The 72,089-nt window shown below is 43.9% G+C and overlaps 2 protein-coding genes across 2 annotated transcripts; both read right to left on the bottom strand.

Moving 5' to 3' along the window:
- Positions 1–1,654: 1,654 nt before the first annotated feature.
- LOC144602943 (uncharacterized) lies at positions 1,655–20,084 on the bottom strand. Its single transcript, XM_078416065.1, has 3 exons — positions 19,864–20,084; positions 3,133–3,245; positions 1,655–2,574 (listed from the first exon to the last, which is right to left on the bottom strand). The coding sequence occupies exons 1-3, from the start codon at positions 20,082–20,084 to the stop codon at positions 1,655–1,657; spliced, it is 1,254 nt and encodes a 417-aa protein (XP_078272191.1).
- Positions 20,085–27,514: 7,430 nt separating this feature from the next.
- On the bottom strand, positions 27,515–58,983 carry LOC144602760 (class I histocompatibility antigen, F10 alpha chain-like). The gene is made up of 6 exons (XM_078415895.1): positions 58,853–58,983; positions 43,061–43,321; positions 39,136–39,411; positions 36,055–36,321; positions 33,335–33,442; positions 27,515–27,744 (listed from the first exon to the last, which is right to left on the bottom strand). Exons 1-6 carry the CDS (start codon positions 58,902–58,904, stop codon positions 27,704–27,706), a joined length of 1,005 nt encoding a protein of 334 aa, XP_078272021.1. The 5' UTR covers positions 58,905–58,983; the 3' UTR covers positions 27,515–27,703.
- Positions 58,984–72,089: the final 13,106 nt, after the last annotated feature.

The following is a 72,089-nucleotide window of genomic DNA, read 5'->3' on the forward strand; positions in this document are numbered from 1 at the left end:
AACAACAGTACTCCATGAACTAATACAGAATCACCCACACAGCAACAAGACACATAACTACATAAAATTTAACATAACATTAACATAAACATAAACATCCACCAGAGCGGATTCCACATTCCTCGCTGTGATGGAAGGCAATAAAGTCCAATCAGCTTCCTCTTTTATTCTTCCGCGGTCGGGGCAGTCGAACCATCCGCAGTCGGGGCGATCGAAGCTCCCACAGCAGGCGGTCGAAGATCCCGTGCTGGGGCGATCGAAGCTCCCGCGTCGGGGCGATTAAGGGTCCCACGTCAGAGCGGTCGAAGCTCCTGCGGCTTGGAGCTCTCGAAAGTCGGTCTCGAAGTCCGCGATGTTAAATTCCACAGGCACCCACGGTTGGAGCCCCAAGGTCGACCCCCGACAGGGATCGTGAGCCCCGTGATGGTAAGTCCGCCGGCTGGAGCTGCCCGAAGTCGGTCTCCAGCAAACACCGCCTACTCCTCGATGTTAGGCGGCAGTGCGGAAGGAGATACGATACGGAAAAAATCGCATCTCCGTCGAGGTAAGAGATTAGAAAAAGTTTACCCCAACTCCACCCCCCCCCCCCACCCCACATGAAACAAGCTAAAGTACACTAAAGACACACATTTGACACATACAAACAGACAATAATAAAGGAAAGGACGGACAGGCTGTTGGCGAGGCGTCCATTGCTGGCGCCACCCAGTGTTTTCCATGCATATCTCACTCGTAATCACTTATAGATAAAGTAAAGGCTCATTGGAACCTTACACTTATATATGTTTCGGGCAGATGTTATACTATGTACATCCCATACAGCAAATGAGAAACATATCCCACAGTCCTCACATTCATTGATTTTAATATCCCACAACACCAGTTGAAGAAGCGTCTCAATCTGAATCGTCACCTATCCATGTTCCCCAGAAATGCTGTCGGACCCGTTGAGTGACTCCAGCAATTTTTGTCATTTTGTGTAAACCAGCATTTGCAGTTCCTTCTTTGGACATCCCACAACACCCGATTGAATCAAATGGGATTTGTGAGTCACGGTTCAATTCCAATGCCCAGTCTGTCAATTAAATTTTGATTCTCCAGCCAAGAAAACACTTAAAATCATATATGATTTCATCTTTGCAAGTATCAAACCCATTCTATCAAATGGTCCATTGATATTTTTTCTATCAGGTTTCAAAGTACGTTACTTACAGAAATTGAATTTTACGGGATTTCTCCTTAAATACAATTTAAGGACAGGTAGTGCGATTAAATCAATACAAAACTACAATTAATCTTGTCGTGTAAGAAAATAACTGCAGATGCTGGTACAAATCGAAGATATTTATTCACAAAATGCTGGACTAACTCAGCGAGTCAGGCAGCATCTCAGGAGAGAAGGAATGGGCGACGTTTCGGGTCGAGACCCTTCTTCAGACTGTCTTGTCGAATTTATTTCATTTCAGACCAGAAAATTGGTAATTATTTCACATAATTTGACTTAAAGTGTCGGTAGGACGGAATAACACGTATATTCTCATTCCACGTGAAATGGTCTGGTGTTGGAAGTGTGCCGAATGAAATGTGAGAAAGATGTTGACTGTCCGACTTTCCTCTGGGGGGCTCATGCCGATGCGCCGCGTGAACAACAAATTCACTTCGGGTGATTAAAATTAATTATGTATTTTGAACTAGTGAATATACTTAGTGGACGCCTAACTATATTCTTCAATTCCTCTCTGAATTTACCCTGAGACACTGCGTAAATAAAAGTATTTGTGCAAGCACTTAAGCACCTCAGCATATATCCGGATTGTTCCGCAATAGTGAAAGGATCATTGTAATTTGCTTCTAAAAACTGAGTGTCGGTAAAGTGCACAAACAAGTAACAAATGAAAAGCACCATCCATAGGAATATAAAATTGCCTGAGATTGCCAGCAATAATATGATTGACTTCCTACGGTTATCAATTTCTGGATCGATTTGACTGATGGTTCCTCGGAGAGCGCTCCTCACTCTATTAGCCCGTACGATGTGCCTGATGGTCAGAGAATTAAGGAGCATGATCAAAATGAAAGGTGCAAATGGGCATAAAATAGTTTCCAGCCATAAAAATGCGATCCACATTGGGTCGGTGTAGAAGCTTGATTTTACATAACATGACCATGGCAGACCATTAAGTATTTCCCGATGTTCATAAACAAAGAAGATCGGAATGTTTTCCAGAGCGCTCAATAAACACACAATTGCAATGGCTATTGCCGCGATCTTTTCGGTGCAGTATTTTGTTCGCAGGGACTGGCAACTAATAGCTATAAGTCGGTCAAAGGTGAAAGCCACAGTTAACCAGACCGAACAATCAATAGAAAAGAACAACAGCGCGAGATTAACGCTGCAAACAGGGGTATAATTGAGCAATGAATATGGCCAATAGGCATCTTTTATCTCATACAAAATTACTTCAAATATCAGAACCATTAGATCGGCAGCTGCCATGTACACCAAATAACGCGTGATGCATTTCGATAGACCGCATTTTCCGCGGCAGAGAATCACGATCGCCATCAAATTAGCTGCGAAAAGACAACAAGGATATAATTACACAGGTTCTTAAAAGTTCAGTCGACAGAGATTTCTCCTTTTTTGTGATTTACCTTTCAATATGCAGCATTACATGGTAAGAGTGGAGAACTTATAACGGTGTTTTTACACGGTGTTTTACATTGTCAATCATATTATTACGCTACAATCGTCAGTGTAGAAAGTCGGCAGCTTTAAGAAAGACAGCAACTATTTAGAACTGAAAAGTGACCGGTTGCACCTGTTATCTGTCACTTCACTTCTCTGTAATTTAGTTTCCTCCTTCTTAGATTGATTCTTCGATTCCAAAATGAGTGAAACTCAAAGATTCACAGATGTACAAAACAATTTGCAGAATAATGAGTCTTCACTGACCGACATTCAAGGCAGAAATGATGTAAGGGGAAAATAGTCTTCATCTGTAAACTGCACCATACCCTGTCCGACGTCTTGTCCTACTCTGTTGATCTCGGACTTAACTAAAGTACATTTTATTTCTCAAAACGTCTGATGCCTTGTAAAACGATCGACTGATTAGCTCTACAAATTACCTGCCTCACTTCCGACAGCTACTTTCAGACTTGCTTGCACGCTACTGCACAGCAGCGTTACAAAGTGGACGCAGTGAACAGCGTCGTTTTGGCAAGGGTAAGCAATCAGACCACTTCAAGTTTGAAATCAGAAACAATGAACCTAAATTACTATTAAAGCACAAAGTTATAACACAAGGATAGGCGTTCAACCAAGAAATCCAAGCCCAATGCCACAGTAGTATTTAAACAGCCTTACGCACTTATCATGTAGGGCAATAACTAACTCCATATTAACTAATAAGCTATCTACATGTTAACAAGCACACAACATCTAAGCTTATTGATGCTAGTATATAATTGGGGTTATCAAATGGGCACCTCCCTTCACTGGTGTTTCGTTGATTTCGGACCCCGACACCTCGGGAAGGCTGAACAGTTAGTTCTGGCGTGCTAGAACCACCCCACTCATAACCACCTATGCCACCAGTATGCACTACTAAACATCTAACTACGCGAATATCTTCAGTACTTGACAAAGGAAACTACAGAAGATTATTTCAACACTCAAGGAGTTGCTAAGCACTCGCATCCTTTCAAACACTTATCCTAACCCTCCGTTAAACAATCCTAGCGCCACCAATATCAACCCCACATATAAAGCCGGGATACACTTGTACAGAATACACTTACAAAGAAATACACTTACCGCGTGTTATACGTTTCCTTTCTGCCCCCAACTGCCAGTGTTTCTACTCCACCAAATCCAATACTGCCTTGCTCTGCTGCCTGACATTTCCTTTACCGCCTGATACAAACTCGGTCCGTGAATTCCTGGCTCTCCAAATAGCGACGTGGTCGACCGCGCTATGAAACCCTTATAACCCGCCCATACCAGATATACCCTTGCTGTCCATCCTCGCTGCTTAACTTCTGACACCAAATCTACATATCTAAGCGTTTTCCTTTCATAAGCTTTATCCACTGAGTTCTCCCGAGGCACTGCCAGTTCTATAAAATACACGATCGTCTAATTAATCGAATACAACATAAACATCTTACAGTCATAAAAAGCGAACTAAACTGATCAGAGAGGGAGATCTTTTGATTTTTCGATCTTGTGGTAGAAAAATACCGTACAATCCCAAGTACAAATGACTGAAACCCGTGACCACCAGGTTCACGAAATGCTTCTTACAAGCAAAAATCAAGCTCCTGGACGGACTGCACAACATTCACCACTACCTCGGCAAGAAAGATATTCTCTTGACTTTGGTTTTATTTACACTTTTGAATTCGACTTTGCACTATTGTGGTTACTTTGTGTGACTGGTTATTAATTTATTGTACTATTTATTATTGTAGGTTCATTTTTGTGTCATTTTGTTAATGGTCCTGTTTGATCGTGTTACGGGCATGATTTCCAGCTGCAATTAAGAATTTCCCTGGGCCGCTCGTGGTACAAACGCTCTTCACTCTTGACTAGTTGGTTTTCTGACCAGCTTCGAAAAATATCTAAGTTACCGTTCATTCGGCTATTGGATCTCCTGCTGATCGTTGGTCAAGTGCCCATAAGATTCACAATAAATAAAAATCAGAAATAAATTATGTGATAAATAGACAATGAATATTGCTGCATCCCAGACTTCCTGACAATGTATACTTCTGTAATTTTATATCCTTTACGTCCGCGAATTACATGAACATGTAGTGCAATTATTCCGACTGCTGAAATAAGTAAACAGGAAAATAACTTTTAAACGTGACTTTTTCACAGACTTACCGGGAACGCCAATTATTGCGAGAATGGGATAGTATATATTCTCTATCTGTATGATGACCGGCTGTCCCATAATCTGAATGAGTAAACTGCTCTTGACGGGGGTGTGAACATCGAACTCTCCAGCTTTGAAACTAGGGTCGTATTTAAACAGAAAAGAGGCACGGATCAGTGAGTGATGCGTAATGATTGGAATTAGTCACACCAAGTTGAACAAACACATTCAGCAGCATTTACTACACGATTATAACAAGAATAGCCAGGGCATAAACATCTTCAACAAGAGTTTTAACAAACCAACTTCCATTGATATTCGGCGATGTTAGACTTGCTTATCCCATTGCCATCATCTATCTGCAGTTAATATTGAACAACAACTCAAATGGACCGTTGGCATCAAATACTGCACCGAAATGAGCAGGACGACAAAGAAATATCCTGCGTGGATGTCACACATCCTGATTCTCCACATTCTCTACAAGATCTGCAAGACACCATGTTAAGATTCATATTCATTTATTTTTATTTACCAGGGTACAATGAAAATCTGATAATCTATGTATTTACGTTTATATGCTTAGTAAATTTAAAAGCAACTTGAAACCGGAAAAAGCGGGCACAGACGTCACATCGGATTCTGCCCTCAATGCTCGTCCAAACAGTTGGAGTGTATTCCACAAATTGATTGAGGAACTGGTACAGTGAAAATCATGCGTGCAGCAGCACCGCTGGTAAATAGACTCAGGCAAACACACAAACTCATAATTCATACATATAGTGCCTATTACACATAGATTCTGCAAGACAGTTGAAGGAAAAAATACTACAAAACGGAAAACATAGCAGAAAGAACAACTCCATGTTACACAAATGCTGGAGTGACAGCGGGTCAGACAGCATCCCTGAAGAACAGGCAAATGTGACGTTTCTGGTCCCATCCATTCTTCAGACTATATCCGTGATAGTGAACGGTGGAGATCGATGTGCTCTGATTTCGAAGTAGGATTACGATTGTGCAGAAGATAGACAGACGATGCTGCAGTCACTCAGCGGGACAGGCAGCATCTCTGGAGAGAAGGAAAATTGGTGAGGTTTCGGGTCGAGACCCTTCTTCAGACTCATGTCAGGGGTGAGGGAGATACACAGATAAGGAAGTGTAAAGTCTGAAAACAGGATAAAGGGAATGGAGATCAAGGAACATTTAGGTATAGGTCATTGTTAACTGGGAGAATGTAATAAGAAAGCAGAGATAACATGTGGTCGGAGGCAGTAAGACTGGTCGGAGAATTGAGGAGGGGAAGCGATGGAGTGAAAGGGAAAGCAAGGGTTAATTGAAGTAAGAGAAGTCAATGTTCATACCGCTGGGGTGTAAGCTGCCCAAGCGAAATATAAGGTGCTGTTCCTCCAATTTCCGCTGGGCCTCACTCTGACAATGAAGGGTACCCAGGACATAGAAACATAGAAACATAGAAAATAGGTGCAGGATTAGGCCATTCGGCCCTTCGAGCCTGCACCGCCATTCAATATGATCATGGCTGATCATCCAACTCAGTATCCCGTACCTGCATTCTCTCCATACCCCCTGATCCCTTTAGCCACAAGGGCCACATCTAACTTAATGTACGGGGATCACTGGGCGGCACGGACTTGGAGGGCCGAAAAGGCCTGTTTCCGGCTGTATGTATATGATATGATATGATGATAACTCCCTCTTAAATATAGCCAATGAACTGGCCTCAACTACCTTCTGTGGCAGAGAATTCCACAGATTCACCACTCTCTGTGTGAAAAAAACATTATCATCTCGGTCTTAAAAGACTTCCCCCTTATCCTTAAACTGTGACCCCTTGTTCTGGACTTCCCCAACATCGGGAACAATCTTCCTGCATCTAGCCTGTCCAACCCCTTAAGAATTTTGTAAGTTTCTATAAGATCCCCCCTCAATCTTCCAAATTCCAGCGAGTACAAGCCGAGTCTATCCAGTCTTTCCCCATATGAATGTCCTGCCATCCCAGGAATCAATCTGGTGAACCTTCTCTGCACTCCCTCTATGGCAAGAATGTCTTTCCTCAGATTAGGAGACCAAAACTATGCAATACTCCAGGTGTGGTCTCACCAATGCCCTGTACAACTGCAGCAGAACCTTCCTGCTCCTATACTCAAATCCCCTCGCTATGAATGCCAACATACCATTCGCTTTCCTCTCTGCCTGCTGCACCTGCATGCCTACTTTCAATGACTGGTGTACCACGACACCCAGGTCTCGTTGCATCTCCCCTTCTCCTAATCGGCCACCATTCAGATAATAGTCTGCTTTCCTGTTCTTGCCACCAAAGTGGATAACCTCACATTTATCCACATTATACTGCATCTGCCATGCATTTTCTCACTCACCTAACCTATCCAAGTCACGTTGCAGCCTCCTAGCATCCTCCTCACAGCTAACACTGCCCCCAGCTTCGTGTTATCCGCAAACTTGGAGATGTTGCATTCAATTCCCTCGTCCAAATCAATAATATATATTGTAAATAGCTGGGGTCCCAGCGCTGAGCCATGCGGTACCCCACTAGTCACTGCCTGCCATTCTGAAAAGGACCCGTTTATTCCTACTCTTTGCTTCCTGTCTGCCAGCCAGTTCTCTATCCACATCAATACTGAACCCACAATACCGTGTGATTTAAGTTTGCATACTAATCTCTTAGTTTGCATACTAATCTCTTAGTAGGACAGAAAGGTCAATGTGTGGGAGGGGGAGTTAAAGTGTTTAGCAACTGGGAGCTCAGGTAGGTCTAGACGGACTGAGCGGGGGTGTTCAGTGAAACGATCAACGAGACTGCGCTTGGTCTCGCATATATATAATAGTCTACACCGGGAGCAGCGGATGCAGTAGATGAGGTTGGAGGAGAAGCAAGTGAACCTCTACTTCACCTGCAAAGACTGTCAGTGTCCTTGCACGGAGTCGAAGTGGGGGGGGGGGGCGGGTTATAGGGACAGGTGTTGCATTTCCTGCGGTTGCAGGGGGAAGTACCTGCGGAGGGGGTGTTTTGGGTGGGAAGTGGCAAGTTTACCAGGAGATGCGGAGGGAACGGACTGTACGGAAAGCGGAAATGGGTGGACATGGGAGGATGTGGCTTGTGGTCGGATCCCGTTGGAGGTGGCGAAAATATCGGTGGATTGGGTGCTGTATGCGACGGCTGGTGGGGTGGAAGGTGAGGACTAGAGGGACCCTGTCCCTGTTACGGCTGGGGAGAGGGGGAGCAAGTGCGGAGCTGCGGGATATCGTGGAGACCCGAGTAAGGGCCTCATCTATGATAGCGCTACTTGCAATTGTGCGGGCTGGTTCAAAAACCTGATACTTGTAGATTGCGGTGCCTCCTCGTATTCAAATCCAAATGAAATGCAGACGTATTTGACTGCACTAAGACTACCCATTTATCCGTTCATTCAACAAAGCCGGAAGAAGAAAGCGCCCACGGGAGTTTGGTGGTGGAGATAACGTAAAGATAAGCCCAGTTGCACATCTTTCGCCTCACTTTCCCCAAATATTCAATTTCATTTCACCCACGAATTTGCTCCGGATATCAAACGTCACTGAAGAGGAACACGTTCGACTATTTTATGTAAATATTGGTTGAGTTTCAACCCAATCCTAGTCTGTGAAAATAGACAATAGACAATAGACAATAGGTGCAGGAGGAGGACATTCGGCCCCTCGAGCCAGCACCGCCATTCAATGTGATCATGGCTGATCATTCTCAATCAGTACCCCGTTCCTTCCTTCTCCCCATACCCCCTGACTCCGCTATCCTTAAGAGCTCTATCAAGCTCTCTCTTGAATGCCTTGGCCTCCACTGCCTTCTGAGGCAATGGATTCCACAGATTTACAACTCTATAAATGAAAAAGTTTTTCTTTATATCCGTTCTAAATGGCCTACCCCTTATTGTTAAACTGTGGCCCCTGGTTCTGGACTCCCCCAACATTGGGAACATTTTCCCTGCCTCTAACGTGTCCAACCTCTTAATAATCATATATTTCGATAAGATCCCCCCTCATCCTTCTAAATTCCAGTGTATACAAGCCTGGCCGCTCCAATCTTTCAACATACGACAGTCCCGCCACTCCGGGAATTAACCTAATACGTCCTCAACAGCAAGAATATCCTTCCTCAAATTTGGCGACCAAAACTGCACACAGTACTCCAGGTGCGGTCTCACTAGGGCCCTGTACAACTGCGTTGCATTTTTTCATATGCAACTGCATATGGCAAAACAGGCCATAAAATAATTGTAACGGAGGCATATTTATGCTATTTTATTTAATCCCAATGCTGTACTTAAGAAATGGGTTTTGCGTTAAATCAGAAATTATAACCATGAAGTTCTGTGAATGTTCAACGGGTTTTCAGTCATCACCGTGAAACATTAAGTCCATTACCCCTGTTTCTTTCGCCACAGATGCTGCCTGGGAAGCTGAGTGTTCCAGCACCATTTGTTTGTATTTTAAATGTTCATCGTTCGCAGTTTATGTTTCTGAGGATTGTGTCAGATGACTGCTTGAATTAATTTCATTCTCTCGCAATGTCTAGAAGGCGGAGTGGCGCAGCTAGCAGACCGACTGCCTCACAGCTCCAGTATAACGAGTTGCATGGTGACCTTCCCGAGTGTCTGTGTGGAGTGTGCATATACATTGTGTGACTGCGTGTGTTTCATACGGCTGCTCTAGTCTTCTCCTCCATCCCAAAGACGAGAAATTGGTTGAACAGTTGCCAACCGTAAATTGACATTTGTGTGGAAGTGAGGAATATAATCTCGGAGGGATTATGTAAAAGGGGGTACAATAGTGGTGGCAAAGTGGCGCAACGTAGAGTTGCTGCATTACAGCGCTTGCAGCGCCGGAGCCCCGCGTTCGATCCCGACAGCGGGTGCTCTCTGCACGGAGTTTGTACGCTCTCACCTTGGGTTTTCTCCGAGATCTTCGGGTTTCTCCCACACCTATGCTACAAGTAGTATAATGTTAATATGCGGGGGTCGCTGGTCGACGCAGACCCGGTGGGCTCAAGGGCCTGTTTCCGCGCGGTTTCCCGAAGCTAAATTACCAAGTTTAATGTCGGATTAATATGTGAGTGCAGGCGAGAACCTGCAGATGCTAAAATCTTGATCAATACGTCAAGTGCAGGAACAACTCTGTGGAGGGAATATCGGCAATCATGTAGTGGGGGTAGATGTGGAGGTTATTATGGATTGTCTTTCTGCTGACTGGATAGAACCAACAAAAGCTTTTCTCTGTACCGAGTGCTCGGTACACGTGACAACAAACGAAATTGTAAACTGTAAGATCACGACGATTGAGGTCGGAACCTTCTTCATTCGTATGTAATCGGGAGGGAACAGTTGGAAAAGAGAGCTGGGGAGGGGGCAAAGACAGGTGTGTTAGTTGGATACGGGTGAATGGCAGATGGGTGCAGATGGTCTCAACGGCCGGAGTTGAAATGTAGTGAAAAGGGCGTCAGATAAGGAAAGGCGAGGAGGAAGTGAATATACAGCAGTTTGGGTGGAATGAGAGTAGGGAAACGAGAAACGGGAAATATGAGGAAATGTACGAGCGGGCATGGGCGACATGCGGAAAGATAAGGGTTACGGGGCCGATAGAAACTGGGGGAGCAGAAAACGGAAAGGTAAGCGATGTGGGAAAGGATGGAGGAGACATTTTGTCCGTTAAGGCCCCAGGTTGCCAGCCATTTAACGCTATTTCCCATGGCCTTCGTCTTTTCCATTGATAGAGTAGGTACACAAACTAGAACAACACCTTATATTGACCCTGGTAGCTTACCAACCAATGGTATACACATTGATTTATCCAGTTGAAGGTAATACTTTCGCTAATCTTGTGCAGCGTCGGTTCACGAGATTGATCCCTGTGGTGGCGGGACTGACATATGAGGAAAGATTGAAAAGACTAGGCTTGTATTCACTGGAGTTTAGAAGGATGAGAGGGGATCTTATAGAAACATATAAAATTATAAATGGACTGGACAAGCACGATGCAGGAAAATTTTCCCAATGTTGGGCGAGTCCAGAACCAGGGGCCACAGACTTAGAATAAAGGGGAGGCCATTTAAAACTGAGGCGAGAAAAAAACTTTTCACCCAGAGAGTTGTGAATTTGTGGAATTCTTTGCCACAGAAGGCAGTGGAAGCCAATTCACTGGATGGATTTAAGAGAGAGTTAGATAGGGGCTAGTAGAATCAAAGGATATGGGGAGAAGGCAGGCATGTGTTATTGATTGGGGACGATCAGCCATGATCACAATGAATGGCGGTGCTGGCTCGAAGGGCCAAATGGCCTCCTATTTTCTATGTTTCTATGTATTGCATTTGGAACAAAAGAGACTGATGAGGATATATAATTGAAGTCATTAAAATTGTGGAAACGTTTTGCAATAGTGAAAAAGAACTAATTATTTCTCAGCAAACAAGACAATGATTGGGTTAGGCCTAGAGAGCTTACAAGAAAGTTCAAACGTTTTATTTTTCAATCGACCAGTAAAGGATATGGGTGGGCGTCCGTAGATGGCAGGCTGGCGTGGATTGTTAAATCACGGCTAAAACGTGTGGTTCACGATCTTCGCATTTCGTCGGAATATTAAAGAGAAGTAGCAGAATAATGCTCCATCGTGAAAATAATACGAATCAATTATACCTCCTTCGATGATGCATTTAATTTGAGATGGGTGAACCTTCAATTCAAATTGACGGCCACATAAATCAATGCTCTATGTTAATCCGGTGGTCTGCCGAATATCTCGCGTGGTCCATCAATTTAGATAACCTGGTCAAATCCCTCCCCACCTACGTCGAAGACACCTCAATGCTCTCCGTCTCCTCGATAACATCCGGTTTCGAGGTCCCCACTCCCTCATCTTTACCATGGATGTCCAGTCACTCTACACTTCCATCCCCCCACAAGGATGGTCTTGAAGCCCTCCGTTTCTCCGTCGACTGTAAAACCAGCCAATCCCCATCTACTAACACTCTCCTCCGCCTAGCAGAGCTGGTTCTTGCCCTTAACAACTTCTCCTTTGAATCCTCCCACTTCCTCCAAACCAGAGGCATAGGGCACTAGCATGGGCCCTAGCTATGCCTGCCTCTTTGTCTGGTACATCGAACAATCCCTGTTCCGGATGTACACTGGCCCCATCCCTGAATTCTACCTCCACTACATCGACGACTGCATTGGTGCTACCTCTTGTACCCATGCACAACTCACTGACTTCATACATTTCACAACCAATTTCCATCCTGCTCCAAAATATACTTGGACTATCTCCGACATCTCCCTACCATTTCTGGACCTCACCATCTCCATCACAGGAGACAGACTAGTGATTGACATTTACTACAAACCCATTGACTCCCACAGCTATCTGGACTACACCTCTTTCCACCCTGACTCCTGCAAACAGTCTATCTCCTACTCCCAATTCCTCCGTCTACGCCGCATCTGCGCCCGGGATGAGATGTTTCACACTAGGGCATCAGGGATGTCCTCATTCTTCAGGAAACGGGGCTTCCCCTCTTCCATTATAGATGAGGCTCTCAGTAGGGCCTCTTCTACATCCTGCAGCTCCGCTCTTGCTCCCCCTCTCCCCATTCATAACAAGGACAGAATCCCCCTCGTTCCCACCTTCCACCCCATCAGCCAGCGTATCCAACAAATCAACCTCCAACGTTTCCGTCACCTCCAACGGGACCCCACTACTGGGCCTATCTTCCCATCTCCTCCCCTTTCTGCAGTATGCAGAGACCGTTCCCTCCGCAACTCCCTGGTCCACTCGTCCCTTCCCACCCAAACCACCCTTCCCCGGGCACTTTCCCCTGCAACCGCATCCAAGGACCCAAACAGTCTTTCCAGGTGAGACATAGATTCACGTGCACCTCCTCCAACCTCATCTATTGTATCCGCTGCTCTAGATGTCAATTTGTCTACTTCGGCGAGACCAAACGCAGGCTCGGCGAACGTTTCGCTCAACACCTTCGCTTAGTCCGCCTTAACCAACCTGATCTCCCGGTGGCCGAGCACTTCAACTCCCCCTCCCACTCCCAGTCTGACCTTCCTGTCATGGGCCTCTTCCAGTGCCATAGTGAGGCTCACAGGAAATCGAGGAACAGCACCTCATATTTCGCTTGGGCAGCTTGCAGCCCAGTGGTATGAACATCGACTTCTCCAACTTTAGATAGTTCCTCTGTCTCTCTCTTCCCCCCCCCCCCTCTCCCCCACCTTTCCCGGTTCTCCCACTGTCTTCCTGTCTCCAACTATATCCTTTCTTTGTCCCGCCCCCTGACATCAGTCTGATGAAGGGTCTCGACCCGAAACGTCACCCATTCCCTCGCCTAGATGCTGCCTGACCTGCTGATTTACTCCAGCATTTTGTGATACCTACAAAAAAAGGCTCATCCGCTGGTAAAAACATAGCTGTGTATCTCCGAATCTAAATGAAACTAATTCAATCCTGGAGGTATAGGTTCATGCAGCGTGGAAACAGGCACAACGGCCCAACTCGCCCGCTCCAACCAACATGCCCCATCCACACCAGTCCCACCCGTCAGCCTTTGGCCCATGTCCCTCTCACCCTATCCTATTCACGCACCTCTATAAATATTTCTTAACGGTTGCGTTAGTACGTGATCAGTAAGCATATATTGTGTCCATCTATGCACAGTTATTAGGTCGAAAATAAGTAAAAGTTTGATTTGTATCTTTGCAAGACTCAAAAATTTCACTTTAAGGAGGAAAGAAAATGCGAGATTAAAGGCTTAACGGTTACTATGACTACATGAGATTGCGAAACAGGGATATTTTCCCTCTGAGGAATTGAATAAAAATAGCTGTTTCGGCGACGTGTTCAAACAGGAGTGCTGAAGGTATAATTTGCAACATCTGCTTCAGCAAATTAATGAAGCGGCTCTGACCCCGTGTATCAGTGCTCAAATGTACAACTTGTGTCCATTGCAAAGATCTCATCATATGTCATCACATCGAAAAGTTCAGCAGTAAACGAAATGGAGCTTTCTATAATCCCACAGATTGAGGAAATTTACTATCCCATTCTCGCACTCATTGGCATTCCAGGTAAGTTCGAAGCTGTTATTCGTTGACTTCATGATTCTACCAAAGAAAAACCAAACGGAAACATGGAACTTACCATCTCGGAACTGTCAAACTCGCGAGGTTTGCAATGCGAGTGAAACGATCAGAAAGATTGAAACCCTGGAATGATAGATTTGAAGTGTAGGAAGGATCTTCAGATGTTTAAACAGAAGATAGACACCAAAACCGGAGTAATCCGCGGGTTAGATGCTGTTTGACTCGCTATGTTACTCTAGCTTAAGAAAATAACTGCAGATGCTGGTACAAATCGATTTATTCACAAAATGCTGGAGTAACTCAGCAGGTCAGGCAGCATCTCGGGAGAGAAGGAATGGGTGACGTTTCGGGTCGAGACCCTTCGCTTGTTGTGTCTATGATAGTTTTGATATTTCATTTTAAAATGCGTTTCATGTATGCACGAAGAAGAAATGTGATTCCCTCTATGAGAATGTTTTATAAGATGTCACGATTCTTTTCTCATCAAATTGCTCCAGTACTGGAACGATGAGATGCAGGCAAAACGGATATGAACATATTGGCGCTCGGTATTTATTAAGGGAAATTAGTTTCGTGCAGAAAATTAGAAATAAGATCCTGCATCTTCCGGGTGATCCCCAGAAATCCCTGCCATTGATGTTCCACCGTCATCCCTGCTAGGGTCCCTGTCCAGTGAACGTTGGTCAGCTCTTCCCCCCGTGCCTCTATAGTCCCCTTTCCTCAGCTGCAATAGCGACACATCCGGTTTCACCTCATCCCTCTCAAATTACAGATTTAACCTTATCGCGTTGTGGTCGCTTTGGTTTATTTACAATGAGCTCCCTTATCATATCCGGTTCATAAAACTAAATCCAGAATTGCCTTTTCTCTGGTAGGGTCCACTCCAAGCTGCTCTAAGTATCCATCTCGGAGGCACTCTACAGATTTCCTTTCTTGGGGTCCAGTACCAACCTGATTCACCCAGTCCACCTGCATATTGAAATTTCCCATAACCGCCGTAGCATTGCCTTTTTGTTTATTTCTATATTCATTCCATGCAGAACACGGGATCTTTTCGACAAAGAGTTAATTCCTGGATTGTTTACGTTTGTTAAAGAGACCACTGCGCGATCTCGAGTGCTTGGTGATTCTTCTGGGCATTTTTCATGTCGGAGACACAGAACATGAAACAGTCCTGCACATGAACTGACAATATCGGTGCTGAACATGATGCGAAGATAAATTAGCCTAAATGCTTGCACTTGAGCCATCCCCTGCATACCCACGTGTCTATCTAAAACCCTCTTCAATGTCATTATTCGTTGACCTATCATCGGCACACGTGGCAGCGCGTTCAAGGCACCAACCACCCTCCCTGTAAAACTTTCCCCTTTCACTTTAAAGTTATGCCCTTTCGCCTTTACCTTCACCCTGAGGGAAAAAAAGATTTCGACTGCCTACCATACCTTTACATCTAAAAATATTATGTACTATATATCAGAACTCCGCTCTACCTCTGGCTTTGGAGAGAATACAATCCAAGTACGTTCAACCACAGCGAATGCCCTGTAATCCAGTCCTCATGCTGGTAAATATCGAGGCAGAGAGTGGAGCATTGAAACAAACGAGAACCCTCGAATTAACGCTGATGAAAATGCAAAGTGTCAATGTGAAGCATGATCTTTATATCCCGTCTAACATCATAAATCCAATGTAATGTCTCTCCATGTTTTATTACTTTCATTGAATCAAGAGGAAAAATCGTCAGCTGTAGAAAATATGTCACTTGTTCAAATTCCACCAAATGCACTCTCCAGGAGCCAGTGTTAAGATTAACAGTTAACTTGTGCGATGTTTTGTTAGCCGGGAAACGCTGATTCGCTTCATGGCGATCATTTATCTTTTAGAATAAATAAAATGACTGCGAGGTTAAACTAACTCGTGGTTCCTAAATTCCGTTTTTACCCGAATGAAGTTCACCCTCTTAACTAAACCAAAGAGATAATCAACCGCGTGGCAACATGAATGATTTGGAGACATAAGAGTCTGCAGATGCTGAAATCTTGAGTAAAACAATGCGGGTCCAGCGCCATCTGTCTGTCTGTCTGCCTGCCTGCCTGCCTGCCTGCCTGCCTGCCTGTCTGTCTGTCTGTCTGTGTGTGTGTGTGTGTGTGTGTGTGTGTGAGTGTGTGTGTGTGTGTGTGTGTGTGTGTGCCTTTGTCTGTGTGTGTGTGTGTGTGTGTGTGTGTGTGTGTGTGTGTGCGTGTGCGTGTGTGTAGGAAAGAACTGCAGATGTTTTTTTAAACCGAAGATAGACACAAAAAGCTTGAGTAACTCCGCTGGTGACGTTTCGGGTCGAGACCCTTCTTCGGACGGTCTATGGGTGGACATGTGTATGTACACACTGGGCTTTTATTTCTCTCGGTGATTATATTGATAACAGTGTAATATGTTTACATATTCTATTGTGCTGCTGCAAGTAACAATTTCATTGTTCTCACTGGGACATATGGCAATAAAACACTCTTGACTCTTGACTCTTGATTCTGTGGGCAACATTGCCGATTAGGCTTAAGGCTGAAGAATGGTCCTGATCCGTAACGTCTCAAATTCATTCCTTCCACAGATGCCGACTGATCCACTGAGTTACTCCAATGCGTTGTGTTTTATTTATGAATGATTTGGAATTAATCGCCAAGTAACGTTGTGTCCAAAGCGGTTATTCTCAGTGACTGCGCATTTTTCTATTATTGTAATAATACATTTTTTTAATTTATTTTATTTATATAGCGCTTTTCAGATACTCAAAGACGCTTTACAGAGATTTTGAGAACATAGGGAAATGAATAAATAGATAAATAAGTAAATAAATAAATGAACAGAGAAAGGAGACAGAAGGTGAGGTGACCTTCAGTGGTTGAAGGCAGTACTGAACAGGTGAGACCTCAGCGATGTTTTGAATGTGGTGAGTGTGGAGGAGTCTCTAACGGTTTGGGGTAGTGAGTTCCATAGGGTGGGAGCAGCGATGGAGAAAGCCCTGTCCCCCCAGGATCTGAGTTTGGTCCGGATGTGGGGGGATAGGAGATTGGCAGCGGCAGAGCGGAGGGTGCAGGTGGGAGTGTGTCTGTGGAGGAGGTCGGTCAGGTAGGATGGGGCCAGGTTATGGAGGGCTTTGTAGGTTATGAGGAGGATTTTGTACTGGATTCTCTGGGGGATGGGGAGCCAGTGGAGTTTATAAAGGACGGGGGTGATATGGTCACGGATCGAGGTGTGTGTGAGTAGACGGGCAGCGGAGTTTTGAATATATTGAAGTTTATTGATGATTTTTGAGGGTGCGCCATAGAGGAGGCTGTTGCAGTAGTCCAGACGGGAGGTGATGAAGGCGTGGATGAGGGTTTCTGCAGCTGTGGAGGAGAGGGATGGACGGAGACGGGCAATGTTTTTGAGGTGAAAGAAGGCTGTCTTTGTGATGTGTTTGATGTGTTTGTCGAAGGAGAGGGTTTGATCAAGGATGATTCCAAGATTTCGGATGTGAGGTGAGGTGGATACTGGGAGACCATCAATGTTGAGGATGAAGTTTTGGGTGGATTTGGTGAGCGTTTTTGGACCAATGATGATGATTTCAGATTTGTTGCAATTGAGTTTGAGGAAGTTTGATTGAAGCCAATATTTTATTTCAGTGATGCAGTTTGTCAGTGTAGAGTGTGTGGTGGGGGAGATTGACTTGGTGGAGATGAGGAGCTGGATATCATCGGCGTAGCAGTGGAAGTTGAGACCATGACGGCGGATTAATTGACCAAGGGGGAACAGGTATAGGATGAAGAGGAGGGGGCCAAGGACTGAGCCTTGGGGGACACATTGGGGGAGGGGAGCAGTGGGGGATTTACAGTTGTTAATGGAGTTGAACTGGTGTCTGTCAGAGAGGTAAGATTTGAACCAGGATAGGGCTGTGCCGGTGATGTTGAGGGAGGTTTCAAGTCGGGTGAGGAGAATGGAGTGATTTATGGTGTCAAAGGCGGCGCTGAGGTCAAGTAGGATGAGGATGTTGAGGATGCCAGCGTCGGAGGAGAAGAGAATGTCGTTTGTGATTTTGAGGAGCGCAGTTTCAGTACAGCGGTTTGAGCGGAATCCGGATTGGAAAGTTTCATAGAGGTTATTGGTAGAGAGGTGGTATTTGAGTTGGGAAGCTGCAGCACATTCCAAAACTTTGGACAGAAAGGGTAGGTTGGAGATTGGTCTGAAGTTGTTTGCGGTGTCAGTGTTTAGACAAGGTTTTTTCAGAATGGGGGTGACTGCAGCGATTTTGAGGGATGGCGGGACGATGCCAGTGGACAGGGAGGAGTTTATTGTTGCAGTGATAAGTGGAGAGAGAGCAGGAAGGCAGGCCTTGACAAAGCTGGAGGGGATGGGGTCCAGAGAGCAGGTGGCAGTTTTTATTCCTGTGAAGAGGTCAGAGAGGTCGGTGGTGGAGATTGGGGAGAACTGAGGCAGGGGCTGACAGGATAAGGGGGGACAGGTGGTTTGAGGGGAAGCAGGTGCGTTGGTGGTTAAGGTGCTGTAGATGCTGTCTATTTTGCTTTGGAAGAATGAAAGGAAAGTGGTGCATTTGCCAACTGTGAATGATTGGGAGATGGTGTCCAGGGGGCTGAGGAGTTTGTTTATTGTAGAGAAGAGTGTTTTGGGGTTTCCGGAGCCAGAGTGAATTATTTGAGAGTAGTAGGTGGAGTGTGCGCGGGAGAGGGCATCTTTATAGTGCTGTATGTGGTCTTTGTAGGCTTTGGAGTGAATTGTGAGACCTGTTTTGTTGCGGAGTCTTTCAAGTTGGCGGGCATGAGTTTTCGTCACGCGGAGTTCAGGGGTAAACCAGGGAGCAGAGTGGGTGAAGGAAACTGTTTTGGTTTTTATAGGTGCAAGCTGGTCGAGGCAGGAGGAGAGAGTGCGGTTGTAGTAGTCAGTGAGGTCAGAGGGGCTGTGGAGGTCAACGAAGGGAGAGGCGGATATTATTTCAGAGAGGGAGGATGAGAGCGAGGTAGGTGAAACAGAGTTCAGCTTGCGGAAGTTGATTTTGCGTTTTTGCTTTGGAGCTGGGGTGGGAATGTTGACAGACATGGTGATGGCTAAGTGATCAGAGAGGGTGGGGACGGAGCCAGAGAGGTGATGTAGATTTAGTCCAGTGGAGCAGACAAGGTCCAGAATGTGCCCACGGTTATGGGTGGGAAAATTGACGTGTTGAGTGAGGTTAAAGCAGTTGAGTATTTCAGTGAAGTCAGCGGTTATTGTGGAGTCAGTGGAGTCCATATGGATGTTGAAATCACCGAGGAGGAGGATTGAGGGGGAGAGAGAACAGAACTGGGTCAGAAAGTCAGAGAAGTCAGAAAGGAATGATGGGTGTGGTTTGGGAGGGCGGTAGACAACTGCCATGACTAATTTTGTGTGGCCAGAGAGTTTGAAAGCCAGGTGTTCAAATGAAGGAGCAGATGAGATGGAGATGAGGTTGATCTTGAAGTCCTGTCGGTGAATTACGGCAATCCCACCACCTCGGCCTTCCGAGCGTGGTTTGTTGATGTAGGAGTATCCGTTGGGTGTAGTGAGGTTGAGTGGGAGGTAATCCAGAGGTTGTTGCCAGGTTTCTGTCAGACAGAGGAAGTCCAGTTTATTTTCCAGGATGAAGTCATTCAGAATGAGTAGGTAATTGTAGGTAAAATAGGTAATTTTATGGCGATTGTGATTCTATCTCGTGGGAACTGTGGTCTTTCCAAATGCATCACACGTTACATGGTTGCCATGGCTGTTGCAGATCTACTGGTGATAATATTTGATGTCGTATTATATGTGAAGTGAAGTCAAACCTCTCCAGTTTACCAATATGGGTTGCATACTTCTTCTTCGACATCACCTTAACACCGTTGGTATCTTTCCTTTTGATTGTGCTGCTTAATGCCTTGACCACCAGACATATTTTACAAGCTAGTCGGATAAGGAAGGGGCTCCGGGGGGAGGGGAGAAGCGAGGATTGCCCTGATCCTGAGATTGTAAACCGCAGAAAATCGATCATTTTACTGCTCTCCATCTCAAGCAGTTTTATACTGCTATGGATGGTAACATTTGTACATTACATATGCACACAATTTGCCGGCGTTGAGTTCATGGACACAGATTACAACGATCCTTTCGCCATTATGGAACACACTGGGTACATGCTGCAATGCATGAGTTCGTGCACAAACACATTTATTTATGCAGTGGCTCAGGCAAAGTTCAGAGAATCACTGACGAATATTGTGAAATATCCTTTTGTTTTATTGAATAAATTAGTTGTAACCTCGGACCAGAGATCACGTAACGTTTTGTCATAACCTATTATGTAAAACTATTTACCTTTTGTCGCATTATAAAAATTGTTTGAACAGAGCATTCTCGGCATACCGTTTGTTTTTCGAACATGAGCAACTCCACGAAAGCCAAGGAACATAACACAACCAATTTTCATCAGTTCGAAAACTGTTAAATTGTAGGTGCAGAATTAGGCCATTCTGCCCATCATGTCTAATCCTCCATTCAATTATGGCTGATCTATCTTTCCTTCTCAACCCCATTCTCCTGCCTTCTCCCCTTAACCACTTACTAATCAAGAATCTATCCATCTCCACCTGATTATTTAAAAAATTTACTTGGTCTTCACAGCATTCTTTGGCAACCAATTCCACAGATTCACCACCCCCTACTAAGCAAATTCCTCCTCATATTTCTAAAGTTACGTCCTTTGGTTCTGAGGTTTTGGCCTCTGGTCCCAGACTTTCCCAATACTGGAAACATTCTCTCCACATGCACTCTATCCAGGCCTTTCATTATTCATTCTGTCTTGCAAATGGATCTTGAGCAAAAAAAACACATTTCTGAAGGAACCCAAGGATCTCGACATGAAACCTCATCTGTCCCTCCCCACCACAGACGCTGCCTGATCCACAGAGCTCCTCCGATAGATTGTTCTTTGTTCATATCTTGCAAATGTTATTTGTTCGTGTTCAATGCGATGGAACAGATTTTAATATTGTGAATGACTATCCGTATTTCTTTGTGATGTCACAAAGTCGAAATATTATCGTCCTGACGTCAAACAGAAACCAACGCACTAAAATGCACGAAACTTCTCACCACAGCATTTTCCTGCTCCCTCTCTACGTCCCATTATGAATTCATTCATCTCATTCTGATATCAGCTTCTTGCAACCATGGGGAAAATAATCTTTGACAGAAGTCTTTTATGCACCGTTGCAAATCGCCGAGCACGTCGACGTTAGGCAATGCACATTTGTACTTTTATTTTGTCTGCACATTAGCTGTAAGCGCAACGTCTGCATTCTGGTGTTTTAAAAAAAATCTTTAATCTACTTATGTATGGCTTGATTTTATTCATGCATGGAATGATTTGACTGGATATCACGCAAAGGGTTTTTCACTGTTTCTAGTTACCCGTGCCAATAATAAACCAAACGTTGTATTTATCGATTGCAGCACTCAGTGTTTATGTTAGACAGTTAGTAAGGTTTTATTAAAAGTTTGTTTTTGCCTTTGACTACTGGGTAAAGAACCATTATTTTTGTCCGCCGATGAAGACTTCCTGGTGCTAGTACAATATTCTGCCGGCGTGGGACGTTTCTGCATTTGCAATACAGAGGATCAGCGATATATTTCCAAATCAGATGGCGGTCAATTTGCTATTGCTATTTTTACATGGTAGATTTCAAAGGGAGAATAACACTCAATGCCCGCTTGGAAAGCGAAAGGGTGTTGATTCCAACGGTCAGAGGAAAATTATTATAATCCTCCTTTCAGTAGCCAAAAGTAATGTCAGTCCAAATGAGTCTTCACTTCTATTGTATCCACAACAAATTTTAATTTTATTTAAGTAATCTCTCTCTATCTTCCCAGGACACAAGTACTTGCAGCTTCCATGTTAGGGCACACACACACACATACATACACTGAACTTTTGGATGGATCAGAGAGGGGTGGACTGTTCCATTTAAAGAGAATTCTAAGCAGCGATCCTATAGAATTTTATATAATAAGGGATGGGAAGAATGGGTGGGGAGGCTGTTCACGTTGCTGGAGGGTTTGAGGGCTAGATGTCACAGGGATGTCACAGGGATTTCCTACCACGTTCTAAACAAATACTTGTTAGTAGAATCATTGCTATTATATATTGACCATGGCAAAGGTGGGTGGAAGGATAGGAGGTGTACAGGCAGGAACAATATTTTTTTAAATACAGGATTTGTGTAATTAGTGTGCAAGGAGTGGGCAAATACATGGCACCTACTACATAACAGAAATAAATAAGAAGCTATTCAATTTGGTGGGAATAACAGGAAGTCAAATTATCTGAATTGAATTAGATATAATAAAGGAATCCTTTGTTCAACATTCACTGAAACCAAGCGTGCAGGCGCATTGGGTAATTTAAGAAGGCAAATGGTATAACAGCCTTCATAATAAAATGATCCACAGTCTGTTCGAACTCCTTCCATCGGGCAGACGATACAAGGCCTTCTACGCCCGCACCTCCAGACTCAGGAACAGCTTCATCCCCAGGGCCATAGCTGCTATGAACCGGTCCTGCTGAGCCGGATGGTCACACCGCATAGATCAACTTGCACTTTACCCTGTCTAAAACTGTTAGAATTGTTTCGTTGGGTTGCTGTTGTCTAAATTACTTAAATTATTGCATCGTATGGGAGGCGCATTCCCAATCTCGTTGTACCCCTGGGTACAATGACAATAAAGATATATTGTATTGTACTGTATTGTATTGTATCAGCTATGCCTTTCTGTATTTTACTTCAGGTCGTGTCATAGCAGCAGAATTAAGCCATTGAACCCCCTCCGCCATTCAACCATGCTTGAGTGATCATTCCCTCTCAACCCCATTCACCTACCCTCTCCCTATAACCTTTGGCACCCTTACTAATCAAGAACCTGTCAATTTGTGCTTTAAAAATATCCAATAACTCAGCCTCCACTGCTCTCTGTGGCTGTGAATTCCACCGCCTCACCGCCCTCTGACTAAAGAAGTTACTCCTCATCCCTTTTGAAAGATACATCATGTTATTCTGAGACATGTACTTGCCAATACCACGGCATCTGTAGTTTTGGTCTCCTGATCTTTGGAAGAATGTTCATGTTATGGAAGGAGTGCTGTGAAGGTTCATCAGAGTTCAGGGTTGGGAGGACTAATGAATGAATGGTGATTAGGGCAAATAGTTTTACATCAGTCCGAGCTCTAAAGTGATTAGGACCATTTAAAAATAACTATAAAATTCTTATGGGACTGTGCAGATTCAAGAGAGTCAAAAGTCAAGAGTGTTTCATTGTCATATGTCCCAGATAGAACACTGAAATTCTTACTTGCTGCAGCACAACATAATATGTAAACATCGTATACTGTAAACATTATAATAAACGAGAGAAAAAAACATTACACACACGCATGCATACGGGATATCAGGTCAGTTCAGGACTCAGTGGTCACTATCTGGACATCAGGCATAAAGGTGAGATGAACAGCGATTACTTCTCCCACAGAATGATGAACTTGTAGAATGTTATACCACTGGAAGCAGTTGAACACAGATCATTAAATTTATTCAAGGAGTTATATGTTATTTGTATGGTCAAAGGATCAGAAATGATGTGGAGAAATAAAAGGAAAAAAAACTGCAGATGCTGGTTTAAATCGAAGGTAGACACAAAATGGTGGAGTAACTCAGCGGGTCAAGCAGCATCTCTGGAGAGAAGGAATGGGTGACGTTTCTGGTCGAGACCCTTCTTCAGGGTCTCGACCCGAAACATCACCCATTCCTTCTCTCCAGAGATGCTGCCTGACCCGCTGAGTTACTCCACCATTTTGTGTCTGCCTTTGTGAGAAATAAGAGGATCAATGTACAAAATTTGGGTCACAATTGATCACATTGAATAATAGTTGTGGCTCAAATTCCTGAATTCCTATCACTTTTATGTTCTACATTTCAAAATGTTTGTATTTATCCTGCCCACATTTCCTCTGCATAGAAGAACATGATAACTGGGTTTGCTTAAAGGGAACAGAGACCCTGGTGCCTACGCCTTTATGCAGATAAGACAGATGCATATATTGGTTCAGTGTTAACAAAGTGAGGACATATCAGAAATAATGTTCTGAACACATTGCTATTTCAATGTGTTTACTCAAGATGCAAAAATGAATACTACTGTGTTTATATGCAATGCACTGAAAATGTACTAACCTATATTAAAAATATCTTTGGACAAAATAACCAAAACATGGTAATCGAATCTCCCTGGGCAAGTCTTCTGCCCCCTGCCCACCACCACTTTCAGAAGTAGCTCTTTTCCACTTGTGGAGAAGAGCAGAATTCAGCACATCTATGCAATAAAACCCAGCAGAGAATTCGACAGAGAATGCTCCCTCTCCTCCCCTCCCACCCATGACTGGTGAGAATGAGGTACCAGATCAATGAATAGCATTTAGAGGGAGGCTGGGCAAACACAAAAGAGAAAAGAACAGTAGGTTCGACATTGGAGAATCCAGCATAGACTTGCCAACCATTTTGCAGATCGCATAAGGTGGGAAGAGACTCAGGTGGAACGTAGGCACCAGTATTAATAGGATAGGCAGAGTGGCCTGTTCCTACAAACTTGTCTCCACTACAACCTTGTATTACTTTGCTTGCCAATGCATTTTTGATCATTTTGTTTCCAATCTTTCTTTAAAAAATACAAAATCAACTTTGACGGATAACTGTGATTGATGCTGTTGCAAATAAATGGAGGCAATACATTTTCTTAACCACAATTTAATTTTGTGCCGCATATTAATTGACCATATATATCTTGGCTTTACTTTGCAAAATGAAGCCATTATAATACAGGGTGCAATCCAATGTATTTACTTGCATTTAATGCCCATCTATTTTCAAAAATCTTACACTCAATGGTCTGGTCATAAAGCACATTCTACAGGCAACTATTATCCGGTGAATTCTCAAGAGCAAAGTAGCCACGTAAAATGAACTTGATCACTGTACCAGCAGTAACTGTGGATAATTTTATATTCTTATGGATGATGAATTATTTGCACGAGGTTAGAAATGTACAAACAATCAAGACTTTTTGACATCATCAAATAACCAAGCATTCTGTAACAACATTTGTTGGTGCTGAGTCTCAAACTAAATGCAGTGTTAAACCAACATTTATTCAATCCAATAATGACTGCAGTTAATGGAATCTGCAGCTCGAAACAGAAGGGTGAACAAATTCAATGGCTCAAGCAAAATTATTGGGACAAATGGTTTATGTCATAAATAGGGTCAAGAACCTGCATCAGGCATGTAAGGGAAGAGGATGGATTGCCAATACATAGCAACCAGGGAGGAATACATAGCAACCAGGTAGGTCAAAAGTAGAACAAGGTGGGGAGAAGATAATGGGTAGATGGAAACAGGTAGGGGAAGAGGAGGAAGAGGTGAACAACAGGAGAACAAACTTTCCAAGTAAGACAGAGGTTCATTTGAACCTCTTCCAACTTTATCTACTGCATTCAGTGCTCACACTGTGGTCTTCTCTACATTGGAGAAACTAGCTGAAACGTCAACGATTTTGTAGAGCACATACCCTTTGAAGCAAAGATCATCCTGAAATCTGTTGTATGGTATTTTAACACCCCTTCCCACTCTCACGCTGACCCATCTGTTGTTAACCTTGGGCACTGAAAATCTTAAGCAAAATATCTGATAGTCCACCTGGGTGGACTTACAAGCCAATGGTATGAATATTAAGTTTTCATATATCAGCATCCACACCACTGGTGTTCATTTGTTTTCCCACAACCACCCCGACACCAACCTTGCTACAAATGCCCATCATCCCTTTCCCTCCTGATTTAACCTGTCACTTACCAGGTTCTGCCCCATTCCTCCTTCAAACTGTTAGAATCTTGCCATCCTCTCTTTCAATTCTAATGCAGCGCCTTGACCTGAAATGTTGGTATATTCCATTTGCCTCCACAGATGGTTTGACCAAGTTGCTTTACAATGCTTTACCTTTTACTGTTGACATGCTTCAATGTCCTGTCTATATGTATTGTATTGCAGTGTCTAACTGTATTGTACTGTTTTGTATTGTACTGCACTGTCATCCTGTCTATATGTTTTGCATTTGTATTGCACGATGGCCCCCGGAGGCACTGTTTCATCCCATTCGTTGCATGATCTTTAAGGAGTGGAATGACAAATAAACTAAACTAACTAACTAACTACTTCTACTGGCCTTTTTTAGTCTATAATTCTTGTTGGAAATATGCACCAAGTCTCACTCTATCTATAATTGAAACTTTTTAATTGGTGATCTTATAGAGCCATCTAAAATCACGAGGGCAATTGATCAGGGGAATGCACAGTTTCTTTTACCCAGGGCGAAGAACCAGCAAAGACAGGTTTAAGGTGAGGAGGAAGATTCAGTAGGAACCTGAGGGGCAACTTTCACCACTCAGTGGTTAATGGGTGTATGGAATGAGCTGCTTGAGAAGGTAGAATAACAACATTGAAAAGACACTTGGACACGTACATGGATAGAACATGTTGAGAGATCTGTGGGCCAAATGCTGGCAAATGTGACTAACATTGATGCAGCATTTTGTTCAGCTTGGAGCATTAGGCTGAAGTACCTGTTTCACTGTTATGTGGCCCTATGACTCTTTGTTAGGTGAACATAAACCTGGCAAATGGAGTTTAATAATGGAAAATATGTGCTCACACACTTTGGTAAGAGCAATTCAAAAGGGAGCTATTATCTAAATGGAGGGAGATTGCAAATGAGTGCAGTACAAGAGATTCAAGTGCTTAAAGTGCCAAAGGAAACAGCAGCCGGTAGCGGCAGCACAACACAGAAGGCAAATAGCATATTGACATTCAAAATTAGGTTACTATTGAAATTATGGTACATGAGGTGGCTAAGGACATATAGGGAGCACTGTGTACACTTTGGTCCTCAGATTTAAGAAAGGATATATTAATATTGGATATCACCCAGAAGAGATTCCTGGAATAAGCAAGTGTTGCCTTACCATGAATGGCTGAAGTCATTGGTTCTGTGTTCCTTGGAGTTGATACGAATCAGAGTTAACCTTATGAAGGTATTAAAGAGGTACGATGGGGGTGGTGCATTGATGGATAATGCATGGTGGAAAAGGGAAATAAAGGGACAAGACAATCCCATGTGAAACAGATGTTCAGCTGCACCTCGTCCAACCTTGTCCACTGCATTCAGTGTACACAATGTGGCCACTTCTACATTGGAGAAAGTAGCATAGACTGGTCATCCATTTTGCAGAGCAGCAGCATTTTGACACAAAGGAGGTTAGAACATTTGAGGTATTTCAAGAGAAATCGGATACATCTAAAAGAACAGGGAATTGTACCCTATGTGGAATAAGCACAGTAAAGGAGTTGAGGCCTAAGTCAGATCAGCTGTGATCAGCATCAATTATTGCGTAGCGCTAATTTGTACAAATACAGGACAGTCTATTATGAAATTCTGTCATGTTTAGTAAATTTAATTTAACTTTTTCCATATATTTCAGTTCCTGCATTTCAATCACATCCATGAAATCTTCTATTCAGCAATTGGTTAGCAGCGCCTGTTCCGGTTTGGTTGAATAGTTTGATAATCTGAGGAGGGAAATTAAATATTAGACAACTGAGAAATGGCATAGCAGAGAACAGAACTCAGAAAGATGCAACTTGTTTATTCACTTCAACTGTTGATTCATCCCACATAACATTTTCCTTCAAGACATAATGTCATAGCGCCAGACACCCAGGTTTGATCCTCACTACGGGTGCTGTCTGTGCAGTTTCTATCTTCTCCGTGACTGCATAGGTTTTCTCCGGGTGCTCCAGTTTCCTCCCACATTCCAAAAACAGATGTGCAGGTTTGTTGGTTAATTGGCTTGTGTCCCTAGCATGTGTGGGTGTTCGTTGGTTGGTGCGGACTCAGTGGCCAAAGTGTCTGTTTCAGCACTATGCCTCTAAACTAAACTAAACAAGAAACATAATATTCCTTCAATCTGTTTAGTTCATGCAAGTTCTATGTTATCCAACTTTCACACCCACACTAGGGTCAAATTACAGAGGCCTATTAACTGATAAACCCTGGCATCTTTGGTATGTGTGTGGAAACTGGAGCACAGTGGAAAGCCATGTGGTCACAGGGAAAACATGCAAACTTCACACAGCCAACAACCGAGGTTAGGAATGAACCCATGTCTCTGACGCTGTGATGCAGCAGCTCTATCAGATGCACCACTCTGCCTTAATTTGCATCATGTTCAGCACAAACATTGTTGGCCGTAGGGCCTGTTCCTCTATTTCAGAGACATTCCCATGCATCATAAAATTCTGATAATTCAACACATTGGGTCACTGGAAGCACTCCCTGCCACTTTGACCATCAGGTCCCATTGAAATTCCTCCAGATCAGTTAGTCAGACACCAGTTAGGCAGCAACGGCATGCAAGTGATTCATGTCCCTCCAGCCCCTGCATCTCCATGCACCTACGAAGGTGCACCCCAAACTCCACCATCCCTGGCAGTGCATTCCAGGCACCAACCACATAGTATGTAAAATAAACTTACCCTTTGTGAAAAGCTGCAGCTTCTACCCTGCACTGAATATGTGCAATAAGTTAAATGCCATATTAGGCATTTAGTTAATTGGGATAACTTTAGTCAATTAGGAGGTGTGATTGCAAATCTTGTACAATATCATAAACAAAGTAAAATGAGACAAAGTCAAAATGGCCAGGCACAAAGAACAGAATAATAATGAACATCAATGACATGTAATTTTCTCCTCACAGCACAACCTTCTCTGGCCGTCTGAATAATATAGGTACTGAATAAAAACGTTGGGATGGTCTGCTCCTGTGGTGCAAGACGTTGGTGGGACCGCGTTTGGAGAATTGTTGTAAGTTTTGGTCATCCAACGATAGGGGTCATTAACAGGGCCTGAGATTCAAGGAGAGGATGGGCATGATAGGACTTTATTCCTTAGCAGGCAAGAGGCTGAGGGGTGATCTTTGAGAGGTCTATAAAATCAAGGGGCATAGACAGATTGAATGCATAGAATCTTTTAACCAGCCTTGTGTAATCAAGAACCAGAGGACTTAGGTTTAAGGTGAGAGGGAAAGGAATTACTAGGGACCAGAGGAAGTGGAAATATGGAGCAACATTCCAGGGGAAGTAGTTGAGGAAGGTACTAAAAAACATTTAAAACACACTTGGACAGGTACATAGATAGGAAAGTTTCAGGGAGATATGGGTCAATTGCAGGCAAAGAGGTCTAGTTAAACATGGCATCCTTGTTGGCATGGCCAAGTTGAGGCAAAGGGCCTGTTTCCATGCCATATGACTCTATGGCGCCGTGGGCTTGAAAAGCTAATTCCTTTCTGTTTCACTGCTAAATGTTAGTTAATCACCCTCACTAATAGTGACCACAATTGCAAACCCATGACCATGACAGGTTTACAGAGATAATAAGCTAAAACCATTGCCTCAATTCAAATGTGCATGACGTTGATGTTCAATTACTAAATTGTTGCTGCTTTTATAGCTTTGGCACAGTGAGAAATGGCTTGGTTCTGATCTGGGTGCTGGAACTGTTAGACATCTTGATACCATGAAAGCAGAACCTGTGTTTCAGGAAATATACTTGCTGATTGGTGGCACAGTCAAGCAGTTCCGGGGAACATTGCATTTTGAGGAGGAAATATTACACAGCCAAGGCCAAGTGCTAGAGAAAGCAGCATGTCTGTTATTTCAATGGACACTCTGCTCTTCATCCTTCTTGTCATTTTCATTACCCACTTTTGTTTATAATACTCTATAACATTTGCAATCAATTCTCACAATTTATGACATTTGCAGCTGGTGTAAAGATAATAGATTTCCCATCCACTCCCTACACTCTCAGGGTGATTTACAGAGGCTAATTACCTACAAACACACTCGTCTTTGGGATATGGGAGAAAACCGAGCACCCTGAGGAAGCCCACATGGTCACCGAGAGAACGTGCAAACTCCACACAGAGAGTACTCAAGGTCCAGATTAAACCTGGGTCTCTAGGGTTGTGAGGCAGCAGTTCTACCGGCTGCACCATCATGCTGCCCTACGTTCAAACTCTAAATCCTACATTGACTTTCCCTTCCACTTGTTATGATGCAATATTCAACAAAATAACTCCTTTAGACAGGGGAAAAGTGAACTGCAATTCATCGCTAAAATATCTCTTACAACAACGTGATCACAGGCAAGAAACCCGAGATATAGATGACTTTGAATTCACACTAAAAGCCTGATCATCCAGCTGTCTTGGGATTTGGGAAATGAAAGATTTTAAGGACTGCTGCATGTTACTCCAAACATACTTTAATTCCACTCATTGAGGCACTTGTTGAGCAAGTCAGTGGTTGAGGTGCATCCATACACTTCTATCAGACTTAAGCGGAGGAATAATCATGTTAATTTGCCTGAAGAGTCTCGAACCAGAATGACCGTTCCGTGGTCTCTAGGGATGTTGCCTGACCTGCTGAGTTACTCTGGCACTGCCCCTCAGTCTTTCCCAATCTTATAATTAAAAAATATTCAGCATCTGTCTTCATCATTAAGAGTCATGGAAATATGCAGCATACAAACATGGCCTTTGGCCCACTGAGTTTACACCAACCACTCACTGGACCCACATCAATTTCCATACAGGGCAAATAGATCCACAGAGGACGCCATCTCTCTGGCTCTTCACACTGTCCTGACTCACCTAGAGAGACAGGGCACGTACGTGAGGATGCTATTCATAGACTATAGCTCCGCCTTCAACACGGTCATCCCCACCAAGCTCAACACCAAACTACACTGGCTAGGCCTCAGCTCGTCATTATGTGACGGGATCCTGGACTTCCTGCTGGAACGACCGCAGGCAGTGAGAATGGGCCCGCACCTGTCCTCCACTATCACCCTGAGTACCGGCACACCACAGGGCTGTGTTCTGAGCCCCATGCTCTACTCCCTCTTCACACACGACTGTGTTTCTGCATTCGACACCAACACCATTGTCAAGTTTGCAGATGACACAACGGTGATCGGGCGGATCACCAACGGGGATGAAACAAACTATAGAGCGGAGGTGCAGAACCTGGCGGACTGGTGCTCGGATAACAACCTGTCCCTAAATACCACCAAGACCAAGGAGCTGATCATCAACTTCCGTAGGTCACATAACGGGGAATATGCCCCGATCTCTATCAACGGGGACAGTGTGGAGAGAGTGTCCAGCTTCAGGTTTCTGGGCACTCACATTTTGGAGGACCTAACATGGTCCAATAACACTGCTGCGCTGGTCAAGAAGGCACAACAAAGACTGTTCTACTTAAGAACACTGAAAAGTCTGGTCTACCCCAACAGCTGCTGACGACCTTCTACCGCTGCACCATAGAGAGCATCCTAACGCATGGCATCCCTGTGTGGTACCTCAGCTGCACGGAGGCAGAAAGGAAAGCTCTACAGCGGGTAGTCCATAGAGCTCAGAGGGCCATCGGAACACAGCTACCAGACTTGGAGGGCATCTACAACACAAGATGCCTCAGAAAAGCCACCAGCATCCACAAAGACTCTTCACACCCCTGCAACAGTCTGTTCGAACTCCTTCCATCGGGCAGACGATACAAGGCCTTCTATGCCCGCACCTCCAGACTCAGGAACAGCTTCATCCCCAGGGCCATAGCTGCTATGAACCGGTCCTGCTGAGCCGGATGGCCACAACGCATAGATCAACTTGCACTTTACCCTGTCCAAAACTGTTTCGTTTCGTTGGGTTGCTGCTGTCTAAATTACCTAAATTATTGCATCGTATGGGAGGCGCATTCCCAATCTCGTTGTACCCCTGGGTACAATGACAATAAAGATATATTGTATTGTATTGTATTGTATTGTATTGTACATAAATCCTACATTTGTCCCACATTCTCATCAGCTCTCCCCACATTGTATCATGCACAATCCAGGGGTTAACTAACTTACCAAACCACTTTTGGGCTGTGGGAGAAAACCATAGCACCTGGGGAAACCCACTTGGTCACAGGAACAACATGCAAACTCTACAGATTCAACAGCCGATGTCGATATTGAATTCAGGTCTATGGCTCTGTGCTGCCCTGTTTCACACTATAGTACACATGTCATGTTGTTGCTCATTCATTCGGCTTTCCACCTTGAACCATTTCTCCCACCACCACTCACATTCCCGCATCATATTGAGTCTTCCAGCAACTGTGGCCAGGGTGGTGGCCACTGTGGCGCGGCGGTAGAGTTGCTGCCTTACAGCGCTTGCAGCGCCGGAGACCCGGGTCCGATCCGGACTATGGGTGCTGTCTGTACAGAGTTTGTACGTACTCCCTGTGACCGCGTGGGTTTTCTCTGAGATCTAAGGTTTCCTCCCACACTCCAAAGACATACAGGTATGTAGGTTAATTGGCTTGTTATGTGATTATAGGATAGTGTTAATGTGCAGGAATCGCTGGTCAGCGTGGACTCGGTGGGCTGAAGAGCCTGCTTCCGCGCTGTATCTCTAAATTAAAGTAAACTAAACTAGGAAATGTTAAACTGCAACCAATCTGCCTGGTAGCTGACTTGGATTATGAACAGTGCGAGCCCCCAACAGAGCAGCACAGTGTCACAGCTAGTAGAGCTGCTGCCTCACAGCGAGTTCAATTTGAGTGACATCCATGTGGAGTTTGCACGTTCTCCGTGTGACCACATTGGATCCCTCCAGGAGCTCCGGTTTCCTCACACATCCCAAAGATTCGTCAGTTTGTAGTTTAATTGGCCACCGTAAATTGCCACTAGTGAGTGGGTGACTGGATGAGAAGGTGCAATGATATAGAAGTCATGAGAACAGGTTGGCATGGACTCTCTGGGCAGAAAGGACTGCTTTCATGCTGTAGTTTTCAATGATTCAATGATATTTCCAGGATTTGGTGCAGTGAATCTATTACGTTTAACTATTGTTTTAACTCTGAATTCACATGAACAATTTTCAAACATCTGATTATTAGAAACATTTAACCTCAGCACAAAGGTGTGTTGACAGTCGTGACTGTCAAGCTATTTCAGGTGTCGCTGCTGCCTTATCATACTTGAGGTCGATAATGTCTTCAAGTCTAACACCTTTACTAGCAACAGTGCATCACTATTTTCCCATCTTACCTTTCCTCTTTTTTCTCCACCAAACAATTACTGCCAAGACAATAGCCAGCGATATCAGCACACACACGGCAATAAGGCCTATGTGCCTGTCTTTCCTCCCATTTCCTTCTGAAAAATAAAAAACGCGTAATTTTACAAATCAATTGTTAAGCTGTGTAGATTGGCACTGTCGGAAGACTTCAGGATGAAGAGGGTCTCGACCCAAAATGCCACCTATTCCTTTTCTCCAGAGATGCTACCTGACTCGCTGAGTTGCTCCAGCATTTTGTGTCTATCTATGGAGATTTTTAAGGTATATAAGATGATATGTTGTTTTGAATCATGCAGTTCCACACCATGGCAAAGGGCCAACATCTGTTCCGTACAACTCTGTGATCTATGGCACCTTCATAGCCACAACTTAATTCAAGAAAGAAGGTGAATTGAAAGCAGAATGCTTTAACCCTATATAATCTAACACTTCTTTTGGGGAAAATGCTGGATTATTTTAAGTAATGGCAGAACATTTAATTAATAACAAAACAATAAAGTGCATTAACAGGGTATTAACACGAAAATTGAAGAAAGAAGGAATTGCAGATACTGATTTTCACAAAAGCTTTAGTTTAGTTTAGTATATTGTCACATGAACTGAGGCGCAGTGAAAAGCTTTTGTTACGTGCTAACCAGTCAGTGGAAAGAATGTACATGATAGATACAAAATGCTGGAGTAACTCAGCGGGACAGGCAGCATCTCTGGCAGACATCGACTCAGTCAGAAGGATCATGACCCAAAACATCACCTATTCCTTTTCTCCAGAGATGCTGCCTGACCAGCTGAGTTATTCCAGCATTTTGTGTCCATCTTCGCTGTAAACCAGCATCTGCAGTTCCTTCTTACACATGGACAGGCGACATTTCGGTTTGGGACCCTTCCACAAAACTTTGTTTGAGAAATTGAATAGAATTCTTTGAAAATACAACAGAGTTGATAAAGAGGAACCCGTACATAGTGTATAATTGAGCAGCAGTAGCTTGCAGGTGTGAAAAGCCTAACATTGAAAGACAGAATGCTGGAAATATTCAGCAGAATAGGTAGCACAACAGGGCTGAGAAACAAAAGAAATACAATATATCTGGATTTCCATCAGGTATCTGATCATGTGATGTAAAGGCACATGGCTTATGACATTGGGGGTAATATTTAGCATGAATGGCAAAACAATTTAGAGCAAGTAGACAGTTGTCTTAAAGGAGCGTTCAGGTTGAGAAACTGCAACCAATGGGCGTCACTGGGATCAGTGCAAGAAAGTCAACTACTTATAGTTGGTATTCAGAGCAGATGAAGGGCGTGCTGGCACTGTGGCCTAGATTGCTGATGATACATAGACAGGTTGGAAATTAAGTTCTGGAGTATGGCAACCGTCTTTAGAGTGAAACATCACATTCCTTAGTTGTGCATTGTTCGCGGGAGGAAACGTATTCAACAGTGAGCATTTGTGTCGGTCAGTGCAGAATAGCTGGAATCAAACTAGTATAATCACTGTTGGTCAGGCAGACCTATCTGGTGGGCAGGTATGATCAGTAGATTTTGATGTACGGGCATTTGACGATACTGGTTAGGTCAAGTGGAGATGGTAATAATTTTCTTTGCAGAAGATGTAACTTGCGTCACAGAACTTACTTCATTGTGTTTAGTTTTATTATTGCCAGAGTTCAAGATATAGTGCAAATGTTTCTTTTGCATGCTATCCAAATGGATCAGATAATACTATACATAAATAAACTCAAATACAATAGAGAGAGCAAAGAGGATACAGAGTACAGAATAGAGTTCCCAGCATTGTAACGCATCAGTCCCATAGTTCATGTTCAATGTGCACAATGAGGTTGAGGTGCATCGTACATTACACCAATTTTATGGAAGACCACTTCCAAAGCCTGATTACAGATGGAAAGGGGGCGTTCCTGAGTCGGGTAGTGCACATTTTCAACTTTCTGTACCTAGTGCCTGATGGGAGAAGGAAGGAGGAGGAATGGCCAGGGTGGGATAAGTCTCATTTTCCAAGGCAACCTGGTGTATATTGAGTCAATAGTGGGAAGTCTGGTCTGTTTGATGATCTTTAACTCTTTGTATTTTCTTGCAGTCTTGGGCAGAGCAGTTCCCAAATCAAGTTGTGATGCAACCCAACAACATGCTTTCTCCAGCGGCATCTATAGATGTTTGCAAGAGTCACCAGAGACATGATGAATATCCTCAGTCTCCTGAGGAAGTAGAGGTGTCAGTGTGCCTGCTTGGTGATGTGGTCAGTCCATGACAGAATATTGGATAGATCCATGCCATGGAACACGAAGCTCTCAATCATTTCCACTTCGCACCATTGATTCGGATTGGGGCATGTACTCCCCCAGTGCCTTGCTGTTATTCATTTTTTATTTAAAAACACTTTTCATTGATTTCAGTTCCACCACTGAGAATCTCAAATGCTCCTTCCTTGTATATTAGCTATTTAGTTACTTTTGAGATATTTTCCGTTGAGAAAGTCTTCCGCTCATTGTGGAGAGTGGGTGCTGATTACACGATGGCTTCGAGCAACACCACTAAACAAAGAAAGTTTAAGCATCTTGGAATATGGGATGCAGTCACAATGATTAAAATGGAAACGACAGAAGATAATGATAAACTGTTTCATTAATACTTCAGTTTCTTCTATCTATGAAAGAATTTTTAACGTCCTTACCCCAGATGATGGTCTTCCCACCGGGCAGGCTGCTGTGATCGACATGACAGGAATACTGTTTCCCATCATATGGATCATACTCAAGGACAGACCTTAGATGATATGTTCCATTGCTGTTGGGTACGACCCCAGAAGATTTGGTCTCAGAGACATGTTGACCATTCTGCAACCAGCTCACATTGATGGCTGGTGGGTAAAATCCAAACACAGTGCAGTACAGGACTGAATGATCATCAGGGCGGGCAGTGAGAGAGACCTCAGGGGAGACTACAAGACAATAAGTTGGTTATTTGCACCTTCAGTAAAACTTGCAGTCACCCACCACAAAATATTCTTCAGCCCTCTGCAAACACCAAGCTACTGTCTACATCCGCCCCGTTTTGCCTCTTTCGTCACCATTACCCAACCACGAGGTTGCAAAGAGATGGTACTGTTAAGACAGTACACAAGAAAGTTTGAAATCACATACCATTAGATTCAAGAACAGGTTCTTCCCCACTGTTATAGGACTACTGAATTATTCCCATGTAAGATAAGGTGTTGTCCTGATCTACCAAGTAACATTTGTGATCCATGCACAATTTTTGATCTGCACCTTCTCTGTAACTGTAATGCTATTAGTTCCGTTTAGTTGATTGTCATATGTACCTAGGTAGAGTGCAAAGCTTCTGTTGCATGCTAACCAGTCAGCAGAGAGACAATATATGATTACAATCAATCCATTTACAGTCTACCGATACATAAGGGAATAACATTTAGTGCAAGGTAAAGCCAGCATAGTCAGATCATGGATAGTCCGAGGGCCATCACTAAAGTAGATAGTGGTTCAGCACTGCTCTCTGGTTATGGTAGGATGATTCAGTTGCCTGATAACAGCTGGAAAGAAACTGTCCCTGAATCTGGTGATGTGCGTTTCACACTTCTATACATTTGCCTGATGGGAGAGGAGATAAGAGGGAGTGGCCAGGGTGTGACTTGTCCTTGATTATGCTGCAGGCCTTGTTGAGGCAGCATAAGGTACTGTATAAATGGAGTCAATAGAAGGGAAGTTGGTTTGTGTGATAATCTGGGCTGCGCCCACAATTCGCTGTAATTTCTTGGATGGAGCTGTTTCCAAACCAAACTGTAATGCATCCTGATAAAATGCTTTCTATGGTGCATCTGTAGAAGTTGGTGAGACTACAATATATTGTAACTGTATATTCTGCACTCTGAATATTTTTCTCTTTGCACTGTTCTATTTGTGGATGGCTTGATTGTTGTTACGTGTAGTATGATCTGTCTGGATAACACAGACAAACTTTAGACTTTATCTCAGTTCACGTGACAATAATAAACCAGCAAATCTTTTCACTATAATTGACAATGTTAAATAATTGACAAGTTACAAAATAAAGGCCAATTGGGGAGTGGAAACGCTTAAAATTGGCAGTATTTTCACTCGTCTTCAACAGGGGACACAAGTTACGAGATAAAAGAGACCAGTCATTTGTTTAGAAATCTCTTTTTGCAGAGAGTGGTCATCCTCTGGCAATCTCTACCTTAGAGATTTGTGAAAGCAGGATCATTGGAAGTATTTAATGTGGTGGTAGTGAAAGATTGGGGTATTGAGAGCAATGAGGAATTGACACTGAACAGGAGTAGAGGCCCGAAGAACATCAGACATGGTCATATTGAATGGTGGGCAGGTTTGAGGACCAAATGGCTTACTTGGGAAGTTGATAACTGAGGAGAAACTGGCTTCTGTAAATTGTCTCTAGCTTGCGGGACAGAACTAATGAACGGGCGATTGTTAGTCTGTGCGGACTCAGTGGCCCAAAGGTCCTGTTTCCATACTCTATCACGAAAATACACCAAAACTAATCTCCACTGCCTGCATGTGATCCATATCCTTGTATTTCCTGCATCTCCATCAGCCTGTCCAAAACCTTCTTCAGCGCCATTACCATGTCCGCCTCTACCACCACTCCTGGTCGTGCATTCTAGGTCTCTCTGTGCAAAAAAACACTTGATCTGCACATCTCATTTACATTTTGCCCTCTGAAGCTGAACACTGTGCTCTATAGAGATGTGTGATATAGAACCGATTAGGGGCTGCCAACTGTGGTCAAGAAAAGCCATGGTTAAGTAATATGAAAGACATCAATTACACTTTCTCCCTGTCAAACAGGGGTGTAACGCTGAGGCTCTGTAAGGCGCTGGTCAGGCTGCATTTGGAATATTGCGAGCAATTTCGGGCACCGTATCTGAGGAAGGATGTGTTGGTTCTGGAGAGGGTCCAGAGGAGATTTACAAGAATGATCCCAGAAATAAACGGGTTAACATACGATGAGCGTTTGATGGCACTGGGCCTGCATTCGTTGGAGTTTAGAAGAATAAGGGAGAACCTCATTGAAACATACCAAATAGTGAAATACATGGATAGAATGGATGTGGAGAGGATGTGTCCACTGGTGGGAGAGTCTACAACTAGAGGTCATAGTCTCAATATTAAAAGACATTCATTTAGGAAGGAAATGAGGAGGAATGTATTTTGTCAGAGGGTGGTGAATCTTGGAATTATTTGCCACAGAATGCTGTGGAGGCCATCAATGGATATTTTTGAGGCATAGATAGATAGACTCTTGATTAGTATGTGTGTCAGGGGTTATGGGGAGAAGGCTGGAGACTGGGGTTAGGAGCGAGAGATAGATCAGCCATGATTGAATGGCAGAGTAGACTTGATGGGCTGAATGTTCTAATTCTGCTCCTATCACTAATGACCTGATGACTCAGTTGGCTTCCTCCATGTGCTCCAGTTTTGTCTCACATACCAAAGACATGCCAGTGAGTTAGTTGGACGTTTCAAATTATCCATACTGCAGCTGATTGAAAGGAGAATCAGAGGGAGCTGAGTGCAAGTTGTGAGAGAGCGGTGGAACAGTTTGGTGACATTGCATTGAAAACTAGCTTCGACTCAATGGGCCAAACGACCTTTCCCTCTGTCATTATTGGGTCAGAGATAATATTACTCATTGCCTCAGAGTGAAATATTGCTCATTGCCTACCATCACAAAACAACACTCTTTGTTGCGAACTCACCTTTTCTGGTCAGGTATGTTTTTCCAATTGCATAGTATGTTTTCCATAAATCCACACAGTCATTTTCTAACAAGCTCTTGAAATAATGGTTCATTTTTTCATTCTTGTCCCATTTCTCTTTGAAGGACTCAGCCACTGGATCATGCACTGTCCACTTTAGTTTGTCCTTGTCAAAACTAAATGCATATCTTCCGTCATAAGCCAACTTCAATATCCCTACATTGGGACTGCGATCGTTCACCTCACAACCAAACTGCCCTTGAACATAGTGATAATCTGAAAGAAAAACAAAATAATGATTTGATTAATTGTTATGACTCGGGTAATTTCTGAGCACCTGGGTCCAAGTAATTTATATATGTCGCAAGTAACAAAGGTCACAGCATAGATCCCTGCAGAACTCTACTGGTCACTGAACTACAGCCTGAATATTTGTCCTTCCGCTACACTCCTCTATCCTGGGGATTTATCCACCTTAATGCTCTTCAAGTTACCCCAACACCTCCTCTTGCTTAACTTCATAGTGCCCCTGCATGTTAGTATTCTCCACACTGATCTCTCTATTCTCCATGTCTTTCGTGGTGAAACCAAATGCAAAGTATTTGTTTTGTACCTCGCCTACATCCACAAACTCCAAGCACATAATCCATTCTATATCCTTGAGCAATCCCACCTTCTCCCTCGTGTTTTAAATATAGATAGAAAAAGATGTGGGACTTACTGCAATCCGACTCGCCAAAGCCACTTTGTGGTCTCTATTGGCCCCTGTAGTTTTAAGCTTTAGAGATACAGCGCAGAAACATGCCCTTCAGCCAACACTAGGGACCATTTACATTTATACCAAGCCAATTTACCTACATACCTGTATGTCTTTGGAGTGTGGGAGGAAACCGAAGATCTCGGAGAAACCCCCCACGGTCACGGGGAGAACGTACAAACTCCGTACAGGCAGCACCCGTAGTCAGGATCGAAGCCAGGTCTCCGATGCTGCATGCACTGTAAGGCAGCAACTCTACCGCTGCCCCACTGTGCCTCCCTCTACTCACCCACTTGAGTTATTCCCTCCTTTCTTTACATTCCTCAAAGCTCATGTCTGATTTCATCCTCCTGAACCTTGCATGCACTTTCTTTTTTTCTTTTTGACTAAAGTTACAACCGTTTTGGTTATGCAAGCTTCCCTTCCTTTGCCATCCTCCACCTTCATCCTCACTTGAACTGGTGATTAAATAACTCATACATAAATCATAGGAGTCACTGTATGTCTTTGGAGTATGGGAGGAAACCAAAGATCGCTGGTCAGCGCGGATTCATCTCTAAACTAAACTAAAAAACGTCAATATAACCCTAGGATTTTGGAAGAGAAACACAGTCAAGCTGTAGGTGCTGGAGTGGGCCAGCTGCTGCTGGGGGTCCTAATGTTGGCATTACCGTTTGCAAGTCATGATTTGTTATACTGGCACATTGCACATCGCTCAGCTACCTGTTGAGCATGTTTCCGAAAACCTCATACCCACCAGGTTGTTTGGAATTGGGCAGCCATTTGCTGGAGGAGGAGGGGTGGGGTGCGGGGGTTGAGATGACCCCATGAGTGGATTTGTTGGGTAAGGAATGACATTGATGCTTGTGGTGAGACTGGCTTGACCATGTCTCTGTGTCTCCAGATACAATCCCTACACATCTTAATGCCTGACTTAATCCATGTTCAGAGCTCCTCTTTTGGCCAATTTGCTTCACATTCTTTGTTGGTCCCATTCCGAATTACTTGTACTCGGGGTGCACGCGTAGCTCAGTTTTGATGCTGGTACATTTTGTTGACGTTTCCTTAGCCACCTTGGTGATTCATTCCCTCTGTCATTGAAATTCATTGTTTTGCATACCCAAGAGTCCCAGTCCTCTGGCTTCCCACTCTTCTTTGCTTTGTTGTACTTCTTCTCTTTTATTTTTATGCTGTCCTTGACTTCCCTTGTCAGCCATGGGCGCCTCTTACTCCCCTTAGAATGGAGCTGCTCAGCGGGTCAGGCAGCATCTGTGGAGAACGTCACTGGGGGAGCAGTGAGAGAGGGTCTTGCAGTTCTCCGCGTTGGGTAGAGGAGGAGAATCTCTTCAAAGTAGGCATCGCCCACAAGGAGATATCACCGTGGAGCAAGTCAAACAGGAAATTAGAAATGCGTGCAACCAAACAGGAAATTAGAAATGGGTGCAACAAACAGGAAATTAGAAATGCGTGCAACAAAGGTAAAACAGTTATAATGGGTGACTTCAATCTACATATAGATTGGGTGAATCAAACTGGCAGGGGTGCTGAGGAAGAGGATTTCTTGGAATGTATGCGGGATAGTTTTCTAAACCAACATGTAGAGGAGTTTTCTAAACCAAAGACGTACAGGTATGTAGGTTAATTGAGTGGGTAAAATGTAAAAATTCTCCCTAGTGCGTGTAGGATAGTGGTAATGTGCGGGGATCGCTGGGCGGTGCGGACTTGGTGGGCCGAAAAGACCTGTTTCCGCGCTGTATCTGAAATATGAAATAATAATAATATGAAAATATGTCCAATGGCAAATATTATGAATGGACAAGAGTGGTGCAGATAGATTTGGACAGCCTATTTTACAATTGCTGCTCAAGATAATTTAGAGATGCAGCGCGAAAACAGGTCCTTCAGTCCACAGAGTCCCCACCGACCAGTGATCCCCACCGACCAGTGATCCCCACCGACTAGGACACTAGCACTAGCCTACACACTAGGGACAAATTATAATCTTTACCAAAGTTAATTAACTTACAAACCTGTATGCCTTTGGAGTGTGTGAGGAAACCGGAGCACCCGGGGAAAACCCACACAGGTCACGGGGAGAACGTACAAACTCTGCACAGACAGCACCTGAGGCCAGGATCAACCCCAGGTCTCTGGCACTGTGAGGCAGCAACTCTACCGCGGCGCCACCATGCCCTTTAGGTTATCCTTTAAATATATCACACAACTTTTCTTTCAAATTCAGTCAATAAAAGTGAAGAGAATTGGTGAGGTATGCAAGGGATTTTAACAATAAGCCACCAACATTTCAATGATTTGTAAAATGCTGGAAACACAGCAGGTTCAACAGAATCGACGGTAAGAGAAACAGAATTAATGCTTCAGAATTGTGAAAATGTGTAAGTAGCATACAGGAGTGGGAGGTATGGTTGGGAATATCCCTGATAGGGTGTATCCCTCATAGGGTAATGTCATGTTGCTATGGTGATAAGCTGACGATTAAGCCATCAGCCAATGGTATTTTTGGATTTTATTTCACATTTCCAGGGTCTGCAGTTCTTAGATTAGAGACTCAGCATGGAAACGGGCCATTCGGCCCACCAAGTCCATGCCGACCATCAATCATCCATTCACACGAGTTTTATGTTATCCCAAAATAGACTCCAAATGTTGGAGTAACTCAGTGGAACAGGTAGAATCTCTGGATAGAGCGAATGTGTGACGTTTCCAGTTGAGACCCTTCCTCAGACAGGGGAGACACTCTGTCTGAAGAAGAGTCTCGACCCAAAAAGTCATCCATTCCTTCTAACCAGAGACGCTGCCTGTTCCACCGAGTTACTCCAGCTCTTTGTGCCTATATTCGCTATAAACCAGCATCTGCAGTTCCTTCCTACACATCTATGTTATCCCACTTTCTCACCCATTCTCAGCACAACAAGAGTAACTTACACAGCCCAATTAACCTACAAACCCTCACGTTTTCAAGATATGGGATGAAAGAAACCGGAACTCCTGGAGGAAATATGTGTGGTCACAGGGAGACGTGTAAACTCGCTCGAGTTCAGGATCAAACCTGGCACAGTGAGAAATTTACTGAGATTTTACTGAAATTTTAGATTTTTTAAATTTACATTGATCACAATCCAAATGTATTCAAATGAAAGGACTAACTTGCTGTTTCGTTTTCCCTCCGCATCCATTCATCGACTTGCCCTTTGATGATTCCATGGAAACCATTTTCAGAGACTGTATTTCTCACCCAGTAGCTCCTGTCAAATGCAGCCGCCATCCATTTCTGTCTTGGAATTGTAATAACCATGTTTTTGTCATAATACTGTATCTCACAACCGTCCAGAACTCCCACGGCACTGTATTCTGGTAGATGAGTACTCCCGTGGTTCAGGGTGTAGTAATAGATCAGAGTGTGAGGCCCTAGACATGAATCAAATAATACAATATTGTCAAATAATAGAAATTTCTATGGCCAAGAAAGGTTGGGAGAGAAATCTGCAAAACACCAACCAGACTCACTCTGCACTAAACATTATACACTTAACCTGTATCTGTACATTGTGAACGGCTTCATTGTGATCATGTATAGGCTTTTCGCTGTCTGGATAGCACACAGGAAACATTTTCACTGTATAACAGTACACGTGACATTAATAATAAATTAAACTAAGCTAAAATGTAGATAGGTGGGTCAAGGGTGGGTGGGGCATTTTGGTCGCATAGATAAGCTGGGCTGAAGGGCCTGTTTCTATGGTGTATGATTCTAAATGTCAAGTTTACTTCAATTAGTTTAGTTTAGTTTTAGCACACCGGGTGGTGCCATCAGCAGTGGCTGCCTCTCAGTCTGTCGGTCCTTTCTTATTTTTTGTTATTTTTAGTTTGTGTTAAAAGTGTGTTTTTAGTGTTCCTTGGTTTGGTTTATATGGGGGGTGGGGGTCGGGAAACCTGTATTCAATCTCTTGGAATACGATTTTTTCTGTATCATATCTCCGTCTGCACTACGGCCTAACATCTTGGAGTTGGTGGCCTTTCCTGGAGACCAGCGGGCGTTCGAAGCCGCGGGAGTCTGCGTCACTTTGCCATCGCAGAGCCTGCAATCTCTTTGCCGGGGATCGAAGCTCCAACTTTAACTTTGCGAAGCCCGCTGTCTCTGGTAAGAAGAGGCTGATTCAGGAGCTCCATGCCGCGGAGAGTTTCATCCACTGCGACACGGGAGCTTCAATCACCCCGACGCAGGAGCTTCAATCGTCAGCTGCAAGGCATTGATCACCCCGACTGCAGATCGTTCGACTGCCCCGACCGCAGGGGAACAAAGAGGAAGAAGTTTGCACAATATTGCCTTCCATCACAGTGAGGAATGTGCAATCCTCTGTGGTGGATGTTTATGTTAAACTTTAAGTGGTTGTGTGTCTCGTTGCTTTTCACTTCGTATGGCTGTCTGGTAAATCAAATTCCACTGTATCTTAATTGGTACATGTGACAATAAATTGACCTTGTAACCTTGGGTTTGAACCACCAGGTGGCGCCAGCAATGGCTTCTTCACCAACAGTCTGTCTGTCCTTTTCTTCTTTGTCCCTGCTTAGTTTGTGTTAAATGTATGTTTTTTAGTGTTCTTTTGCTTGTTTAATGTGGGGGGTGAGGGGGGGGGGGGGGGAGGGGAGTTTGGGGAAGCTTTTTCAATTTTCTTACCTCGACGGAGATGCAATTTTTTTTCTGCATCATATCACCGTCCGCACTGCGGCCTAACATTGAGGAGTTGGCGGCCTTTGCTGGAGATCGGCCGGGAGCTCCATCGTGGGAGCCCGTGGACCAGTTAGTCTGACATCAGTGGTGGGGAAGATGCTGGAGTCAATTATAAAAGACGAAATTGCTGAGCATTTGGATAGCGGTAACAGGATCATTCCGAGTCAGCATGGATTTACGAATGGGAAATCATGCTTGACAAATCTACTGGAATTTTTTGAGGATGTAACTAGGAAAATTGACAGGGGAGAGTCAGTGGATGTGGTGTACCTCGACTTTCAGAAAGCCTTCGACAAGGTCCCACATAGGAAATTAGTGGGCAAAATTAGAGCACATGGTATTGGGGGTAGGGTACTGACATGGATAGAAAATTGGTTGACAGACAGAAAGCAAAGTGTGGGGATAAATGGGTCCCTTTCGGAATGGCAGGCAGTGACCAGTGGGGTACCGCAAGGTTCGGTGCTGGGACCCCAGCTATTTACGATATACATTAATGACTTAGATGAAGGGATTAAAAGTACCATTAGCAAATTTGCAGATGATACTAAGCTGGGGGGTAGTGTGAATTGTGAGGAAGATGCAATAAGGCTGCAGGGTGACTTGGACCGGTTGTGTGAGTGGGCGGATACATGGCAGATGCAGTTTAATGTAGATAAGTGTGAGGTTATTCACTTTGGAAGTAAGAATAGAAAGGCAGATTATTATCTGAATGGTGTCAAGTTAGGAAGAGGGGATGTTCAACGAGATCTGGGTGTCCTAGTGCATCAGTCACTGAAAGGAAGCATGCAGGTACAGCAGGCAGTGAAGAAAGCCAATGGAATGTTGGCCTTCGTAACAAGAGGAGTTGAGTATAGGAGCAAAGAGGTCCTTCTACAGTTGTACCGGGCCCTGGTTAGACCGCACCTGGAGTACTGTGTGCAGTTTTGGTCTCCAAATTTGAGGAAGGATATTCTTGCTATTGAGGGCGTGCAGCGTAGGTTCACTATGTTGATTCCCGGAATGGCGGGACTGTCGTATGTTGAAAGGCTGGAGCAATTAGGCTTGTATACACTGGAATTTAGAAGGATGAGGGGGGATCTTATTGAAACGTATAAGATAATTAGGGGATTGGACCCATTAGAGGCAGGAAACATGTTCCCAATGTTGGGGGAGTCCAGAACAAGGGGCCACAGTTTAAGAATAAGGGGTGGGCCATTTAGAACGGAGTTGAGGAAGAACTTTTTCAGTCAGAGGGTGGTGAAGGTGTGGAATTCTCTGCCTCAGAAGGCAGTGGAGGCCAGTTCGTTGGATGCTTTCAAGAGAGAGCTGGATAGAGCTCTTAAGGATAGCGGAGTGAGGGGTATGGGGAGAAGGCGGGAACGAGGTACTGATTGAGAGTGATCAGCCATGATCGCATTGAATGGCGGTGCTGGCTCGAAGGGCTGAATGGCCTACTCCTGCACCTATTGTCTATTGTCTATTGTCTATTAACATCACGGAGCCCGCAATCCCTTTGCCAGGGATCGACCTCGGAGCTCCACCGTGGGTGCATGTGGATTCTAACAACGTGGAGCTTGCGGTCCCTGGTCAGAGACCGACTCGGGGAACTCCAAGCTGCAGGAGCTTTCGACCGCCTCGACGCAGGAGCTTCAACCGCCGGCCGCTGGAGCTTTAATCGCCCCGACTGCGGGTGGTTCAACTGCCCCGACCGCGGGAGAATAAAGAGGAAAGAGATTAGACTTTATTGCCTTCCATCACAGTGAGAAACGTGGGGAATCCACTCTGGTGGATGTTTACATGAACTTTTATGTAGTTGTGTGTCTTGTTGCTTTTTTCAGTATGGCTGTTTGGTAATTCGAACTTCACTGTATCTTAATTGGTACATGTGACAATAAACTGACCTTGAAACCTTGAAACCTTGAACCTTGAGATACAGCGCGGAAGCAGGCCCTTCAGTCCAACGAGTCCGTACTGATCCCTGCACATTAACACTATCCCACACACAAAGGACCATTTACATTTATATCAAGCCAACCCTATTTGTCTTTGGAGTGTGGGAAGAAACCGCGGATCTTGGAGAAAACCCACGCAGGTCACGGGGAGAATGTAGAAACTCCGTAGAGACCGCGCCAGGTTGTGTAGGAAAATAACTGCAGATGCTGGAACAAATCGAAGGTATCGAGGTGAGATTGTGATACCAGTGCCCATAGTCAGGATTGGACCCGGGCCTCTGGCGCTTTAAGGCAACAACTCTATCGCTGCCCCACCTGCCCATACTGATCAACATTTGGAAATATGATATTCAGATATTCCACCCGCAAAGGCAAGTCACGCCAGTTATTTGGTTCACAATATATTACTCCGTGTGTCGTTAAATAGTAAAATCTAGGGGTAGGTATTGCAAATATTACGAGGATTAAAAGAGAACGGGTACCAAAATGGTTAGCAAGGACTTGGTGGGTCAAAGAGCTTGTTTCTGTGCTGCACTCTCCACATCTCAATTAGTTGCACCACATCATGTTTATGTCATAACCTTCAGTCGATTAGTCTAATCAGGGTGACAAAGTGGCACTCTGGTAGAGTTGCTGCCTTACAGCACCAGAGACCCAGGTTCAATCCTGACCATGGGTGCTGTCTGCATGGAGATTTAATGTTCTACCGTAACTGCGTGGGTTTTCCCTGGGTGCTCCAGTTTCCTCCCACACTCCAAAGACATACATGTTTGTAGGTTAATTGACTTTGGTAAAGATTATAAATTGTCCCTCGTGTGTACACGGATTGCTGGGTAGCATGGACTCTGAGTTGAAGGGTCCATTTCTGCGTTGTATCTCTAAATCGTCATGAGCAGCAATTATAAAACAGGTTGTCCAAATCGGTTTGCACCACGCCAGTACATCAATAGCAGACTGTAAAAATACCAATGTAACATTTACTTTCTGCTTCCTGATGACCTTCTGATAGCTCACCACATTGCCCTTTGTCAGAGCGTTCCCCTGTCATCTCACTGGAGAGGCCCCACATTCATACTTCCTCAAATACCACAGATTTCCTGCTAAACTAGTTTCTCAACTGTTTACTCTCACTGTCTGCCCTTGTGAACATGCAGAGATAAACATCACACAAAAACAGCAGGATTGAACAACTCATTATCAACCTTGAGCACAAATTGCTAAAGTAACTCAGCGGGTCAGGCAACATGTCTCTGGGGAAAAAGGCTGGATGACGTTTTGGGTCGAGACCCAATTTCAGACTCAAGAAGGGTCAGTCTGAAGAAGGGTCCCAACCTTAAAATAAACTGAATCGTGCAGCATACAAACAGGACCTTTTGCCCCATCTTGTCTACACTTGTCCACACAACAACGCTGACTGTGTTGCTTATCTACACTTACATGAATTATGCCCTTATCCCTCCCTGTCTTTCCTACCAAAAGTCCAAATGCTTTATAGACATAGTGATTATATCTGCCTCCACCAACTTCCCTGCAGCTCATTCCAAGTAACAACTGCGGTGAAAAATCTCTATCTTATCTATACCCCTAAGATAGACACAAAATGCTGGAGTAACTCAGCAGGGCAGGCAGCGTCTCTGGAGAGAAGGAATGGATGATGTTTGGAAACGTCACCCATTCCTTCCCTCCAGAGATACTGCCTGTCCGGCTGAGTTACTCCAACAATTTGTGTCAGTTTAAACCAGCATCTGCCATTCCTTCTTAGACAGGAGGCAAAGGGTGTCAGGTAAGGAGATAAGATGAGCGAAATCTAAAGCCAGAGGAAGGGCCATAGGTGGAAGGAGACAGGTGGGAGGAGAAAGATGGGGATGGAAGTACAATGAGAGAATTGTGGAGGGGGGGCGCGTAAACAAATGGAAAAGGAATGGAGTGACTGGGAGGGTGGGAGGTAGTGGGAGAAATAGGTGCACACCAGGGTAGACAGGAAAGAGCGGAAGTGGGAGGAAGGGTTGGGGTGGGGGCGGGAGAGGGAGAGGGGAGGAAGGAGAGGGTATTGGCTCAAATTGAAAAATTCAATGTTCATATCATTGGACTGTAAGCTATCCAAGTAGAATATGGAGTTCTGTTCCTCCAGATTGCATGTGCCCTCACTCTGGCAATGGAAGCTAAAGACAGAAAGTTCGGTCTGGTAATGGGAAGGAGAGTTAAAAGGTCTAACAGCTGGGAGTTCCAGCAGGCATTGACAGACAGAATGCAAGTGCTTTTTTAAATGGTCGTCTAGTCTATGCCGATGCAAAAGAGGCTACTTTGGGACACAGAAAGTGGTAGGTGCCTGGAACACACTCCTAGTGAATGCCAATACTACAGCACAAATTTTGTGGATTAGCAGACACACACACACATGAGCAGGCAGGAAATAGAGGGGTATAGACCACATGGTGATGTGGAATTAATTTAAACAGGCATCACAGTCGGCCTAGATCTCATGGGCGAAGAAGGGTCTGGACCCGAAACGTCACCCATTCCTTCTCTCCAGAGATGCTGCCTGGCCCACTGAGTTACTCCAGCTTTTTGTGTCTTTCTTTGGTTATCAGCAGTTCCTTCCTCTACATCCTGCCTTGTGCAGCATTGTTCTGTGTTTACAAATAGATTGTAAACCTAACCCCTCATTTCTTCCCCTCCCCTGTGCCCCATCTTAACTTGCATCTACCTCTGCCTTCCCCCGTCACCTTTATCCATTCCTCTATTTTCACAATTCACCACTCGTTAATCCCTTTTCTTCTCTGGCCTTTGTCCAACCATTTGCCTGTCGGAAAACCCTCTCTACAACATTTTAGTTTAGTTTATTGTCATGTGTAACGAGGTACAGCGAAAAACTTTTGTTGCGTGCTAACCAGCCAGCGTAAAGACAATACACGATTACAATGAAACCGCTAAAGGTGTAGAGATACATGATGAGGGAACAACATTTAGTGCAAGGTAAAGCCAGTAAAGTCCGATCAAAGAAAGTCCGAGGGTCACCAATGAGGCAGATAGTTCAGGGCTGCTCTCTCGTTGTGGTATCTATCACCTATCATCTGCCATACTTTGTCCTGCCCCTCCTCTCTTCCAGCTTTATTTGCCCCACAATCAGTCTGAAAAATGATCCCGACCCGAATCATCACCATCCCACGTTCTCCAGTAGTGCTGCCTGTCCCACTGAGTCATTCGAGCACTGTTTCTTTTTTTTGTTAACCAGCATCTTCAGTTCCTCGTTTCTTCTTTTTCCTCCTTCCCAGTCCTGAAGGGTCTCTGGCCTGAAACATTAGCTCTGCTTTCCTTCCCACAGATGTGGCCTGACCTGCTGCATATTGCCAACATTTTCTGCATTTTTATTACTATTCCTGCATGCATTAATGAATTAGTATCATTTACAACTCTGCAAACTATGAACATTTTGGCATGCAGTGAGCAGTGAACTCAGTGAGCCAGGCAGCACCTGTGGATGGAATGGACAGGTAACATTTTCAGTCAGGACCCGTCTTCAGTAGTTTAACTAGCCGCTTGCAATACATCGGTAATCTTATTGGTTTTTAGGTTAGTTACAGCATGGAAACAGGCCCTTCGGCCCACTGAGTCCATGCTGACCATTGATCTCCCATTCACACTAGTCTTTCCACCTTCTCATCCATTACTTACACACCAGGGGCATTTTACATAGGCCATTTAACCTACAAACCTGCATGTCTTTGGGGTGTGGGAGGAAACCGGATCACCCGGAGGAAACCTACATGGTCAGAGGGAAAACGTGCAAACTCCACAGATGGACCCGAGGTCAGGATTCAACCTGGGTCTCTGGCGCTATGAGGCAGCAACTCTACCATTGCACCACTGTGCTGTACTTCACAAAACCCATTAACCAGCTCATCACAGGTTAATGGCAAAAAAAATAATCAAAGGAGCATTGGCAGTCATGTGTGACACTGTTCCATGGTTATGGAAAATAAGTTGGGGACAGGGGGGGTAGGACTGATGAATGAAAGAATGAAGGAATTATATTTTATTGGCACTTGTACCTAGGGTACCTGGGTATAGTGAAATGCTTTGTTTTCCATACAACCTCGGCTTATCCTTGACCGGACTTTGCTGGCTTCACCTTGCACTAAACATTATTCCCTTATCATGTATCTCTACACTGCAAATGCATTGATTGCAATCACGTGTTGTCTTTCTACTGACTGGTTAGCACGCAACAAAAAGCTTTTCACTGTACATCGGTACACGTGACAATAAACTAAAGTGAACATGGGCAGTACACAAGCGTCGCCATGTGTTGGCGCAGACAAAGTTACAAAAGTACCGAACGATCCTATCCACTGCCTGCTGCCGCACATGGCAGCAGACCCCATCCCCACAGTTCCCCCTTCGTTCTCAGTGGCGCTCCCACCCCCACAGTTCCCCCTTTGTTCTCGTCCCCCCCCCCCAAATGAGATAACCTCCCTGTGCTGAATGCCCTACTTCTACAATGTTCTAAGTATAAGATTAGATTAAGCTTTGCTCACTTTTGGACTTGGTACCTGCAAACCTTTATTTGTTGTTCTCTTTGAATAAAAACATTCTTGGGTGTTCCTGTCTGAACAAACTAAAATGTGTTTGTCTCTCTGTAACATTTGAATTCTGGTATCATGCTCACCAATCTTTATTAACATGGAAACAGGCCTTCCTGCCCACTCAGTCTGCGCTGACCATCAATCACCCATACACTAGTTCTATGTTCTCCCTGTTTCACATCCTGCACAGTAGGGGCAATTTCCAGAGGCCAATAAACCCACAAATCTTTGGAATGTGGGAGGAAACCGGAGCACCCAGAGGAAACCCGAATGGTCACAGGGAGAACGTATAAACTCCATACAAACAGAACCCATTGTCAGGACCCTTCTTGTATTTGGGGACGGAAGAACTGCAGATGCTGAATTACACCAAAGTTAGAGACGAAATGCTGGAGTAACTCAGCGGAGCAGGCAGCATCTCTGGATAGGAGGAATATACATTCATGTATCTACCCCACTTCCTTTATGTATTAATTTTTTGTAATCGGAGCAGTCTGCAAAACTCTCCATAGACATAAACAAGTGTTTATTTGGATTGCTGAGCATTAAACTCTAGTCCCCTGCAATGAAATGATAATTTAGCATTTTACAAATCAATACATTGAGGGCCCTGTTTTCAATGATATGTGCATCCCATTATTTAGAATGCCCCTTCGCGTACTCTTACACTTTCGAAGCATTATCCACACATAGAGTCACAGAGACACACAAACAGACCCTTCAGCCACCAGAGTCCATTCTGACCATGATGCACTCACTTCATACCATTCCATCCCACTATTGAATGGATCTACAGGAGGTGCTGCCTCAGAAAGACAGCTAATATCATCAGAGACCCACACCACCCTGGCCATACTCTCAGGGCCGGCCACCCTGGACCGGGAATTTGCCCGGAAGATCTGGTCCATCCATCATGGGACGATTTCCTGATCGCTGTGGACCGAGGATAGAGGACCCAACTGGAAGGCCCGGCTCGCCCACCCAGAGTGGAAGGAGTCAGATGGATGGCTTATAGGCAGACTGCCTGCAGGAGGGAGTGCACTGCACCTACGGTGGAGTGGGCACTGGAGGTTCTGCAGCAGCCTGGGGCTTGGCTGTTCCAGACGCCGCTCCAAGAGGCAGGGCGCATGGACCAGTTGTGCCCTGCAGCAGTAGAGGACACCACAGCTTCGCTTGGCCAGGCTGACCCTGTAACAACGCTGGGACAATGGGCCTCATGGTCAGGGCAAGAACCCTGTTACTACTTACAACAACTGGGACTTGAAAATGGCACCAAAAACTGGTGACACTGTATACTGTCTCAGCGTATTACTGCTATACACTTGTACTGTATCTGAGATGCTTATCTAAGATGTATCTAAGGGCTTATCTATAGTGATACTTGTACTAAACTGTATACAAAAATGAATTTCACTGTTCCTTGGCACATGCCACAAATAAAATACCAATGAACCAATGAACTACCTTTGAGGTTAGAGAGTCTGAGAACTGTGAGCTCCAGCAGCTTTTTGTCACCAGCAGCAGGCTTTTAAACACTGCACAACACTAACCACAACCTTACCTCAACAACTCTGATCTGCCATGGACTTTATTTTGGTTGCAGTAAGGACATTTTGTTTTTGCACTATTATGGTCTGGTTACCTGGTATTACTAATATTAATTTATTCCATCACGGACTGGTGTATATTCAATATGTGCATAAGAATTTCATTGTTCCATTGCCAGTATAATGACAATTAAATTCTCTTTACTTTCGACCAACCCATTCTTATTCTTCCCAAATTCCCATCATCTCTCACCAGATTCTATCATTACCTACAAATGACAGTCAATTTACATTGTGGAGACAAGGAATGACAAATGTTGGTTTACAAAGAAAGAGACACACAGTGCTGGAGCAACATAGCGGGTAAAGCAGCATCACTGGAGATCATGGATATGTGATGATGGATAGATGTTACGGGTCAAGATCCCTTCTTCAGTCTGTAGACCCTACCCATGTTCTCCGGAGATGCTGCCTGGCCGGCTGAGTTACTCCAGCACTTAGCGATGGATACAAAATGCTGGAGTAACTCAGCGGGACAGGCAGCATCTCTGGAGAGAAGTAATGGGTGATGTTTCATGTCTAGCCCTTCTTCAGACTTTGTCATCATTGTGCTAACTTGCTCCATCCCATTCACTCATCATCTTTCTGATTGAAAAATATTCATACCTTAAATTCTGAGGAGCTGCAATTAAATATCTAAGACCAACAGCTCTTTCATTCAAAGCATATCTTGCATTCATTTGTTCTGATATCTCTCTATACCACTATCTGTACCTCTCATTTCGCTTTCCCCTGATTATCAGTCTGAAGAAGGGTCTTGCCCCGAAACGTTACCTACTCCTTTTCTCCAGAGTCGCTGTCTGACTCGCTGAGTTACTCCAGCTTTTTTTGTCCATCTTTGGTTCAAACCAGCATCTGCAGTTCCTTCCTACACAGCTCCTCCCCCTGCATTTTTCCCCATATACTGTGTTTTAAATGTCTATGTCTGTTTCTCCGACACCAAAATATGTGTGTGTGTGTGTGTGTGTGTGTGTGTATATGTGTGCGCGCGCATGTGCGTGTACGTGCGTGTGTGTGTATACACATACACATACACAGAGAAATGGAACAAAGATTTTTACTTCGAGCAGGATAACAGGTCTGTACACACAATACACAAAGAAAATACGCAATAAAACCAACAAAAATAAAATCAATATATTACTAACCTCAATACTGATACAAACAAAATCTCAGTCCTCGGTGCAACCAAAGACAGTCCATAGAATTTCACAGTTGAGGTTGGTGTTGTGTAGTGTTCAAGTGCGTGATGGTTGTTGGGAAGAAGCTATTCTTGAACCTGGAGGTCATGGTTTTCAAACACCTATACTTTCTTCCCCATCGTAGGAGGTAATGAGAGCGTGGCTAGGGTGATGATGTTGGCTACCTTTTTGAGGCACCGTCTCGTATAGATCCCTTCGATGGAGGGGAGGTCAGTCTCCATGATGAATGGGGCAGTGTAACTTCCTGATTATTCACAAATATAAGTACTTCATCTGAAGAGCAGGCCTAAGTTGTAGAATTGCTCCCTAAATATCCCGACCTCTTATTCTGCCTTCACGATGCACCTTAAATGTTTATTTTGCTCATTGTCATGTAATGCCATGACACTGCTCAAAGTAAAATTTTACAAAAAATGTGCTTACAAATCTCATTGTATTATTTTCCCACATTGGAACTGCTATAAATATGTTATTCTTTATATCTCTGTCTGTTTCTCCTTTCACCAATTTAGATTATTACCATCGAAGGATAATGTCATTGTTTCGTATGGCTCCATAGATGCGTGCTTGAATGTGATTGCAAGATTATTAAATTCTTCCCATATTGAACAATGAACTACACTAAACTCAACTATGAATAATTAACAAAATAAAGACAAATTGTTGGAGTAACTCAGCAGATCAGGCGTCATCGCTGGTGAGCATGGGAAGGTAATGTGTCAAGTTGGACCTTGCAGACCAATGGACTGTCTTTGGCTGAACTAGGTATTCAAGGTGTATTTGCATAAGTATTGGAATTATCAATTTACTGAACTTTTAGTATGTTATCTGTTTGTATTGTCTTACAGGTCTGCTATGCTGCTGCAAGCATTTCATTGTTTTGTAGTCATAACATGACAATTGAACACTCTTGACTCTCTCTCCTTCTTGATACTCTTGTGGAGTGTGAACAAACATAACACAAGCTAAAGGGTGCCATTCATCCTTTGTCCCCAATCACTGATATTCTATAAGATCATAACTGATCCTGTAGCAGAACACCATTTTTCCGAACTAAGCTACGATTCCTTTTGTATCCAAGCATCTTCCTATCCCTGCCTCAAGCACCTGATTGACTGAATGCCCACAGCCTTCTTGGGCAGAGAATTTGAAAGACTAATTACCCTCTGGGTGAAAAGATCTCATCTCATTACTACACTGAATTCAGTGATTCATTGATATTTATTTTCACATGCACCTAGGTACAGCGAAATGCTTTGTTTCACATACAACTCGGTAAAATCATATGGCAGACCTAACCGCGGCAATACACAATTGTCACCGTGTTTTGGTGCCATAAGAATGTTTGAACCCTTATTTTTAAACTGTGAATTTTGGTTCCAGCCACACCAGTCTGGGGAGAAAAAAAGAGCATCCCTCATGTTCATGAGCACTTGGTACTAACTATTCGTAACTTCAAAAGTCATAGGAGCAGAATTAGGTTGTTCAGCCCATCGAGTCTACGCCACCATTTATTAATGGCTGACCTATCATTCCCTCTCAACTCCATTATCCTATCTTCTCCCTGTGACCTTTGACATTCTTACTAATCTGGCAGCACAGTGGCGCAGCGGTAGTGTTGCTGCCTTACAGCACATGCAGCGCTGGAGACCCGGGTTCGATCCCAACTACAGCTGCTGTCTGTACGGAGTTTGTACGTTTTCTCCGTGACCTCGTGGGTTTTCTCCGAGTTCTTCGGTTTCCTCCCACACTCCAAAGAGGTGCAGGTTTGTAGGTTAATTGCCTTTGTACAAGTGTAAATGTTCCCCAGTGTGCGTTAATGCGCGGGGATTGCTGGTCAGCACAGACTCGTAGGGCCGAAGGGCCTTTTCCGTGTTGTTTTTCTAAACTAAAAACTAAACCTAACTAATCAAACATTTGTCAATCTCCACTTTGACATACCCAATGACTTGGCCTCTACAGCCACCAGTGGCAATTAATCCCACAGATTCACCACCCTCTGACTAAAGAAATTCTTCCTTATCTCCTTTCTATTTTAACTTCCACTTTTGCATTACTTTGATATTATAAATGGCCAAAGGAGGGGGGGGGGGTACGTTTGAGTGTGCAGGGAGACCATTATTAGAAAAGGCAAAATGTACTGGAGTAACTCAAAGGATCAGGCCGCATCCCTGGAGAACATGGACGGGTGACATGTAGGGCTGGGACATTATTCGGTTTTGCTAAATGCATTCAGACACCCGTGTCAAATTGGTTCCAATATGATAATTTAGTGTGGCAGAAGGAATGGCAGATGCTGTGTGAGGAAGGGCGATACCACATGCGATATCTACTATAATTATTCCAAGTAGAAACGTGACTGTGTTAATCAGTGCAGATCATCAGCACAAGAAAATAGGAGCTGGAGACGGCCACTCTGCCCCTTAAGCATGAACCATCATTCAATATGATCACAGTTAATTTATCCAAAGCTTTCTTCCTCTCTCTCTGCCAGTTTACCACAGCCCTTAGTTCCCAGTTCATCAAATATTTACCTGCCTCCAGAATGCTGCCTGGATTAGAGGGTATTACCTCGAAGTGTGGGTTGGACATGATCAGAACCAGGAAGTGAATGTTTATCTACTTTCCACTACCCATCCATTCCTCCTGACTCCCTTCTATTGACTCTGTTTACACCTCCCGCTGCCTCAGCAAGGCCAGAAACATAATCATGGATGAATCATAACCTGGCCACTCCCTCTTCTCCACTCTCCCTTCAGGCAATAGGTACAGAAGTGTGAAAACGCACCCCACCAGATTCAGGGACAGTTTCATCCCAGCTATTAACAGGTAACTGAGTCATCCTACCACAACCAGAGAGCAGTGCTGAACTACTATCTACCTCTTTGGTGACCCTCGGACTATCCTTGATCAGACTTTACTGGCTTTACCTTGCACTAAACATTATTTCCTTATTATGCATCTATACACTGTGATTGGATTGATTGTAATCATATATTTTCTTTCTGTTGACTGGTTTGCATGCAACAAATGTTTTTCACTGTACCTCAGTGCACATGACCATAAACTAAACTGGAAACTGGAATTCTATTGTCAGGGAAGAGATTTAACAAGAACCCAATGGGAAACTAATCTGCCAGAGAAAGTAGCTGAGGCAGATACAGTAACAACATTTAAAAGACATTCGGGCAGATACATGCATAGTTTAGATCAGTTTATTGTCACGTGTACCTAATCAAGAATCAAGTGTTTCATTATCATGTGTTCCAGACAGAACAATAAAAATTTTACTTTCAGCAACACTATATATATATATATATATATATATATGGTGTGCAGTGAAAGAATATATATAAAAAGGAATGTTTGAGAACGAAATCAGCTTATATATATTCTTTCACTGCACACTATATATATATATGTGAAAAAATACATATAAAAAAGGAATGTTTGAGAACAAAATCAGCTTAATGCGGGCAAATTGGAGTAGCTTAGATGGGGCATCTTGGTCAGCATGGATGAGTTTGGCCGAGGTGCACGTTTTCCTGCTGCATGACTCAAAGTAAATGTGAAAAGATGGGGAAATGTTCGTAAAACTAAGGTTTCACTTCCCCTCTTACCAATAACAAGTGCACGTTACAGGAGTAGAATTAGGCCATTCGGCCCATCGAGTCCACGACACCATTTGATCATGACTGATCTTTGCCTCCTAATCCCATTTTCCTGCCTTCACCTCCATAACCCTTGACACCCATTCTAATCAAGAATTTGTCAATCGCTGCCTTAAAAATATCTACCAACTTGGCCTCCACAGCCCAGCGGCAATTAGTTCCACAGATTAACTACCCTCTGACTAAAGAGGTTCCTCCTCACCTTCTTTCTAAAAGAGCACCCTTTAATTCTGAGGCAATGACCTCTGGTCCTAGACTCTCCCACCAGTGGAAACATCCTTTCCACATCCACTCCATCTGTGTTTTTCATTATTCTGTAAGGTTCAATGAGGTTCCTCCCTCAACCTTCTCAACTCCAGCGAGTAGAGGCCCAGTGTTGCCAAACGATCATCATATGTTAACCCACTCACTCATTCATGGAATCATTCTTGTAAACCTCCTCTGGACCCTCTCCAGAGCCAGCACATCCTTCCTCAGATTGGGGGCCCAAATTTGCACACAGCGCTTTTAGAGCCACAGAATGACATCTCTGTTTTTGTATTCCAGTTCCCTTGACATAAATACTAGCATCGAAATTGCATTCCTGACTACTGATTCAATTTGCAAATTCACTTTTTGGGTGCCCTGCACCAGCACCCCCATGTCACTGTGCGCCTCCGATTTCTAGATTACTTCTCAATTTGGAAAATAATCTGCGCCTTTATTCTTATTACCAAAATGCATAACTCCACACTTTGCAATACTGAATGTCATCTGCCACTTCTCTGCCCACTCTCCTAATCTGTCCAAGTCCTTGCTTCCTCTGCATTGCCTAAAATAGGTGCCATCTATTTTATGATCATCTGCAAATTTGGTCACAAAACCTTCAATCCCCTTATCCAGATCATTTAAACACAACGTAAACGTGACGACTGCACGTTTGGAGTTATCGCTCAGTCAATAACAAAATGCAGAGTGTGTGTTGATCTTTTACTGATTTTGCATCTGTAGTTCCTTCTTACACAAAGGAAACCGGGTATGGTGCAAATCAAAGCAGAAAATCTAGTCTGGAATGTCCTGAAACAGGGTGATTAAACCCTTTTAACGTTCGCATGAACCTCAGGCTGAATGTGTAATGCGCGCTTTTTAAACCGAGTCGCCTCCTGTCCAGATTGAGAAAAAGTCAAGAAACTTTAGCCAGTAGCGAATAAAACGAGAATCGTTAACTTACCGGCTAGAGCCCCTTGTACGCGGAAGAAACTCAGCAAGAGGAACAGAACCATTCCGCGCACGGCCTCTTACAGTCAAGTGCAGCGACTGAGCCAAACCTCACCAACAGTCCATCAAAGCAGGACCTCACCATGCAATCAGAGTAAAAATAACACTCATCGTCACCGGTTGTCGAGCGAGGTCATTGGACCAGCACGAACAATTCACTGCAATGGAGAGACGAGGAGGTGCAGATGCCGATTTACAATAAAGAAAGACACTGGTAAAACTCAGAACCATAGAAATATAGAAAATAGGTGCAGGAGTAGGCCATTCGGCCCTTCGAGCCAGCACCGCCATTCAATATGATCATGGGTGATCATCCAGCTCAGTATCCTGTACCTCCCTTCTCTCCATACCCTCTGATCCCTTTAGCCACAAGGGCCACATCTAACTCCCTCTTAAATATATCCAATGAACTGGCCTCAACTACCTTCTGTGGCAGGGAATTCCACAGACTCACCACTCTCTGTGTGAAAAAAAACTTTCTCATCTCGGTCGTAAAAGACCTCCCTTATCCTTAAACTTGATGCTTTCAAGAGAGAGCTGGATAGAGCTCTTAAGGATAGCGGAGTGAGGGGGTATGGGGAGAAGGCAGGAACGGGGTACTGATTGAGAGTGATCAGCCATGATCGCATTGAATGGCGGTGCTGGCTCGAAGGGCTGAATGGCCTACTCCTGCACCTATTGTCTATTGTCTATTGTCTGTTGACCCCTTGTTCTGAACTTCCCCAACATCGGGAACAATCTTCCTGCATCTAGCCTGTCCAACCCCTTAAGAATTTTGTAAGTTTCTATAAGATCCAAACTCAGCAGGCAGGTAGCAACTCCGGAGAGCATGGATAAGCGACGATAGACACAAAGTGCTGGACTAACTCAACGGGTCGAGCTGCATCTCCGGAGAAAAGGGATAGGTGACGGCAGATGGGGGAGATAGCTGGAAGCGAGGTGGAGGCAGGACGAAGCCTGGCAAGTGATAGATGGATACAAGTGAAGGGAAGTTGATTTAATCGGTAGATCATCGGGCAATGGCCAGAGATGAAAATACAAAATGTCTGAGGCAAGGATACAATAATTGCAAATTGCGAACCCTGAGCAAGAAATCAACGTGAAGCACCTGTCTTTATTCCCCCCCCCAACTCGACTCCATCCAAGGATCCCAACGGTCTTTTCAGGGGGGGGAGAGAGGTCATTTGCACCTCCTCATCGACTGTATCCGCTTTTCCAGGTGGCAACCTTTCTACATCGGCGAGACCAAGCCAGGCTGGGCGATTTATTTCGCCTCCGCTCAGTCTGCCTAAACCTACCTGGTCTCCCGGTTGCTAAACACTTTAACTCCCCCTCCTATTCCCACACTGACCATTTTGTCCTGGGCTTCCATTGTCAAAGTGAGGCCCAGCGCAAATTGGAGGAACAGCAAGTCATATTTCGCTTGGGCAGCTTTCACCCCAGCGGTACGAACATTGACTTCTCTAACTTCAAGTAACGCTTGCTTTCCCTCTCTCTCTCTCTCCATCCCTACCCCTTCCCAGTTCTCCCACCAGTCTTACTGTCTCCGACGACATTTTATCTCTGTCTGCTTTGTTGTTACCTTCTCCCAGCTAACAATGATCTATTCTACATTTTCCCTGATCACCATTCCCGTTGTCCAATTTTCACACCTAACACTTCCTTATCTGTGTATCTCCCTCTTCCCTGACAGTCTGAAGAAGGCTCTCGACTCTAAATGTCACCATTCCTTCTCTCCAGAGATATTGCCTGCCCTGCTGAGTAACTCCAGCATTTTGTGTCTATCTTCGGTTCCATCCTACACATTTCATTTTCATCCATAACCTTTATTAACCCAGCTGCCAATTAACCCCATCCTCTCCCCACCTTTAGTTCCCTATCACTTGCCGGGCTTTGTCTCTCCCCCCCCCATCTCCCTTCCAGCTTCCTATCCCCACTATAGTCAGTCTAAAGTATGATCCCAATCTGAAACAGTGTCTATCAATGTGCTCCAGAGATGTTGCCTGACCTGCTGAGTTACTCCAGCACTTTGTTTTTTTTCGCACGCTATAGCGAATGGAATAGATAACATATGGCAGGGCGTAGTTGCCTAGAGCTGTAATTACGTTTCAGATAACGCTCCATTCTTATGCTGCTAACTGCTCCTAACGTTATTTTATGGTTCAGGAGACCCATAAATCCAATTGCATATCCTGACTTGAATCATTCCAATGCAAAACAAAAAGAAGGAAACCAAACACAGTACACAGCTGGTAGAGCTGCTGCCTCACAGCACCAAACACCTGTGTTAGATCCTGACCTCAGGTGCTGTCTGTGTAGATATTGCTCATTCGGCCTGTGACCACCTGGGTTCCCTCCAGGTGCTCTGGTTTTCTCCCACATTCCACAGATGTGTGGGGTTGTTGGCTAATTGACCTCTGTAAATTCCTCCTAGCTTGTGTAGAGAATGGACAAGAAAGTGGGACAACATTGAACTAGTGTGATGGGGTGACTGGATGGTCAATATGGTGGGCTGAAGGGCCTGTTTCCATGTTGTATCTTTCAACTCAAAATGGAATTCTGTGAAGAAGTTATATTGGAAGCTAGTTTGGACATTGAAACTGTGCAGCGCATAGTGGTGGATATAGACGACACTGGTATCTACACGTTTAGTAAGGACCTATCTCTCAGATATGGGGAGAACTTACACAATAGCATTGGTATTGGTTTATTATTGGCACTTGCATTGCGATATAGTGAAAAGCTTTCGTTTGCGAGCTCACCAATTAAATCAGATCAGGAATGACTAAGGGATTGTATTGAATGACAGGGCAAGCTTGTGGGCCTGTTTCAATGCAATAAACTCCATATTAACGTACCATATAAAGAATGCACATGGTTGGTGGTGAGCCCAAAATATTGTTTTTGTAATTCGAGATATCCTCAGTGTCGGAACGGTAGAGTTGCTGCCGACAGCAGCAGAGACTCGGGTTGATCCTGACTACCGGTGCTGTCTGTATGGTGTTTGTATGTTCTCGCTGTGACAGTGTTGATTTTCTCTAGGTGCTCCGGTTTCCTCCCACATCTCCAAGAAGTACAGGTTTTTAGGTTAATTGGCGTTGGTAAAATTGTAAATTGTCGTTGATGTGTGTATGGGGAGTCAGTGAGGACTCGGTGGGCCGAAGGGCCTGTTTCCGTGCTGTACCTCTGAAGTCTAAAGTCAAAATGTTAATTTCTATTCAATTTAATTTTCAGCTCTTAACCAAAATCATTTCAATCAATCTAAAGATGTCTGTGTTTCCCTCTCACTACACCAGATTTAAGTCTGCACTTTTGAAAATGCTTATAAGTTTACTTGGATAGTGCTAAACTAATTCACTTTTGTTACAGAAGTTATAACTCACAGCAGTGACCACAGTAAGCAAGAGACATCAAATACTTGAACACAAGAAAGGAGAAGCAGGAATAGGCCCACAAGTCTCTGGCAGAACTAGTCCATACCAATGTTTTAGTCCATATTACTCATCCACTGATCTAGGCCACATTATTCTGCTTCCTTCTCCCTAAAATTTAGTTTTGTTTATTATTGTAATGTGTACCAAAAGATGGTGAAATACTATGTTTTGCATGCTATCCATTCATAACACACCATACGTGAGAGCAATCATAGACAAGTAAGAGTGCAATGATTGTCGTGGTTAATTGTGGAGATCACAAGAACAATGAAGCATTTGTTGGCATGAGTAAAGTCTGTTCTGCAGCTCAATTGGGTCATGACTAATCTACACTTGACTACAACTTCCCATTCTTGCCTGTAGCCAATAACGCACAACTTCCAAAAGAAACAAATCCATCCTTCCCAGTAACGTAATGAATCAACACTCTCTGCAGTTAAAAATTCCCACAAATCATTATCTTCTGGGAGAAAAATAAAACAATTTTCTGCTCAGTTTGAAACCTTGGCGTCCAAGTTCTAGCTTCCTCCATGAGGAAACCATCAAGAACAGGAGGAAATAGAACAATAGTCGGCTATCAGCCCCACCAAACTTGACCCACCATTCAATATGATGATCACTGATCAGTTGGCCTCAGATCCTTAGTTTAGTTCGGTTTAGAGGTACAGCATGGAAACAGACCCTTCGGTCCATCGAGTCTGCACTGACCAGTGATCCCTGCACACTAACACTATCCTACACACACTTGGGTCCAATTAATCTACAAACCTGTATGTTTTTGGAGTGTGGGAGGAAGCTGGAACTACCGGAGAAAACCCACGCAGGTCACAGGGAGAAAGTACAAACTCCATACATACAGCACCTGTGGTCAGGATCAAACCAGAGTCTCTGGCTCTGTAAGGCAGCAACTCTACCACTGCGCCTCCGTGTCACCTCTTGCATCACTGTCCTGCCAACACAGTTCTATCCAATCCATATGGGACAATTTACAGATGCCAATTAACCTACAACCCTGCAGCTCTTTGGAATTTGGTAGGAAACCGGAGCACCCGGAGAAAACACATGCAGTCACACAGAGAACATACAAAGTTAGTACAGACAGCACACATAGTCAAGATCAAACCTGAGTCACAGGAACAGCAAGGAAGCAACGCTATTGCTGTGCCAGTGTGAGGCCCCTCTATTTGAAATGTGGGTGGCAAGTTCTATCTTTATTCATGAAGGTAATCGTCAAGAACATCAGAAAATTGTGCAGGAGTAGAGTATTTCTCCTCTGTTCCATTACCCCATAACCCTCAATTCCTTGAATCTTTCAAAGATTTCTCTATCTGTTCTTAAGCATATCTAATGCCTTAGCCACTACCACCACTGGGCACAGAATTCCAGCGATTCACTCCCTTCTGATAAAAATAATTTTTAGGCACCTCAGTTTTAAACAACTGGTCCCTTATTCTGTAGTTGTATCCCATTGTATTTAGTCTTTCCCACCAGTGAAACATCTCAACATCTATCATGAAAAGCCCTCGAAGATATTGTATGTGTGAATAAAGTCACTCACCATTTTCTAAACTCCAAGGAATGCAGACCTAAACTGTTTACTGGTCTTGATGGGACAAGCTTTTCATCTCTTGACTTAATCTGGTGAATTTCATCTGGTCTGCATCCAATGCTCCTATCCCGTTTTTTATGTTAAAACTGTGTGCAATATTCCAGTTATGGACTCACTATCATCCTGCATAATTGCAATAAAACCTCCCTATTCTTCAACTCCATCCCCTTTGCAGTAAAGACTGCATTAGACTTAGACGAAGGGATTAAAAGTACCATTAGCAAATTTGCAGATGATACTAAGCTGGGGGGTAGTGTGAATTGTGAGGATGATGCAATAAGGCTGCAGGGAGACTTGGACAGGTTGTGTGAGTGGGCGGATACATGGCAGATGCAGTTTAATGTAGATAAGTGTGAGGTTATTCACTTTGGAAGTAAGAATAGAAAGGCAGATTATTATCTGAATGGTGTCAAGTTAGGAGGAGGGGGAGTTCAACGAGATCTGGGTGTCCTAGTGCATCAGTAAATGAAAGGAAGCATGCAGGTACAGCAGGCAGTGAAGAAAGCCAATGGAATGTTGGCCTTCGTAACAAGAGGAGTTGAGTATAGGAGCAAAGAGGTCCTTCTACAGTTGTACCGGGCCCTGGTGAGACCGCACCTGGAGTACTGTGTGCAGTTTTGGTCTCCAAATTTGAGGAAGGATATTCTTGCTATGGAGGGCGTGCAGCGTAGGTTCACTAGGTTAATTCCCGGAATGGCGGGACTGTCGTATGTTGAAAGGCTGGAGCGATTGGGCTTGTATACACTGGAATTTAGAAGGATGAGGGGGGATCTTATTGAAACATATAAGATAATTAGGGGATTGGACACATTAGAGGCAGGAAACATGTTCCCAATGTTGGGGGAGTCCAGAACAAGGGGCCACAGTTTAAGAATAAGGGGTAGGCCATTTAGAACGGAGATGAGGAAGAACTTTTTCAGTCAGAGAGTGGTGAAGGTGTGGAATTCTCTGCCTCAGAAGGCAGTGGAGGCCAGTTCGTTGGATGCTTTCAAGAGAGAGCTGGATAGAGCTCTTAAGGATAGCGGAGTGAGGGGGTATGGGGAGAAGGCAGGAATGGGGTACTGATTGAGAGTGATCAGCCATGATCGCATTGAATGGCGGTGCTGGCTCGAAGGGCTGAATGGCCTACTCCTGCACCTATTGTCTATTGTCTATTGTCTATTATTTTCACTGGTTATTGGGCCTGTTGCTGATTTATTTCGATGCATGCACTTGAATACCCAGATCCCATCTGAACTTCATTCATTTACAGTCTCTCTCCATTTAGACAATAATTCACTATTTCAGGTTTAGCTTGAGGTTTGTTATTGTGATGTGTACCAAGGTATGGTGAAAAGCATTGTTTTTGCTGCTGTATTCATAAATACAATCAAGCCAAACACAAGTACAATAGGCAGGCTGAAAGACAAGATACAGAGTGAAGAATATAGCTCTCAACTTTATAACACAACAGTTCCAGAGACAAAATCCAGTCCATATTGAGGTAGTGAATTGGGACAGGGTCCTAGCATATAGAACGACCATTCAAAATCCTGATAACAGGGGGGAAGAAGCTGTTCCTGAGTCTACACCTTTAAGTTCTGCATCTTCTGCCTGATGGGAGTGGAGAAAAAGGGAATCACTAGTGTGAGAAAGGTGGTCCGGCGCGGGGGAGCTGAGATCGTCCTGATGTGGGAGCTTGATCGCCCGGATGCAGAGGGCCTGGCCGCCGGCTATGGGAGCCAAGATCATCCCTTCAACAGAAGGCTGCAGGCCCCTGACAGCGGGAGAACAAAGAAGGGAAGAAATTGAATTGTTTTTCGCCTTCCATCACAATGAGGAATGTGGAGGAGTTGATGTGGTGGATGTTTATGTTAAAATGTATTTTGTGTGTCTTGGTGGTTTTTATTGGTATGACTGTATGGCAAATCATTTTCCTTGTCTATTGCAAAACATACTTGGCTAATAAATTATGATTATGATTATGATATAGTAAGAAGCTTTTGTTTGCGTGCTAACCAATTAAATCAGATCAGGAATGACTGAGGGATTGTATTGAACGACAGGGCAGGCTTGTGGGCCTGTTTCAATGCAATAAACTCCATATTAATGTACCATATAAAGAATTCAGGTGGTTGTATGGTTGGTGATGATCCTAAAGTATTGCTTTTGTAATTCACGATATCCTCAGTGTCACAACAGTAGAGTTGCTGCCCACAGCAGCAGACTCTGGTTGATCCTGGGTACTGGTGCTGTCTGTATGGTGTTTGCACGTTCTCCATGGGACTGTGTTGTTTTTCTCTGGGTGCCCTGGTTTCCTCCCACATCTCAAAGAAGTACAGGTTTTTGGTTTAATTGGCTTTGATAAATTGTATAGTGTTAAACTAATTGTATAGTGTTAAACTAATTCACATTTGTTTTAGAAGTTATAACTCTCAGCAGTGACCACAGTAAGCAAGAGACATCAAATACTTGAACACAAGGAAGGAGAAGCAGGAATAGGCCCACAAGTCTCTGGCAGAACTAGTCCATACCAATGTTTTAGTCCATATTACTAATCCACTGATCTAGGCCACATTATTCTGCTTCCTTCTCCCTAAAATTTAGTTTCGTTTATTATTGTAATGTGTATCGAAAGATGGTGAAATACTATGTTTTGCATGCTATCCATTCATAACCCACCATACGTGAGAGCAATCATAGACAAGTAAGAGTGCAATGATTGTCGTGGTTAATTGTGGAGATCACAAGAACAATGAAGCATTTGTTGGCCATGAGTAAAGTCTGTTCTGCAGCTCAATTGGGTCATGACTGATCTACACTTGACTACAACTTCCCATTCTTGCCTGTAGCCAATAACGCACAACTTCCAAAAGAAACAAATCCATCCTTCCCAGTAACGTAATGAATCAACACTCTCTGCAGTTAAAAATTCCCACGAATCATTATCTTCTGGGAGAAAAATAAAACAATTTTCTGCTCAGTTTGAAACCTTGGCGTCCAAGTTCTAGTTTCCTCCATGAGGGAACCATCAAGAACAGGAGGAAATAGAACAATAGTCGGCTATCAGCCCCACCAAACTTGACCCACCATTCAATATGATGATCACTGATCAGTTGGCCTCAGCTCCTTAGTTTAGTTTGGTTTAGAGGTACAGCATGGAAACAGACCCTTCGGCCCATCGAGTCTGCACTGACCAGTGATCCCTGCACACTAACACTATCCTACACACACTTGGGGCCAATTAATCTACAAACCTGTATGTTTTTGGAGTGTGGGAGGAAGCTGGAACCACCGGAGAAAACCCACGCAGGTCACAGGGAGAAAGTACAAACTCCATACATACAGCACCCGTGGTCAGGATCAAACCAGAGTCTCTGGCTCTGTAAGGCAGCAACTCTACCACTGCGCCTCCGTGTCACCTCTTGCATCACTGTGCTGCCATCACAGTTCTATCCAATCCATATGGGACAATTTACAGATGCCAATTAACCTACAACCCTGCAGCTCTTTGGAATTTGGTAGGAAACCGGAGCACCCGGAGAAAACACATGCAGTCACACAGAGAACATACAAAGTTAGTAGAGACAGCACACATAGTCAAGATCAAACCTGAGTCACAGGAACAGCAAGGAAGCAACGCTATTGCTGTGCCAGTGTGAGGCCCCTCTGTTTGAAATGTGGGTGGCAAGTTCTATCTTTATTCATTAAGGTAATCGTCAAGAGCATCAGAAAATTGTGCAGGAGTAGAGTATTTCTCCTCTGTTCCATTACCCCATAACCCTCAATTCCTTGAATCTTTCAAAGATTTCTCTATCTGTTCTTAAGCATATCTAATGCCTTAGCCACTACCACCACTGGGCACAGAATTCCAGCGATTCACTCCCTTCTGATAAAAATAATTTTTAGGCACCTCAGTTTTAACCAACTGGTCCCTTATTCTGTAGTTGTATCCCATTGTATTTAGACTTTCCCACAAGTGAAGCATCTCAACATCTATCATGAAAAGCCCCTGAAGATATTGCATGCGTGAATAAGGTAATTCACCATTTTCTAAACTCCAAGGAATGCAGACCTAAACTGTTTACCACTCTTGATGGGACAACCATGGGAAGAAATTCCAGTTATGGACACTATCATCCTGCATAATTGCAATAAAACCTCCCTATTCTTCAACTCCATCCCCTTTGCAGTAAAGACTGCATTATTTTCACTGATTATTGGGCCTGTTGCTGACTTATTTTGATGCACGCACTTGAATACCCAGATCCCATCTGAACTTCATTCATTTACAGTCTCTCTCCATTTAGACAATAATTCACTATTTCAGGTTTAGCTTGAGGTTTGTTATTGTGATGTGTACCAAGGTATGGTGAAAAGCATTGTTTTTGCCGCTGTATTCATAAATACAATCAAGCCAAACACAAGTACAATAGGCAGGCTGAAAGACAAGATACAGAGTGAAGAATATAGCTCTCAACTTTATAGTACAACAGTTCCAGAGACAAAATCCAGTCCACATTGAGGTAGAGGAGAATTGGGACAGGGTCCTAGCATATAGAACGACCATTCAAAAGCCTGATAACAGGGGGGAAGAAGCTGTTCCTGAGTCTACACCTTTAAGTTCTGCATCTTCTGCCTGATGGGAGTGGAGAAAAAGGGAATCACTAATGTGAGAAAGGTGGTCCGGCGCGGGGGAGCTGAGATCGTCCTGATGTGGGAGCTTGATCGCCCGGATGCAGAGGGCCCGGCCGCCGGCTATGGGAGCCAAGATCATCCCTTCAACAGAAGGCTGCAGGCCCCTGACAGCGGGAGAACAAAGAAGGGAAGAAATTGAATTGTTTTTCGCCTTCCATCACAATGAGGAATGTGGAGGAGTTGATGTGGTGGATGTTTATGTTAAAATGTATTTTGTGTGTCTTGGTGGTTTTTATTGGTATGGCTGTATGGCAAATCAAATTCCTTGTCTATTGCAAAACATACTTGGCTAATAAATTATGATTATGATTATGATATAGTAAGAAGTTTTTGTTTGCGTGCTAACCAATTAAATCAGATCAGGAATGACTGAGGGATTGTATTGAACGACAGGGCAGGCTTGTGGGCCTGTTTCAATGTACCATATAAAGAATTCAGGTGGTTGTATGGTTGGTGATGAGCCTAAAGTATTGCTTTTGTAATTCACGATATCCTCAGTGTCACAACAGTAGAGTTGCTGCCCACAGCAGCAGAGACTCTGGTTGATCCTGGGTACTCGTGCTGTCTGTATGGTGTTTGCACGTTCTCCATGGGACTGTGTTGTTTTTCTCTGGGTGCCCTGGTTTCCTCCCACATCTCAAAGGAATACAGGTTTTTGTTTTAATTGGCTTTGATAAATTGTAAAATGTCATTAGTTGTGGCATAGTACTAGTGTTCGGGGAGTTAGCGAGGACGGTGGGCCGAAGGGCCTGTTTCCGTGCTGTACCTCTGAAGTCTAAAGTCAAAATGTTATTTTCTATTCATTTTCATTTTCAGCTCTTAACCAAAATCATTTCAATCAATCCAAAGATGTCTGTGTTTCTCCCTCAGTACACCGGATTTGTCTGCACTTTTGAAAATGCTTATAATTTTGCTTGTATAGTGCTAAACTAATTCACGTTTGTTTCAGAAGTTATAACTCTCAGCAGTGACCACAGTAAGCAAGAGACATCAAACACTTGAACACAAGGAAGGAGAAGCAGGAATAGGCCCACAAGTCTCTAGCAGAACTAGTCCATACCAATGTTTTAGTCCATATTACTAATCCACTGATCTAGGCCACATTATTCTGCTTCCTTCTCCCTAAAATTTAGTTTCGTTTATTATTGTAATGTGTATCAAAAGATGGTGAAATAGTATGTTTTGCATGCTATCCAGTCATAACACACCATACGTGAGAGCAATCATAGACAAGTAAGAGTGCAATGATTGTCGTGGTTAATTGTGGAGATCACAAGAACAATGAAGCATTTGTTGGCATGAGTAAAGTCTGTTCTGCAGCTCAATTAGGTCATGACTGATCTACACTTGACTACAACTTCCCATTCTTGCCTGTAGCCAATAACACACAACTTCCAAAATGAAACAAATCTATCCTTCCCAGTAAGGTAATGAATCAACACTCTGTGCAGTTGAAAATTCCCATGATTCATTATCTTCTTAGAGGAAAAAATAATATAATTCTCCTCAGTTTGAAACCTTGGCCTCCAAGTTCTAGTTGCCTCCATGAGGGAACCATCAAGAACACGAGGAAATAGAACAGTAGTAGGCTGTCAGCCCCATGGAGTAGTCACCAAACTTGACCCACCATTCAATATGATGCTCACTGATTAGTTGGTCTCAGCTCCTTAGTTCAGTTTGGTTTAGAGGTACAGCAGGGAAACAGACCATTCGGCCCATCGAGTCTGCACTGACCAGTGATCCCTGCACACTAACACTATCCTACACACACTTGGGGCCAATTAACCTACAAACCTTTACGTCTTTAGAGTGTGGGAGGAAGCTGGAACCCCCGAAGAAAACCCACGCAGGACACAGGGAGAAAGTACAAACTCCATACATACATCCGTGGTCAGGATCAAACCCTGGTCTACTGGCTCTGTAAGGCAGCAACTCTACCACTGCGCCTCCGTGTCACCCCTTGCATCACTGTGCCTCCTACCCTGTTCTATCCAATGCACATGGGACAATTTACAGATGCCAATTAACCTACAAAACTGCAGGTCTTTGGAATTTGGGAGGAAACTGGAACACCAGAGGAAAACCCATGCGGTCACAGAGAGAACATACAAAGTTGGTACAGACAGCACCCATAGTCTGGATCAAACATGAGTCACAGATACTGCAAGGAAGAAACTCTACTGCTATGCGACTGTGAGACCCCTCTGTTTGAAATGTTGGTTGCAAGTTTAAAAGAGAGTTAGATAGAGCTCCAGGGGCTAGTGGAATCAAGGGATATGGGGAAAAGGAAGGCACAGGTTACTGATTGTAGATGATCAGCTATGATCACAATGAATTGCGGTGCTGGCTCGAAGGGTCAAATAGCCTCTTCCTGCACCTATTTCCTATGTTTCTAACTTTATTTATGAGGGTAACCTTCAAGAACACAAGAAAATATAGCAGGAGTAGAATACTTCTCTGTTCCATTACCCCATAACCCTCAAATGCTTGAATCATTCAAAGATTTCTCTATCTGTTCTTAAGCATATCTAATGCCTTAGCCACTACCACCACTGGGCACAGAATTCCAGCGATTCACTCCCTTCTGATAGAAATAATTTTTAGGCACCTCAGTTTTAAACAACTGGTCCCTTATTCTGTCATTGTATCCCATTGTTTTTAGACTTTCCCACCAGTGAAACATCTCAACATCTATCATGAAAAGCCCTCAAAGGTATTGCATTTGTGAATAAGGTCACTCACCATTTTCTAAACTCCAAGGAATGCAGACCTAAACTGTTTACCACTCTTGATGGGACAAGCTTTTCATCTCTTGACTTAATCTGGTGAATTTCATCTGGTCTGCATCCAATGCTCCTATACCGTTTTTTATGTTAAAACTGTGTGCAGTATTCCTGTTATGGACTCACTATCATCCTGCATAATTGCAATAAAACCTCCCTATTCTTCAACTCCATTCCTTTTGCAGTAAAGACTGCATTATTTCCACTGGTTATTGGGCCTGTTGCTGACTTATTTTGATGCATGCACTTGAATACTCAGATCCCATCTGAACTTCACTCATTTACAGTCTCTCTCCATTTAGACAACAATTCACCATTTAAGGTTTAGCTTGAGGTTTGTTATTGTGATGTGCACCAAGCTATGGTGAACAGCATTGTTTTTGCTGCTGTATACATAAATACAAGTGTGTGAGAAAGGCCCTTGACTATGTTAGCTGCCTTCCTGAGGCAGTAGAAAGTGTAAATGGAGACAATGGTGGACAGACTGGTCTGTGTGATGGACGGGGCTACATCCACATCTCTCTGTAATTTCTTGTGGTCTTGGGCAGAGCTATTCCTCAACCCAGCTGTGACGTAACCTGATAGTATGCTTTCTATGCTGCATCTGTGATAGTTGGTAAGGAAGAGCCTGATGGTTGCTGCGAAGAGGCTGTTCTTGAATCTGGTGGTCACGGTTTTCAGGCTGCT

Source organism: Rhinoraja longicauda, chromosome 19 (genome assembly GCF_053455715.1).
Source record: "Rhinoraja longicauda isolate Sanriku21f chromosome 19, sRhiLon1.1, whole genome shotgun sequence".
NCBI lineage: Eukaryota > Metazoa > Chordata > Chondrichthyes > Rajiformes > Arhynchobatidae > Rhinoraja > Rhinoraja longicauda.

Bases quoted from the DNA above. Each gene is read 5' to 3' on its own strand.
- LOC144602943 (XM_078416065.1), bottom strand. From the start codon at position 20,084: ATGGAGAGCAGTAAAATGATCGATTTTCTGCGGTTTACAATCTCAGGA. The intron at 3,246-19,863 runs GTTTGACTTCAC...TCAAACTTGAAG, and splicing joins CATATTGGTAAACTGGAGAG to TGGTCTGATTGCTTACCCTT. The intron at 2,575-3,132 runs GTAATTTGTAGA...GTCTTTTCGCAG, and splicing joins AGCTGTCGGAAGTGAGGCAG to CTAATTTGATGGCGATCGTG.
- LOC144602760 (XM_078415895.1), bottom strand. From the start codon at position 58,904: ATGGTTCTGTTCCTCTTGCTGAGTTTCTTCCGCGTACAAGGGGCTCTA. The intron at 39,412-43,060 runs GTTAGTCCTTTC...TTTTTCTTTCAG, and splicing joins GAGGGAAAACGAAACAGCAA to ATTATCACTATGTTCAAGGG. The intron at 27,745-33,334 runs GTAAGATGGGAA...TTCCCTCCTCAG, and splicing joins GTGGAGAAAAAAGAGGAAAG to ATTATCAAACTATTCAACCA.